At 34.9% G+C, this 72089-nt stretch overlaps 3 protein-coding genes and 2 long non-coding RNA genes across 9 annotated transcripts; all 5 read left to right on the top strand.

Moving 5' to 3' along the window:
* The first annotated feature begins 11095 nt into the window (after nt 1-11095).
* On the top strand, nt 11096-20857 carry LOC129887410 (succinate dehydrogenase [ubiquinone] iron-sulfur subunit 3, mitochondrial). The gene is made up of 4 exons (XM_055962502.1): nt 11096-11356; nt 18947-19185; nt 20275-20484; nt 20585-20857. The coding sequence occupies exons 1-4, from the start codon at nt 11096-11098 to the stop codon at nt 20784-20786; spliced, it is 912 nt and encodes a 303-aa protein (XP_055818477.1). The 3' UTR covers nt 20787-20857.
* Nucleotides 20858-25624: 4767 nt separating this feature from the next.
* On the top strand, nt 25625-32702 carry LOC129902594 (protein SCO1 homolog 2, mitochondrial). Of its 5 annotated transcripts, XR_008770119.1 has the most exons (10): nt 25625-25895; nt 27718-27838; nt 27959-28037; nt 28715-28915; nt 29029-29121; nt 29316-29448; nt 29580-29710; nt 31403-31475; nt 32136-32202; nt 32507-32702. XR_008770119.1 is itself a non-coding variant. In XM_055977924.1 (8 exons), exons 1-7 carry the CDS (start codon nt 25825-25827, stop codon nt 29686-29688), a joined length of 807 nt encoding a protein of 268 aa, XP_055833899.1. In that variant the 5' UTR covers nt 25625-25824; the 3' UTR covers nt 29689-29710; nt 32136-32478. The 5 variants fall into 5 exon arrangements, 2 of the variants coding, with proteins under 2 accessions (XP_055833899.1, XP_055833918.1); XR_008770117.1 differs by lacking the exon at nt 31403-31475 and having other exon boundaries at nt 32507-32699; XR_008770118.1 differs by lacking the exon at nt 32507-32702 and having other exon boundaries at nt 32136-32478.
* Nucleotides 32703-33817: 1115 nt separating this feature from the next.
* LOC129902585 (inactive TPR repeat-containing thioredoxin TTL3) lies at nt 33818-37425 on the top strand. Its single transcript, XM_055977913.1, has 5 exons — nt 33818-35198; nt 35269-35464; nt 35563-35735; nt 36212-36545; nt 36859-37425. The coding sequence occupies exons 1-5, from the start codon at nt 34234-34236 to the stop codon at nt 36970-36972; spliced, it is 1782 nt and encodes a 593-aa protein (XP_055833888.1). The 5' UTR covers nt 33818-34233; the 3' UTR covers nt 36973-37425.
* A 6757-nt stretch (nt 37426-44182) lies between these two features.
* On the top strand, nt 44183-46110 carry LOC129887408 (uncharacterized). The gene is made up of 3 exons (XR_008766354.1): nt 44183-44229; nt 45125-45166; nt 45988-46110. It is a non-coding gene; the product is annotated as an uncharacterized LOC129887408 (long non-coding RNA).
* A 5378-nt stretch (nt 46111-51488) lies between these two features.
* Nucleotides 51489-53416, top strand: LOC129887401 (uncharacterized). The gene is made up of 3 exons (XR_008766351.1): nt 51489-51535; nt 52431-52472; nt 53294-53416. It is a non-coding gene; the product is annotated as an uncharacterized LOC129887401 (long non-coding RNA).
* The last annotated feature ends 18673 nt before the right edge of the window (nt 53417-72089 follow it).

The following is a 72089-nucleotide window of genomic DNA, read 5'->3' as shown; positions in this document are numbered from 1 at the left end:
TTTATGGGGACATATATGCGACACACCTTGAAGGATCACAAAAAGGACGAGTTCATGGCCTTGGAACAGGGTGGTATGTCGGTGGCTGCTTATGAGGCCAAATTTCATGCACTGTCAAGGTATGCTACTCAACTAGTAACTACAGAGAAAGAGAGGATCCAATTGTTTGTGAAGGGGTTGAACCCCGAATTGCAAGTGTTGTTAGTTCACATGACTTTGTCAGATAGGAGTTTCAATAAAGTCACTGACTTTGTGAAAATAATAGATGGTGTGAGGAGAGATGGGCAGGCCAAGGCTTTGTCTAAGAAGCCTAAGAGCATTGGAAATTTTCAAGGATCCTATTTTAGAGGTTCAGGCAGGCTGGTAATTGCATCTTGGCCAATTCAGTCAGCTTTGCCCATTTCTACTGGCAATTTTTCAAGTACTCCACGACAGCATCCGGCCCATGAGGGTAAATAAGCATCGTTCCCAAGTAGCGGGCCATATTTTGATCGTGGCTTTTTTAATTTTGGAGAGCTGGGGCATATAAGGAGAAAATATCCTCACCCCTACAGGATAGTTTCAACACCCCAGCAAGCCAGAGTAGTAGTACCCGCGGCCGGGGGAGGCAATGGTAGAGGACATCTATAAAGTGGGCGAAGAGGAAACCATAGAGGTTGTGAGGGCCAAGGTAATGGTAGTGAAGGTCGAGAAGTAGCATAGCCAAGCAAGGAGGTGGCCCGTCAGGATGACCAGACTCAATTTATGCATTTTCGGGCAAGACTAAGGCAAAGGCGTCTGACACAATAATCACATGTACTATTCTTATCTATAATAGGATAATTATTGTTTTATTTGATCCGGGGTCTAATTATTATTATGTGTTCGTGAAATATGCCTTGGATTTTGATGCACTTTGTGATATACTTAATGACCCCATCCATGTTTCTACCCTTGTTGGAGAATCAATCATAGTTACCCATGTTTATCATGCTTATTCTATGATGTTTATGGGATTTCAGAATTGGGTAGATTTAGTGATTTTAGACATGAACGATTTTGATGTAATCTTAGGCATGACTTGGTTGTCCCCCTATTTTGCTGTACTTAATTGTAATGCAAATAATTATGGCTCTAGAGATCCGGGGGAGGGAAAGGTTAGAGTGAGAAGGGGTGTACAAGCCTAAGCCAGCTAAGATAATATCCTTTCTCCAGGCTAGAAAAATAGTAGGGCAGGCTTGTTTGGCCTATCTATCACATATTCGAAATGTGGATGTAGAGTCTCCCTTTATTGAGTCTATTTCGGTAGTGCACGAGTTTCCAAAAGTGTTTCCTTTAGACTTTCTTGATATGCCTCCCAACAAAGATATAGATTTCTGTATTGACTTAGAGTCGGTCACTCGTCCAATTTCTATTCCTCCCTACCGTATGGCTCTGACAGAGTTGAGAGATCTTAAGAATTAAATCTAAGAACTCCTTGATAAGGGATTCATCCATCCTTGTGCTTCTTTGTGGGGTGCTCCAGTATTGTTTATGAAGAAAAAGAATGGTAGTATGAGAATGTGCATTGACTGCCGATAACTAAATAAGGCTACCATCCGGAATAAATATCCCTTGCCATGTATTGATGACCTTTTTGATCAGTTACAAAGTGCATCGGTCTTTTCAAATATTGGTCTTAGGTCTGGATACCATCAATTGAAGATTAGGCCTGACTATGTGCCCAAAACAACTTTTAGAACCAGGTACGGGCACTATAAATTTTTGGTGATGTCTTTTGGCCTGACTAATGTACCCACAACCTTCATGAGTTTGATAAATAGGGTGTTCAAACCGTTCCTTGATTCATTTGTGATCATGTTTATAGATGATATTTTGTTGTATTCGAAGAATGAATATGAACTTAAAGAACATCTTCGTATTGTTCTGGAAAAGCAGAAGTTGTACGTAAAACTCTCTAAGTGTAAGTTTTTTTTACCTCAGTTACATTTTTAGGGCATGTTGTTTCAAAGGAAGGGGTAATGGTAGACCCACAGAAGATTGAAGCAGATAGAACTGGGCTCGACTAGTTCCGTAACTAAAGTTAGGAGTTTTGTGAGACTGGCTAGTTACTATCGCCGGTTCATGAAGAACTTTTCTTCTATCGCTACTCATTTGACTAGATTGACTAAAAAGGAGGTGCCATTCGAATGGACTGACAAATGCTAAGATATATTCCAAAAGCTTAAGACTCTATTGACCCCAACACCTATTTTGCCCTGTCGGTCGAAGGTAAATACTTTATTATTTATTATGATGCTTCACATTCAGGTTTTGGTGTTGTGTTGGTGTAGGATAAAAATGTCTAGCCTATGCTTCGTGGCAGTTGAAGATGCATGAGAAAAAACTACCCGGCTCATGACTTGAAGTTGACAGCGATAGTGTTTGCCTTGAAAATTTGGAGGCATTATCTTTATGGCATCAGGTGTGAGGGTATTTACTGACCACCGCAGTTTGCAATATGTGTTCACCCAAAAAGACTTGAATTTGAGACAATAGAGGTGGATAGAGTTGCTCAAAGATTATGATGTCACTATCCAGTATCATTCAGGTAAGGCTAATGTAGTAGTAGATGCATTAAGGCAAAAACCGATTAGCATGGGCAATCTAGCCTATTTGGGAGAATACAAGCGGCCTGGCTAGAGAAATTCAGGCATTGGAGCCCAGGTTCATGAGGGTAGGCATCTCATAGAAGAATGGGTAATGGACAGTGTTGATCTAAGGCTCACTTTTATAGAGGAGATTAAGGCCATACAGTTTGAAGACGTACGTTTGAATGAGAATAGATAAAAAAGTTTTGATGGGCAAGGCCCAAGATTCAGCACTTGATGTAGGTGGGATGCTCAACTTTAGGGAAAGAATTTGTATTACCTGGGTGGATGGCATAATTTAGAAAGTTCTTTTTGAATCTCATGGTTTACGATACTCTATCACCCTGGAGTAACCAAGATGTACCAAAACTTGAAACGGATGTATTGGTGGTCGGGTATGAAGAGAGACATAGCTGAATATGTAGCCAGGTGCCAGAATTGCCAACTGGTGAAATATGAGCACCAAAGACGTGCAGGGTTACTTCAAAGAATGTCCGATCCTTAATGAAAGTGGGAGAGAATAACCATGGATTTCGTGGTGGGACTTCCCAAGACTTTGGGAAAGTATGATTCTATTTGGGTGGTGGTTGACAGATTGACAAAGTCAGCACACTTCATTCCAATTAGGGTGGACTATAATGCACAACAATTGATGAAGATTTATCTAAAAGAGATATTGAGGATGCATGGGGTGCCCCTTTCCATCATTTCGGACGTGATGCACAATTTACTTCTAAATTTTGGAGAAAGTTGCATGAAGAGCTGGACACTGAGCTCACTTTTAGCATAGCCTTCTATCCACAAACAGATGGACAATCAGAGAGGACTATCCAGGTGCTGGAATGTTGAGGGCATGTGTGATAAACTTTGGGGGACATTGGGACAAGTTCTTACCCTTGTGTGAGTTCTCCTACAACAATAGTTACCACTCCATCATTGAGATGACACCATTCGAAGCTCTTTATGGGAGGGGATGCTGGTCTCCCATAGGGTGGTTTGAAGCTGGAGAAGTGGAGCCATTGGGGATAGACTTAGTAAAGGATAATCAGGATAAGGAAAAGAGCATCCAAGCTAAGCTTCTAGCAGCTCAAAGTCATCAAAAAAAGTATGCTAACCGTAAGGTAAGGGAAATGACATTCGAGGCTGGTCATATAGTATTTCTAAAGGTGTCACCCATTAAGAGTTAATGAGGTTTGGTAAAAAAGGCAAGCTCAATCCTCGTTATATTAGCCCTTTTGAGATTCTTGACTGTGTAGGGCCAGTGACATACAGATTGACCTTAAAAGGTGGCCCAAGACATGAGAGATCAGCCTAGTTCTAATAGTAAACCTATCTGATGCACATGTTTAGCCCTGCAACTACATAATCCAACTAGAAATATGGGTTTTTTCTTTTAAGGGAATTGTACAAATCACATAATGTTAAAGAGTTAATTATATTCCATCCCTACTCTTTTTTTAATTAGAAAAACTCCTTAAGTTTGATGGAATCTGAATTCATCTAAAAAAATGTTCTGATACATCACGCCTCGGTTTCGGATACATCCATCAATGTCCCAATACATCACGTCTCAGTTCTGGAAAAATCATTCAACATCTATATACATTACGTACGTTTTGATATATCACGTAAAGTGATGTATCCGACCAATATATTATGTAAAGTGATGTATCTGACCGATACATTACATAAAGTGGTGTATCATACGTCCCGATACATAACATAAAGTGATGTATTCGATCAATATATCACGTAAATTTTTGTATCCGAGAATAGAAGAGAGTAGAAATTTTTGCAATTTTTAAATAATAGAGAATTTTAGAGAAGATGGTAAAATAATGTGTATTTAGGTCATTATTGCTTCTTTTTTGGGGTAATTATGCCATATACCCCTTCGGCAAACTTATTTACTAAAAATGGCCTTTTCTCTATTTGGTTGGTTTGACGACTTGTGCAAATGTTTTTTTCAAAAAAAATAAAAAATAAAAAATTTGAACATATTCCGCGTTCTTTCTTCTTCATCATCTATTTATGGTTTTTCTTCATCCGCTTCTTCTTCTTCTGTGTTGAAAAATTTGATGTACCGCAAACGCGAATCATTTCGAGCGAATTATACATCAAAAGACTCGCAACATCGAGATGATTTCATATCTAAAATTTAGGACTATTTAAAAGTCATTTTGAGTTGATAGAGATTGAATAGTCAGTGTATACTTCATGTATAACAAGTATATATTTCATTTATAGTTAATCTATATTTAGCTTTTTGAGAGTATCATAACATATAGTGAGTGTATAGATCATGTATAAGTAAGCTATATTATATAATCAATGTATAGTTTCTTTGACTTTTGAAAAGCTATATTTATAATCAGTGTATACTTTTTGTGACTTTTGACAATTTTTTATATAAATAAAAACATGACTATATTTTTTATAAATAAATTATTTATTGTATAAATTTGAAACTATCCCCTTTTTTTAATGTTGGTTAATATATGGGAAGAAAGATTTTTTGCTTGTTTACGTATGGTAAAAAAAACTTTTCCTGATAATAAAATATTAGAGAAATTAATGTTGTAAAGTATTAATTTCATATTTTTTGGTCTATGAATCTCCTACTTCTATATTTCATAATTTTATTCATCAACCATCTCAGTTTAATTTGTCTCAAGGTCTTCTACATTAACCTTGTTGTAACTTTAATTTAATATTCAAATTTTCTTTCTTTTAAAATCTCCATTTTTGTTCATGTTGTGAATTTGAAGACGACAATAATAATTGTTATGTAAACTTATTGCTTATGTTCAAAATTTAACTTAGATAGTGTCCCTTAATTAAGTTCATTGATTCAAATATACTTTAGTGTCTTACTGCACTAAAAATTGAACTGTATTTTCGCATGCAACATTATGTTTCACATAAATAAATGGGATAATGCATAAGTACCTCTTGAACTATGACCGAAATTCAAATGACACATCTTAACTTAATTAAGGTCCTATTACCCCTCCCTCCTCCGAACTTATTTTTTTCGCATTTTCATGGATCTTTTGTGCTTACATGACACCTTCAACCAAGCAAGTTGGTTGTGTTTGTACACACGCGCTTGCCACGTCAGCAAACATATATCTTTTAATTGTTTTAAAAAATAATTTTTTAAATTTTTCTTAAATATTCTTATTTTCTTTACCATTTATTTAAATTCAATCAATAAACTTAATTTTTTCTTTTAAAAAAATTCCTTGTATTTAAACTTTTTTTAAATTTTTTTACCTTCATTCGTTGTCTTTTCTCGTATATTTTTCTATTGATTTTATTTACTCCTTTTAATTTCTTTGTCTTTCCTTTTGATTTAATTTCAAATGTCTTATATTTAAAATAAGTTAATTTTGAATGAATATCAATATAAGTGAAAAGAATCAAATAAAATATAAAAAAATTAAAACGTTAAAATTAAAGGACACTTTTTTAAAAAATAAAATAAAAAGTGAAATGATAAGAAATTAATGAAAGAAAAAAATAAAAAATTTATAAGTGTGGAAGAAATTTAAATTGATATTTTACATAGAAGAAAATGAAAATAATTAAATATTTATAAGTTTTAATATCAATAATTATGTGTACTAACTAATTATAAAGTTTTCAATTAGAAAAAGGACATGTGTCCAATTTTTTCACTCATCACTTGCCTTCAACATAGGTGCACACACAGATTTTAAGGTGTATTTGTTCCATTTTAAAATAGTTTAGGAAAGTAATAGAATCCTAATTAAATTATGATGTGTCGCCAGAATTTTGGTCATACTTCAAGGGGTACTTATACATTATCCCTAAATAAATATAAGTTGCACTTTAAGAAAATTATCAATTCTTACAACAATTTGTTTTATCATGATAAGACAGCCAAAGCATAAAAAATATATATAAGCCCAACAAATCATTTGTAAACTAAATAAATATACAATAGCATATTTGAAATACAACAAACAATAACATTTATTTTAATAGTAGTTTCTGTTTTTAATACGTAATTTTATTTTTGAACGTTAGATACACGTACACTAAACTATTTTTTTTAAAATAGAACTCAAAAAAATTCAAATACATTAGATATATTTTTAACTTTTTTTTTTTGGGGGGGGGGGGGGGGGACAATGCATAAAAGCCCTCCTGAACTATGATCGAAATTCAACGACATACCTTAACTTAACTAGGATCCTATTACCTTACGAAACTCATTTTTTGGCATTTTTGTGCTGGTTTGACATCTTTAACCAAGTAAGTTGGTTGTGTTTATATACAAGAGTTGTCATGTCAGCAAATGCATTTTTTAAAATTTTTTAAAAATCTTTTTATTTTCTTTATCTTATATTTAAATTAAGTTAATACACACATTTTTAAAAAAAAAAAACTTTTTTCTAAAAATTTTTAACCTCCGTTCCTTGTGTTTTCTATTTTATTTTTCTACACCTTTTATTTTCTTTGCTTTTCTTTTTTATTTGATTTCAAATTTAATTTCAAAGTTTTGTATTTAAAATAAGTTAATTTAGAATAAATATCAAAATAAGTAAAAAAATCAAATAAAATATAAAATGATTAAAACGTTAAAATTAAAGGACACTTTTAATTATTTTTTAAAAAAAATCCACATAAGTTTTTGAAAATAATTAAAATTGAAAAGATAAGAAATTAATGAAAGAAAAAAAATAAAAAGTTTAAAGGGAGGAAGAAAGTAAATAAATATTTCACATAAAAAGAAATGAAATAATTAAATATATATACATTTTAATATCAATAATTATGTGTACTAACTAATTATAAAGTTATCAATTAAAAAGGACATATCTCCAATTTTTTCACTTATCACTTGTAACGACCTGTCTCTGTCGTTATGCATAGGCTAATGGGGAAGGAATTTGGTCTAGAAAACTTCGGGCAGTAACTTCGGAAAAATTAATCATAGGCCAGACTTGGATGAATTCTGAGTCAGGTGAGGTCTAGGGTGACCTTGCGATAGGTATGGGATCGAATCGGTAATCTAATTTAGTTAGCTGATAGCCAAGACGATACAGAGTATTTACGGCTTTGCGAAATCGCATTTGGGTGAGTAAAACTCCTAAAATTTGATGTGGCGTGAAGGGTATGATTTAAAATGCCATGGGATAAGGGTGTGTTGTGAAATGGGAGCTTGGAGCTCAAGTTTCGAACTCTCTATTTTTGTGCAACCCGCCAGAGGAGGATTATTCCCGTCAGAGCGAGATGGTCCCGCTGTAGCGGGATAGTCGTGGTTTAAGTTGGGGAAACACCCCAGAAATGGTATTCTTCTGCAAATATTATTCTTAAGACGTTAGAAGGCGATCCAAGGCAGTCTGATCACTTTTCCATGGATTCTCATGCCAAACGTAAGATTTCAACTTCCTAAACTCATAATTAGATTCTTAATAAAGTAGGATGAATGATCATTGTGGGAGGGTTTTGGCCTGTGAGTAATGGTGAAAATTAGCCCTAGGTGGTCTTTAGGATCATGGGTTGATCTACGAGGGGAATTGTACTATAATTTGACCAAAGTAGACCATCGTATTGATTCTTTATGTGTATTTATTATTTTTAGACCAAGAACAAGCAGAACAAATCCAAAAAGGGAAAGCTCTTATATCTTAGAGTTGTTGAAGCTCGAATTCGAGGTAGGTGATGGTTTTGTTTCCTGTATGAGTTTCATGTACTTGCTAAATTACTTTATGGTATGCATATGTGTATATGAATAGAGAAGCATGATAGAAATTATGTGAAATGATCACTTACTAGCCTGATTTGTGATGAACTTGTTCTTAGTGACATAATATTGACTACTGAATGTAATTGTGGCTGTTTTGTATGTTTAGATCGGGTGTCACATTCCGATACATAATTGGATCATGTGTCACGTTCTGACACACACATGGATCGGGTGTCATGTTTCGACACAAACCTTAGATCGGGTATCATGTTCCGACATAAATTAAATGTTTACAGGTCACATGAGTGGACCTTTATGTAAAATTTCATGATATTGAGATTGGTTAACTGTGATCTGGTTGAGTATGATTTGAGATGGAAATGGTTAAGTTATTCTGTATATATGTGCTTATTATGTTGGGTTTACTTGTCCATGACTCGCTTCCTGGCTAGCCGCGTGATCCTACCAGTACATTATTGATTTTGTGTGCTGATACTATACTTGCTCTGTCTTTGTTGAGTACAGAGAATATTTAGCATGTTGTAGATAGACCTTACTTAGAAGAGTGATAATGTTTGAGTTCAAAGGTGAGCTATTCTTTCAGGTTGCGAGAACTCTCTCTCTTTTATTCTAGTCCTTTTTTCAGGACTTAGATTTGAAACTCTGGTTTAGTTTCATGACTATGTTTTTAGGACTGCATTCCCTTTTCTTAGACTTTATGTTGCTAGAGTTTTGGTACATTCAACTTTCAATTCCTAGGAGTTAAATTTCGCGTACATAATGGATTGTTGACTAGATTATTTCTGAGTTTATGGGAACTTAGTATTATTTATTGATTAAACCTGCTTCCGCATCTTTAAAATTATTTTTATCTTGCGATTATTGTTAGTTGGGCTGTAGTATTGAAGGATTAGTATGGGTGTCAGTCACGGCGATTCGGGATTGTGACGTCACTTGTCTTCATGAGAGTGTGCACACTCTTTGTTTCACGTCAGCTTTTAGGATTTATTTGTTTCATTTTAAAATAATTTAGGAAGCTAGTAGGACCCTAATTAAGTTTAGTGTTTCTCTGGAATTTTGATCATAGTTCAGGAGGTACTTATGCATTATCCCTATTTTTTTTAGTTAAACTATATCTAATTTAAGTTACCTCTTTGACCTAAAACTTTCAAGAGCGAAGCCTCTACAAATATAGACATATTATTTTACCTCTCCTTTTCCATATACAACCATACTCATAAACTCTACACTCTCATATTAATTCAATGGTAGAGAGGTTGCTAAAATGAATAACAAAAGTCTCATATTAATGGTTAATGAGATGAGTGGACTTTTTATAAGACTTGAGCAATCCTCTTCAGTTTGAGCTAGTTTTTGGGTTGTGGGTTAAATTATAAACTTAATTTTACATTGTATCAGAGCACGATCCATTTCACTCAAAGTTGGACCTCTGAATTACCCACGCACAAGATGCTAAGCACTGGACATGAGCAGTGGCGGATCCATAATTTTAATTAAGTGGGTTCGGGGAAAAAAATATAGTGTTTAAGATTTGAACTTAGCACATCAAGGCTAGTTTTGGAACCCTCAACCACTAAGCCAACATCTAATCTTATATTCAATAGGTTCAAAATTAATATATAGACATAAAAATTCTTTAAAATACCTTATATATACAATGTTTTTTTTTACCGAGGGAGTTCGAGTGAACCCCCTCGATTACCTCTAGGTCCTCCCTTGGACATGGGGTGGGGTGTTAAAGAATAACAAAAGCGTCGTATTAATAGTTTATGAGATGAGTGAACTCCTTATGAAGCTTGAAAAATCTTCCTCCCTTTAACTTTGCTTTTGGGATGTGAGCAGGGGCGGCTCAACGTATCTAGAGGCCTAAAGCAAAATTTTAGTTAGAGGCCTAAAATTTAAATAAACTTCATATGTATTTATTTATATTTGTTATAACTTTTTAGATGCATATAATTATTACTTACTTAATATCTTTTTTTATAAATGATTTCATCGAACACATTTTTTTAATTATTAATTTTAATTTAACGTTGAAAAATATCTTTTTTCCTGAGGCAATTATTGTATGAATTGTTAACATATTCTATAAGTACTAAGTTGACAAATAATTTAAAGACAAAAGTTAGAACCATAGAATCTGATTCAAGAAATTGATGACTTGATATACCCTACTCCAATATATTTTAAGAAGAAATAAAAAAAGAATTTATAAATAATTTTGTCCAACACTTTTCGACTATTGACTCATATTTTTGACAGAATATTACTCTAACTTATTCAAGATTTGAAGAAAGAGAGTGCAAAAGAAGTTTTTTAAAAATAAAATAATGTGAGTACTAGCAAAGAGAATATAAGAAAACAAAATAATATTTTCTTGATATATTTGAATAAAGTTAAGGAGAATAAGATAATATAATTTTTTTAATTTTATTTTTAATTATTTTTTATATTAAATAAATATAATTTATTATTGATAAAAACTCTGAAGGCCCCAAAAATTAAGAGGCTACGATATATGCCTTAAATTTTATAAGCAAGAACCGCTCAAGTTGCGTTATGAATTGAACCACCATCAAGCTACAAAAAATGACAGTGAAGCTTTGACACGTGGAACCAGGTGTCTCTTGTATAATTATCCATTTAATTCCGTGCATGCATGCACTGATGCAAGTGTATAAATTTCTTTTGTCTCATATAAGAACAGCCTCAGAGCATGTAAGAGTGTGCTTCAAAGGAGGGAAAAATGTCAAGAAATTTGATAAGAGAAGGGATGAAGAAATTATTGGGGCGTTGGACAAAGGAGTACTACTCTAGGTTCCCTATTCTTGAAGGTCATCCAATTGGACAACAACATGGAGAAGAAGTTGTGGAGTCTGTTGGGAACCTCAAAAAAGGTGATGATAAATCTAAGGAATTCAGAATCTATAGATGGAGCCCTCATAATCCAAACCAAAAGCCATTTCTTCAATCATTCTTTCTTCAACTTCCTACATGTGGCCCCATGGTATGTGTTATTCTAACTTCTTCTTGTGTCATTTTTCTAGTCGTTTGTCTCGATCGGGTTAAAACGTAGGTCAAATTTTCTTTGTACGTAATGTTTGTCATGTTTTTTAATGGCAGTGTCAGAATTTTTACTAAATGAATTCAAAATTAAAAAAAATAAATACACGAATTAATCGATAGATTCAACATCTACTCTATATATACCCATTAAAAAATTATTCATATCGATATCCATAAAAACGATCAGATAGTCGAAATCCTGTTCTCCCATATTAGAATATCAAATGAGGACGTTGCAGATGTCTGGGGCGGACATGACTGGAAGCTCTTTGTTCGGACGGGGTAAGAGAGCAAAGAGACTCCAGATTAGGGGAACTCTTCTATTCCTTTGGCAAATCATTATCCTTGAAAGTCTATTTTGGCCATCTATCTCAGATAGTTTGAACGGAGATGGAAGTCTTCTTTTCTTTCTCGGCGGCCTTTCTCGACGGTGAAGTAAGACCAAGCTCATGAGCCCCTAAAAATTAGGTTCATGAAGCCAGAGTGTTGTCGCACTTACCTTAGATACTCCAAGCAACGGTAGGACTTGCCATCTTTCTTATTAAATAATGAAAAATCAATTGATCTTCCTCCTTCCTAAGAAAATTAATTAATTAATGGCAGACCCAGCTAGCTTGTTTACGATTTTTCAGGTACTACGATTCCTCTGTTCTACGCATCTAACCAGCTCTAAAAAATTTAGATATCTGAGAGGGAACACTTTTATTTAGTTAATTTGGCAGTGGGATTCCTACAGGTAATAAGAAGCTTAAAAAATGAAGCCCATTTTTTTGAAATCATCTTTATAGGCTTCACCCGCTACTCCGTTTTGATTCAAATCTTTCAATAGGGAGTCAAGGAGTGAAACCCCGATCTAATCTTACACGTATGAGGACAGTCTTCTGAATAGAGTCCATTGCATCCCACAATAATCGATGAGCTCGAAATTGATACTATTTAATATGTATAAATATTATAATTTTTCGTCGAGGGATTCAGATGAACCAGGTGGCTCGGCTCCGCCTCGGTTTGTCATAGCTTACTTAAATTGTAATTACAAACCTAACGGTTCATTGCACAACTATAATTGCATAGTAAGATCTTTTATACTTCGGCGATTGATAAATATGTTTCTATATAAAGAATATTGCTAGATTTTCTCTATAAATAACTATTACATGTATTACTTTTTAAAATATAGTATTATTACATATAGATTTGTAACCAATATTGTAAAAGATTTGATTTATAATTTTCACATAAGTATCATTTTAAATGATTAGCAATTCTAACATCACTCGGTATAAGTCAAGTTTGTCTATAACAGTGATGCGACTTTATGACATCCCTAATTATAAGCCAAATTTGTAGATGGCTCATTCTTTCTAATATTAGGAGGTCGTGTAATTTAAAAAAAAGGAGAAATTATATGGAAACACATTAAATAAATGCTGGAAGAAAACTAAGGAAATAAAAATAAAAAATGGAAAAAGAGTTATATATTTGCAAAAAATAAAATAAAATAAATTATAAGTAAAAAATTAAAGTAAAAAAATTAAAATAAATTTAAAAGTTGTAAATTAAAAGTGAAAAAAAAAGAGAAATAAATTGTAAAATAACTTTCTAATTATACCACTAATTACTAGCAATTCTCAACTCTCTTGTAGAATTGAAGTGAATTTACTCCCCTCAATTACATGCTAATCGGTTGTTTGGTAAGAAAAATGTGCCAAACATGTATAATTACATCCAAATTCAATTATAAGATGGTTTCCAAACATGTCCTTAAGGTTTATTTGGGAGCTATGGTGCAATTAGTAGGTGATGTAATTAGTTGATGTTTAGTATTAGCTCTTGGAAAATGATTGGAGAATAAATAATTAATATTAAAGGCGAAACATGAAAAAACAAATAAAAATTTGTGATATCTTGAAAGTGACAAGTAAATATAATTTGGGAATAATAAACATGTAAAGTGATTAGAGGGAATAATCACACTACAATAATTATTAAAAAAAAAATTGGGTCATAATATAATAACATGAGTGTGATGTTTGGTTAAATAAGTCTACTTATCTTGTCAAATATTTTTTTTATTTTAAGAATAAAAATTATCAACTCCTTTTAGATGAAGACAAATTTAATGTATGACAAATGCATCTTAAAAGAAATATTACATATTATTTAAAATTAACTAGCTAAGTATTTAAGTTACATATTTTCCTTCAAAATAAAAGTACTTAATTGGTAGCCTATATCATAAAAAAAAAGTCAAAATCTTGAATATATCTTCTAAAATATTTAATAAAGATTTCAATTATGAATTCAAGTTTTATTTATCAACTCATATGAAAATTATGGTTTGGTGCACCTTTTTAAATAACAAAAGATAGATATGAGTTTAAAAAGTATTTCTTGATAATAAACATTTAAAATTAATGAATAGAAAATAAAGCTACTAAAATAAGAAATGATGTTTTAACAACTTGGAAAAACAAAGAAGAAGAAAAGGGAAGAAACAAAATTCTGAGAAGCTCCAAAATTATTTGGAAAATGAGAAATGGAAGAGAAATAGTGCAAAAAGGATGGTAGTAATATATTTGACAGAAAAATATATAACTTGGTATTTCCTAAAGTCCATAGTCCTTATTAAGTGAATTATTAAGTGAATTGTTGGGATATGATTGTCACGATTCAAAAATTTAGGTCATGATGACACACATCCCAAACTCCAAACCTGGTGTGTAAGCCTAACATTAAACTCAAACGAGTCTCCCAAAGAGAAAGTCAGATCACAAAATAAACGAAAAGAAAATACATCCCAAAATCAAGTGTCATATACATAAAGAACACCTAATACGAAGGTCAAGTCTAATATAAATCATAAGTCTCTGAGTAGTAATAAAGACCAAAAAACTAAGGTCATGATAGCACCACCCAAAACTCCAAACTGTGTTAGCCTAACAGTAAACTCATACGAGACTCCCAAAGGGGAAGTCAGGCCACAAAATAAACGAAAAGAAAGACACGAAGAAAATACATTCCAAAATCAGGTGTCATAGATATAAAGAGCATCTAATACGAAGGTTGATTCTAATATACATCATAAGCCTTTGAGTAGTAATAAAGATTGAAAAGTAAAAGATAGAACTAATGGCGATTCGGATCCTAGGATATCACCACTAATCTGAACGATATGGTATCCGCCGGAAGGATCATCTACCAAGCGGGATACCCTGACTAGAATCTGTATCAAAAGGGACACAAAAGTAGGGGTGAGTACAATACACACTAGGTTAGACCGACTGAGTATAAGAAATTAATAAAGCTTATACAATAAAATAAGGAACGCTTCCACCTGCATATCGAAAAGTCTCATTCCGGCATTGGTGTCGCAAATTTATATAGCACGACGCGAGTAAAGTAAACACATAGGGACAATTCAATATCACAATAATCATATTAGTCAAGTAATCCAAATATCAATGTAATGCAATGAGATGATGTAATGATGTGGTAGTACGGTGGAATCAAGGTTGTCGAATAAATTGTCGTATATGCATGTCCATCTAAGACTTCCAGACAAGGACCCATGGGGAACTCACAGTCCATATACCAAATCACAATCTCAATATCTCATCAACTTGTCATTTAGTTCGTGGTCAAGGATATAAAAAGATGTCACATTTTCTTTCTCAAAAAGAATTTTCACAGTTCTCAACTTTCCATGATCAATGATATGCTGTTTGAGGATGATTCCATCACAACACATATATTATGGAGGCAATATTCAACTCAACATGTAAAATAAGATTCAAAGTTCTCAAAACTTCACCCTTTTTGAAAATATTTTGGTACTCAAGTATGCTCAAAACCCCCAACTCAATTCCTTAAGCGGGCATTACAAGTCAAATAGTCTCCTCAAGCCTCTTTCATAGGTAAATCATGAATCACATGCTCTCAAAAAAAATAATATAGAAAATAAGCCCCCACGGGGGCATCACAATATATATATATATATATATATATATATATATATATATATATATATATATATATATATATATATTAGCCCCCACATAGGCATCAAAATAAAATTAACACTCCCAAATCATACTACGATCCTATCCCAAAGTCTATAACATACGAATGATTAATTATTCAATCTCAGTCTCAAAGAAAAATAGCCAAACCTACCTCAAAGGCTGAAACTTTGCACGAATCCAATTGGGGCTCAACTCACGAACACCGAATCATAAACGATTTTCCACTATCAAAAATGGAAAGAAATCATAAAAAGGATTCTAATGATACCCATATTGCAAGGTTAAAGAATCGAGGTCAAAATAGTCCAAAAATCACTTCAAAAACAAAAAGGGCAATTCTGATTATTTTTTTTCAAAATCATGTTTACATATCAAGAGGGGAGGGGTTGTGGTTGAAAAATCCATTAAAATTTATCAAGAAATAGACTAGAAATCCAAGAAAATCAAATTTGAAATTTGGGAGAAAAATCCACAAAACTCATTTAAAATCATAGATTTTGAATGATTTTAGAAGACAAAATTTGGAGAAATTGATAAGAAATAGTTAAAACCCAAACAAGATTTCCCGAGAAATAGCTCAAAAATTCCTTCTCCCAAAGACCCCATACGAGTAAAAATGGTGAAATGGAGAAAAGTGGGAAGAAACCCAACTTAACATTATATAGGCATCTTTCTGTTCTCCGCGAGCGCGGACACTTAACTCCACGAACGCTGAGCACATTGAGGTGACTCTCCGCAAATATGGTGAACAGTGTTGCGAACGTGGACCACGAAGAGATCCTTCATCATGAACGCAAGCCTCAAGTCGCAATGTGAAGCACAGATTAGAGGACCTCCGCGAAAGGGGGCCTGACCTCTGCAATCACGGAGAAGAAAGGGTCTTGCACCAGATAGCAGTCCAAACTTATGAAAGTCTCTGAACGGACCCTTGGAGATCGTTTAGGATCCGATATGCAAGACAGCAGTCCAAACTTATGAAAGTCTCTGAACGGACCCTTGGAGATCGTTTAGGATCCGATAAAAATAAATCAGATATGCCATCTCACTGAATTCAACATTTCGAATTTAATAAAATCATTATATTTCTGGAAAAAAATCGTTATGAAGAAATTACCCTTCCGAACTCCTTTTAGGCCTAAAACTCAACTTTTGGCCTAAATTTTTAAAATGAAAAATAAGGTTCTGGGGCTCCAAGTAACACTCTACTAGATCAAACTCAAGTTCCGGATGAAACGGAACTGGCAAAATTTTCATCTGATGCTCGAATCTCAAAACATTGACCAAAGTCAATCATTTCAATAACACTTTTCAATCAAGGTCTCAAATCGCTAAAATCATACCCAATTGCATCAGGAGTCGTGCCAATCATCCCCATATCACTAATAAAGTATGAAAATGCTACAGGAAAGGGCATAATGGACATTGCTCATAAAAAAGCAATTTCTCAAGGATAGGGGTATTACATTATCCACTATTAAAGCACACATTCGTCATCGATCGGAAAGTAAAGTAAAGTACTTATAGGGGAAAAAAGCTGAGGATATCTATGATGCATATCAAACTCCACCTCCCATATAAGCCTCTGAATAGGCTGGTGCCTTCACTGCACTTTCATTGAATCAATATGTTTTGATCTCAATTGTCTAGTCTGCCTATCCAATATAGCGAGAGGCTCCTCCTCAAATGAAAAGTTCTGATCCAAAGCAATCGAGTCCCACTGAATCACATTAGAGTCATCATACTGGTATCACTTAAGCATCAATACATGAAACACAAAGTGAGCAACTCAAAGGTTTGGAGGTAAGGTCAATATATAGACCACCTCCCCATACTTCTCTAACACCTCAACAGGAAACCTCAAACTGAGCTTCCCTTTCCTCTAAAATCTCATCACACCCCTAGTGGGTGACACCTTGAGCAATACTCGCTCACCAATAGAAAATGATGCATCACGAACACGCCTGTCCACCTAACTCTTTTACCTACTCTGGCAGCCACAAGGCGCTGCTGAATCAACTTCACCCTATCCATGGCATCTCTCAACAAATCGGTACCCATGGTCGTATTCCAAAGGAATCAAACCATCCCACAGGCGATCTACAACTCCTCCCATATAAGGCCTTGAACGACGCCATTTGAATACTGGAGTGGTAACTATTTTTATATGCAAATTCTGCAAGAGGAAGAAATTGATACCAATGACTACCAAAGTCCATGACACAAGCTCGGAGCATGTCCTCAAGTACCTGAATAATCTGCTCCGACTGACCATCGGTCTAAGGATGAAAAATTGTACTCATCTCAAGCTTGGTACCCATCTGCTCCTGTAGAGAACTCTGGAAGTGAGAGGTAAACTGCGTACCTCTATCAGACACAATAAAAATAGGTACTCCACGTAAGCGAACAATTTCACGGATGTAGATCCTAGCCAATTGTTTCACATTTTAGCTAGTCTTCACTAGAATGAAATGAGTCGATTTGGTCAATCGATCCACAATCACCCAAACTAAATCATGCTTACCCAAAGTGAAGGGCAACCCCGTTAGGAAGTCTATGGTAATGCACTTCCACTTACACTCGGGAATGGGCATCTTTTGCATAGGACCACCCGATTTCTGATGCTCATATTCACTTGCTGACAATTTAAACACTTAGCCATAAAATTAACAATGTCTCTCTTTATGCCACACCACCAATAGTGTTGTTTCAAGTCATGAAACATATTTTCCATCCCCTAGTAAATATAATACTTGGAACGATTAGCCTCCTCCATTATCATAGGCACCCAATCACTAACCTTGGGCACACAAATACGACTGCTAATCCTCAAAACTTCCTTTGGATCAAGAGAAGTTGATTTAGCTTTTCCTCTCAACACTTTGTCCTGAATAGTCCTCAATTTGTCATCATCAAATTAATGGCTACGAATCTGATCCATGAAGGTAGACCTAGCCTCCACAAAGTCTAAAATGCTATGAGGTGTAGAACTATCAAGTCCGACCAACTGCCTAGCCAATGACTGAACCTCCAAAGTCAAAGGCCTCTCCTCCTCTTTAAGAAGGCTAAACTACCCATGCTAGGTGCTTTCCGACTCAAGGCATCCGCTACCACATTAGCCTTGCCTGGATGATAAGGGGAAATTCCAACAATTCTCTTGAATTTTAAACAATTCATTTTTTTTAAAATACAAAAAAAGTCTCAACAATTCACTTAATATGGACTAGAGGAGTAATATTTAGTCAATTACCTCCTGTTGATAATTGAAGAGTGTAACTGCATCCTTCAATCACACCAAATTTCATATTGTCCTGGTAATTAGTTGCCAGACAAACATGATTTACGCCCAATTTCACACAAATCTAGTTCTTAATTGGCCTTCCAAGTTGGCTAGTGGTTAATTATTATGCAATAGAAATTTTCGCCCCGCGCGCTAAATTTTAGGAAAAAAACTAAATTCCCTTGAAAAGAGTAGTCAATTTAGTTAATTTAAATTTTGTTCTTTGTAGGTTCTAGATGCATTGCAAAAGATAAAAGGAGAGGTAGATTCAAGTTTGACTTACAGGAGATCATGTAGAGAAGGGATATGTGGATCATGCGCGATGAACATAAATGGTGTTAATACAGTAGCATGCCTCAAGCCTATTGATACAGATACTAGCAGGCCAATTACCATCACTCCTCTTCCTCACTTATTTGTCATCAAAGATTTGGTCGTCGATCTCACTGATTTCTATCAGCAGTATAAGTAATTTCCTTCATCTCCTTCTCTCATTTTATCGATCAACTTATTTAATCTTGATTAAATATTTGTGCATCAGTTAATTGTATCGATGTTAGACATATGATTGACATGGATGTTAGAAATTATCACATTAGTTTATAATTACTCAAGATTTGTGGCAGTCGATCAGAGTACTACTTGAATTTTTCATATTAGGACATATTGACAACTTAATTAGTCTAATCTTAGAATTAGTCGTCACTGCTGAAAATTACTTGAGTTTGAGGGAGGTGTTTGGTATGAATGAAAATATTTTCCAGAAACACGAGTAGTTTTCTTACCTAGTGTTTGGTTATTACTGAGTGGAAACCATTTGTTTTAGTTGGAGAAGGTTGAGAATGAACTAAAAAGCATAACCTTAGCTATTAACTCAAGAAAGTATGTATAGAAAGTAAAAATATAAAAAACACATTACAAAAAACAATATCAATTGGGTTTAGAACCACTTAAGAGGATCACCAAGAACATTTAGAAGAAAAAGTAAATTGAAGAGTCATCATATCAAATCCCCTCTCCCAAATTATCATATTAGATCACCCTCTTCCCTTTTCCGCCCTTCCAGATCATCATTTCTAATTTCCCATCAAATGTCGATATATGACGATACTCTGTTTGCTTTTCATTTTGTTGATACGTACTTACAAAAGTAAAGTGTACCATGAGAGGCGGGTGTACAATGCTCTACTTATTTCATAAAAAGTACTCTTTTCAAATATTTAGTCTAACCAATCAAGAGGAAATAGGAAACCTGTGTACAAATTACACCGCGGGTGGCAAACTCAACTTGGTTGGAAAATATTGAATGAATTGAACCGGTGTAGGCGGTGTTAACAAGACCCGCCCTAAGTTTATCAAGTTAAGTTTATGAAAGTTGCACTATATATGAATGTGTTTTTAACCTTTCACACCAACAACAGAGTGGTGAATTTAGGATCAGACGAGTGATCGATCTTATTTTGTGTGCATGTTTTGGATATTCTTTTTGTATTGAGTATATAGCTTACGATCAAAAAAATGAATTATATGTTGGGAGTTGTGTTTCTGATTATGCAGATCCATTGAACCATGGCTAAAGACACGAAAACCCCCGCCAGACGGGAAAGAGTATAGGCAAACTCCAGAAGAGAGGAAGAAGCTTGATGGCCTATACGAATGTATATTATGCGCTTGTTGCAGCTCTTCTTGCCCTTCTTATTGGTGGAATCCTGAGGAGTTCCTTGGACCTGCGGCTTTGATCAATACCTATCGATGGATCTCGGACAGGTTAATTCTTGAAATTAAAATATACCGAAAAATGGCTTCATAATTTTGCTCTCAATTACTTGTAAGTTGTTTGACCAATGTTTCTCTTATTATTTTCCAGTCGAGATGATTTTGGAAATGAGAGATTGCAGGCAATAACGGAGGACGAAAGGCGTTTATATCGATGCAGGGCTATAGGAAATTGCACAGCATGTTGCCCCAAGAGCCTTAGACCTTCTGATGCCATAAGCAAGATGAAGACTAGGCACTTAACTGAGATACCAGTGGAGACTCTAAGCAATAATATGAAGACTAGACATTAAACAAAGATGTTACGTATTCCTTTTTTTGGTGATGGTCTAAAACTGGAATTTTACAGTTTATAGGTAATAAGTTAATGAGGAATGTGGTTTTATAGTTATTGGTGTATATACCGTAAACTATAATAAATTACAAAAATATGTTCAAGTTGAGGTGTAGATATCTCGCTATCTTTAAAGAGATTTAGATATAATCTACATCGATTCAGAAGTAATACTCTTGACTTGTTTCTTTCAGGATACAACATCCCAACAACGTCGTACAATTTAAATAACTCTGAATTAGTTGAAGAGTCTAATGTTTTATCTAAAGAACACTTTCCTTCAACATATAATTACTCGCTTTTGTAAATTGAATTAATTGAAGTCATAGAATATTTTTTTTGTCTAAACTCTCTCTTTTACTATACTAATCTCAACATAAATAGTACTTCTCATCTTTTTCACTCTATGTTTTCTTGCACTTTTTTTTGTATATAAATAAAAATAAGACCATCATTATTATAGATGAGAAATTTTTTATTGCAATGAACAAAAAAATAATGGGATGGTAAATTGAATAAATAAATGGTCCAAAAGTTATATGACATAATGAGGTAGAATAATGAGTGAAATAATAAGTTAGTGGTTATAGGAGTTTTGGGGGAAATTATGGTCCTTTCATGGCACAAGAAACGTAAGAAACAAAGGTAATGAAGCACTAAAGATACATCAATATGTAACACTTCATTGCATTTCAATATTAGCCAAATTAATAATAAAATAATATTAAATTGCTTAAAAATCAACAATTTTCCCCTCATTTTAGTAGTATGATAAGAGGGTACTTTACAATTTAGTTGAAGGTAGATTATTATGCATAATGAATGTGTGCGTTGCATTGAACCTCTATTTAGTAAAACGATAATTTTTACTCCAGAATCACTAGTGGTCTCAGACTTGAACGATGACTTATTAAGGGAAATAAAGTATCACTGCTTATACATAGTAATAACGTGTTCACATAATTAAGCTTTCATAGTCAGTACATTACCGTCTTATGCTATCTCGATTTTCATGAGTATTTTTGAGAATAAGCCCAATTCTCATAGAAAGCGGTCTTTCTCATTCACATAGGTGAAATTTGTCAAGTGTGCTCATGTAATTCCAACACCCCACTCATATGAGATACGTACTTTCATTAAAAGTTCACAGACTCAACCTCCACAAATTATTAGAGGATAAATGCACTCACATCATAAGGAGATAATAAAAAATAATATTAGCTTATTTCTAAGGAGCCATCATATGATTCGTTTTTTCCATTGAACCTAATCATAGGATCTCTAATCCCCAGATTGTTTTCTCATATATGACACTGTAATGACCTATTCCATCATTACTGAGAATATCTGCAGTAGATATATACGAATCTCATTCGTCATAGGGTTAGGGATCAGTTCCGTGGTATATAACTGTATTAGTTATGAATTAAGGTCATACAATTCCTATCACAAAGTTAAGTTAAAAGTGTGTTACTGATTTAGTTTCGAGCGTAAGTTTAAACTAAGGTCAACTTCAAACGGCCATATTTTTGTCTATAATGAATTAAGTGGCTCGTGACCTATCGAATTAAAGGTCTATAACTCTTCTTTCCAACGCCACTAAGTTTGCGTCATTTGGAGTTTGGAGTAAAATATTATGACCATTTTACTGAAAACTGTCTGTGTTGAGGCCGCCATAGCGGTAATTAGGTCTCCATAGCAGGGCCTCTACAACGGGCTATGTATAATTAAATGTTATTTTCAGATCTAAAATATTATTTTACTTTCAAAACTCGTCAAAGGTCAGCCTTATGCAAGAGATGGGCGATTTCTTCGGTTTGCTATTGATTTCTTCCTTCAAGGCAAGTCCTTCCATCAATTTAACACTCTCTTGATTCTTCAATCCTTAAAATAACATTAGATTGATCATGGTTGGAGTAGAAAGTTGACTAGGTGGAATTTTTTGGTATAAAGGGAATTAATTGGTTGGAAATCTCTTAAATTTGAATTAGTGTTGAGAGATTATGTCCTTAAGACTAGAAATTGATTTCACCATTTCAAAATATAGGGGTTTTGAGTAGATTGGAGGGTAGAACCAACAACAACAACAACCAGTGAAATCTCACAACGTGGGGTCTAGGAAGGGTAAAGTGTACGCAGACCTTACTCCTACCAAGGTAGGACGGCTGTTTCCGAAAGACCATCGGCTCAATAGAAACATAAAAAGAGGTCAGATAAGACTAAGAAGTTCAAAGCGATATGAAAAAGCAAATAATGAAAGCGACAAAGATAAAATAGAGTAATCAAAGTATAGAAAGTAATAGATAATAATAGAAATCAGAGCACAAGAAATTATAGTGCGCTAATGCGCCTACTAATACGGAAGAATAACGAGACTATGTACTAAGCCTTCTACCTTAATATGGGTCCTCCACACCCTCCTATCTAAGGTCATATCCTCGGTAAGCTGTAACTGCGCCATGTCTTGTCTAATCACCTTTCCCCAATATTTCTTCGGCCTACCCCTACCTCTTATGAAACCATCCATGGCCAACCTCTCACACCTCCGCACTGGGCATCTGTGTCTTTCCTCTTCACATGCCCAAACTATCTCAGTCTTATTTCTCGCATCTTGTCTTCCACCTAGGCCACTCCTACCTTGTCCCGAATAGCCTTATTTCTAATCCTGTCACTCCTGGTATGACCACACATCCATCTCAACATTCTCATCTTGGCAACTTTCATCTTTTGAATGTGAGAGACCTTAACTGGACAACACTCCGTCCATATAACATAGCTGGTCTAACCACCACTTTATAGAGCTTGCCCTTAAGTTGTGGTGACACCTTCTTGTCACATAGCACACCGAAAGCGAGCCTTCATTTCATCCACCCTGCCCCAATAAGATGTGTGACATCATCGTCAATTTCCCCGCTGCCTTGCATGATAGACCCAAGGTACTTGAAACTACTTTTCTTTTGGATAGCCTGGTCACTAAGCCTAACTTCCGCGCCAACCTCCTGAGGTGTCTCACTGAACTTGCACTCTAAGTACTCTGTCTTGGTCCTACTCAGCTTAAATCCTTTAGACTCCAAGGTATGTCTCCAATCCTCTAGCTTAGCGTTAACTCAGTTACGAGTCTCATCGATTAGGACTATGTCGTCCGCGAAAAACATACACCATTGCACCTCACCTTGAATTTGTCACGTCAATCCATCCATCACCAAGGCAAATAAAAATGGACTAAGAGCTAATCCTTGATGCAACCCCATCACAACTAGGAAGTGCTTTGAGTCCCCTCCTACTGTCCTTACCCTGGTTTTGGCACCCTCATACATGTCCTTGATCACCCTAATGTACGCCACAGGTACACCTTTAGCCTCTAAACATCTCCATAGTATCTCTCGTGGAACTTTATCATAAGCCTTTTCTAGGTCGATGAATACCATATGCAAATCTCTCTTCCTCTCCCTATACTGCTCCATCAATCTCCTCATAAGATGGATGGCTTCTGTAGTTGAGCATCCCGGCATAAATACGAACTGGTTCTCTGAAATAGACACGCCTCTCCTATAATTGTTATTATTAGATGATTTAGCCTTTGAAAACATGAAAAAAGGAAGATCATCAACGAGACAACTTACTTGTTACAGCAGCTTAGCGCCCAGATAGGCTAAGTTTCTTAATCGAGTAGGCTAAGCTTGGCGCCTAACTTGGAGTCTTTTTAATTAAACGACAAACTCATGTTAAGAAATGTTGAGTCTTTTTTTGTTATTAAATTTTAACCACTTAATTACTCAACTTCAAATTATCATTATGCATTAACTAATGTAACATTTTCTTTTTGGCTTATGAATTCAATAGAGATTTCATTTTCATCTAAATATCTCTTTATTAAGGTACTAAATAGGATCAATATTTGATCATTTTCGGGAACTTAATTTTTTTTATGGTATTTATTTTGTAACTCAAATATTTTATTTAGTAATATTTACGTAATCTCTAAAAGTTGTGTATTCACTGAAATAGGTTACACGTAATGATTTATTCATTCTCTCTCTCTCTCTACATACATATATATATATATATATAATACAGTATACATGTGCAAAACATGTACACCAAACTAGTTTGCTTAAACTTCTAAATGTCATATTAATTGTAGGGGGGAAATGGGGGAAAATAATTAATTTTATCCTAATTTAGTAAGTGATCAACTAATATGGGTCAAATACTTTTAGTAAGATGCTCATCTAATATGGAATGAAAGGAGTAATATTTTGAAAATTTTACATAAGTATAATATATTAAGAAAATATTTACCATTTATAGCAATAACATTTTTATTTCAGTGGACACTTATATACATTTATAATATAATTTTAATACATATTAGCGAGAATAATTTATAAAACACATATAATACAAGTTTTATTCACGGATAACATGTTTATCACACACTTTAATATACTTATAATACATTGTATCAATTTCTTACTAAACAAGCATAAAATATTTTAAAACACTTATAATACATTTATACTGTATGCATAATTCACTTTTAATATACGACAGATTTATCATAATATTGCTATGTATTGTTATAGATGACAATAAATAAAAAGTACTACTAAAATTAATAATTATTTATTAAAAAGTACCAATCCAAATAATTTTTTCTTTTTCTTATATCCTTTATCATATATTTTACAACTTCTTAATTTTATAAAGATAATGTAATAATAATTGGAGGAAAATAGGAAAAGTCAAATTCCAAAGTGACATCCTACATAATACAAAATCAGCAAACTGTCTTGTGGGAAAAGTCATCAAAACGGTGCCGTTATGCTCATCACCTTCCTCTTAGGAATTCCATAACCCTTGAAGCTGTTATTCAGTAAAAAAGAAGATATAAGTATACACAATGGTGCAATTTCTTGCCCTTTAAGTTCCATTCCTAAGATACCCAGTTTTATTTAGTCCTTTTACTTGCCATTTTTTGTCAAGTTAGTGCAAAAATGCAAGTATTCAGGTTTTCCTTAAATTCAATCAAGAACCGCTCTATGCAGACCCTAAATACATATGAAAGGTAAGGTGCATTTTGTATAATCTATACTCAATCTCACAGTGTTGAAATTTTATGGGTTTTGGTTTTCTTGAATTTTTATGGGTAATTTGTGTTTGTTTAACTTTTTTCTGTATTCTTTCTAGCGTCATTGAATCATGGAAATTTTATTGTTTGGTTTAGTTAGTCTTTTTTTTAATTATGCTTTTTGTAGTGTTGTGACTCCAAATAATCCGTGTAGGCTGTTAGTATGTTACTAATCTACTTAGATTTTGAAAAATTTGTGAGAAGATTGTTCCCTTTACGAACCTCAAACTGTTTGGTTGTTGGAAGGGGGAAGCATTAGCAATATATTTTCTAAATTGGGGGAAGCATTAGCAATTTATATGGCCGACGTGGAGCTAGTTATATCTTTTGCCTTAAACTTGAACACTAGAAATAATTATGTTGAGAGTACCTTTGCATAGATGATACTAAATACAAAGCAAAATTTGAAATGTCTAGGTTAAAATTCCAATAGTATGACTGTTAGAAACGTGCAACTGTAAGTGGCATTATCGTTAAAGTTGCTTTTATGTCTGATTTCAACTATAACATGGCTTACTAAAGTTCCTTTGATAAACATTGGTTAAGAAGTCTTGTAGAATTAAAACCGGTCTTACCTAATGCGTTACTTGTGGTGTCTTGGGTTCATGAATTTCAATTAGCAGTAGGGGAGGCTGTCTTGGATAGATAGATTAAACATGCTATGTGGCTCATGGATTCCTCCAAGAGACTTGGAGGGCTTCTTATAAGGAAACTTTGTGAAGTTTCAATTTATGCTTAACAACTCTTACTTCCACCCATAACTCTGTACTTCTTGTAGTGGGCAACTTTCTTTCTAGTCCCTTAGACATTTTGCTCATTGTAAGGTTGTAAGATCCATCATGATACTCAGACTTGTAGCAACTTGCAACAACAACATACCCAGTGGAATCCCATTGTGGGGTGGTGAGTGAATGACTAGTAGCAACTTCCATCAGGAAAATAAGGGAGAACCTTATAAGTCTAAAATGTTGCAAATAATTACTACTGCCTCACATAGAGGCTAGGTTGGGGATGCTTTAGTCTTTTGTTGCTTTGAGGAGAGGGGTTGAGGATTGTTTCACCGCAAGTTAAAAACAACTGTAAGTTATCAATTTTCAGAAGCTTGATGTGGAATTCCTTAAAGTAACTCTCCTTCAGATTTAGCTTTTGTAAGATTTGTGACTCATCTAAGGTTGCAGTTATACCTGTCCACAGTTTTAGTTGGTCGAGAGAGTGTGAACTTCATGTGACTGCAACGTATCGAAATGAAGATGACACTTCCACTGTTGTGGGTAGGGGAGTGTAGATGGAGCTTTTTTACTTCTATTTTCTGCAGAAAACGTCCATTTTGAATGCATAAAATGTATCTATGAGGAGAGATATGCATAATGCATTACCATATGAGTGATTAAAATGGACTTAAGAGTTAAGACAATTCTTTTTTTCATTTTGAAGTTTACTTGCAATTATCCTGGCAAAAGAATCGAAAATTTCCAAGAAGAGAGGAACTCTATATAGACATTCACTTCAATTATAATTAGAACAGGTCGTTTCAAGCCTTATTCCTAAACAAAGTTATGATGTATTGATGATGCAAATCAATCCCTGTAAGTTCGTGTGATACTTTTTCGTGATACTGCTCTCCCCCCTCAAAAAGAAATGGGGGAAAAAAGAGAGAAGAGAAACGACTCAAATACATGTAGAACAGGAGGATAAAACCATTTCAATTTCGAATCATGAAGTGCGCTGCAATTTTTCTGATTACTTGTTTCATGTGTAGGTTTATCCCACCTAAGCGCTTCCATTCAGCCAGCTGCATGAGATCTGCTAGAAAGACTTATGATCCGCCTTTATTAACTGGACCATCCCCAACATCAAAATCTTGGAAACCTTATTTATTAGTATTGCATTTGAACTCTATTTTCCTTTTGATGTGTTTTGTGACTGTTGTTGCATGTGCTCTGTGCGGTTGTCTATGGCTCCTTTATCTCAGTTGTCCTCATCTTATTTCTACTTTGCAGCCTGGAGCTATTTTGGGAGGATTTGGTGGACTGATCCTTTTTCTTCATTATAATGATGAAAGGAGAGCAATTCCAAAAGGTGGGCTCTGTTTTGTTTTATCTAAGCTTTATTCGTCTTTCAATCCAAATATGCCTCAATCCGATATGCCCTTTGAATGCTGGAATTAACTCTTTAGATGGAAACAAAAAAAATGAAGAAACAAATTAAGAATGTAGGTGTGTAGTGATTTAAAAAGTCTATAATCCTCTTTCAGAATGTGACATTCCATAAAAGACATAATAAATGTTGGAGTCCATATGTTGTACTGCTTCCGTACCTGAAAAGGTGTACTGACAGTGCTTGAAAGTATCATAGCTCCTTACTAAAAATGGTTATCAGCTTTTGTTTGACAATGGAGCACAAGAGCTAAAGCCTCTTTTGATTGCTAAACTTCTAATCTACCAGAAGTCCAGAACTACAGGCTAAAATTATTTCTTCCCAGAGTCCTGCTTATCATTGAGCCAAAAATCTGCATACTGGATTTGTTGGGCGTTGCTAGACTTCTCATGGCAGTCTCAGTATCTTTCTAGTTTAAATAGAATAGTTCATTGAACTATTTACTCTCTTCTTATGTTTCCTTATCAGAAAGTGTTGGTATACTTGTCCACTTGAATCATGTTCTTTATGGAGTACCATGTGCATTTACTTTCTGATAGTTTTGTAGTGCCATAAATATTAATGATTGGTATACAATATAAAGTTTTCATGCCTTTCAGGTCAAGGTGAGAAATTTGAAAGAAGTGCAATCCAAGGGCCAATCATTGGCGGCCCTTTCAGCTTGATTGATACAGAAGGCCATTTGGTTACCGAGCGCAACTTGCAAGGAAACTGGGTTCTTCTCTATTTTGGTTATACTTCATCTCCTGATGTTGGTCCAGCAGAAGTCCAAAAGATGGCTAAAACAATTGATATTCTAGGTTCAACTGGGGTTCTTTGAATGGATATGATATTTTTCTTATTTACTGACTTATGTTACTGATGTTATTATTTTCTTTTTGCTTTGTGCTCCTTTCTGCTTAACGTAAACAAGGGTCAAAACAGGATCGTCATAAGATTCTCCCAATATTTGTCACAATTGATCCTCAACGTGATAAACCTTCGCAACTTCGAGCTTATCTTAAAGGTCTGGATCTAGCTTCTCTGATCTCTCTCTCCTAGGCTCTGGAATGGATGTGTTGTTGAAAGAATTGTGGAAAGAGATCCCAACCAGGGGCGTGGGCTTGAAGAGAAAAGAGTTCAATCCTATTGTTGTCTCCTTTCATTTGATGTTTATTTCCTACACTTCAGCTTTGCTGATTTTATTTGCATGAAACACAGAGTTTGACCCAAGAATAATGGGATTAACTGGACCAGTTGCTGCTGTTAGACAGATGACACAGGAATACCGAGTTTACTTTAAGAAGGTTGATGAAGAAGGAGATGATTATCTGGTAGAATCTTCTCACAATATGTAAGCCTCAAGTCCTATATATTGTCAAATAAGAAGCACTCTCCTTACAACCATGGAAGAATAAACTCTCAGTTTCTTTTACCTGCGTTAGAGCAATTTGACAGAGTCAGACATGATTATTGATGTAATAGGTATTTGGTGAATCCAAAAATGCAAGTAGTTAGATGCTTTGGTGTGGAATACAGTGGGGAGGAACTGGCTGATGCAATAGTTAAGGAGCTAAAGAAAGCTGAGACATAGCAATACTCGGAGTGGATTCAAAGTAAGTACATCATACTTAGGTTAGGTTCTTATATTACCCTTAGATATCTTCATCATCATGTTTTATTCAATGGTTTCTAAGTGTTATAGTTCATTTTTTTTGTTCTAAATGTATAACTTCATTACAGAAAATAAATATACGTGCCAGTAACCTTGTTTTTCCATTTTCATGTCCAGGTCTTCTCCATTCTTTGTTAAATGTTGTATCATCATCCTTTCGGCCAATTCATGGCTATCTGTACCTGGTGGAATAGTCGAGGTGTGTGCAAGCTGGCACAGACCCCACCTTTGTATAAAAAAAGAACAGGATTTCACTTATCTGCATAAGACCCTAAAAACTTTATATTATGAAACATGAAGACAGTGAAATAGGGACAGAAATCCTGCTAAATTTTTGTCAATAATGAAAACACAAAGGGAAAAGATTGTAGATTCTATCAAAAGTTGTTCCTGCAAAGAAAAACACGCAACACCAATAAATTCATGAGAGATTATTCTAAAAAGGCTCCACTAAGTCACGTATTGGTTATAGACTACTTCTACTATTATAAAACCCATACGACAGACATGGGAATGGGCCTTTTTAAAAAATTCTTTTCTCTCCCAATAATGATGTTGTCAGTTTCTTTATTGTCTTGTTTTAATCCCAAGTCTAATATTACATTTTACTGTAAAGAAGTTAGGGAAAAAGGTTGATCCATGAGTTTTAGTTCTATTTTATATTTGTAACAACACATGAAAAATGTCACCAAAATGTTCTATTGTCCCAAATATGATGGCTGCAGAAAATCTGTCATTACTTAATCAAATTGCTATAGCAGATAGCTTTTAGTATGTAGAATATGTTTTTCTTTCATTTTCCTGGAATAAATAGTGGAAAGGACAGTCCGCCTCCAACCTTGACGTTGGGGGGTCCCAATCACCAAGGGAGCAAGTAGGGAAAGAAGTCGAGAACAACGGTTGGCTTCTAAGTTGAGTGGAGTCCGTCCTTGGGGTTTAGCATATCAAATGAAAAGAAAAGAAAAGAAAAAGTGTTGCCTGCAGAATGAATGTCAGCTGCAGATTGATTACGAGTTTGATGCAGAGTTACTTAATAAAAGCAGTCAAGTATTGGAAAGGAGCCACATCCTTAGTTCTTTTGCTATCATAGAAGAACATTGTATTTATTATGTGGGATTTTATGGGGAGATTAGATCTTTTTTATGAATCCAACTAAACCACCCCTTAGTGTATGAGCAATATCAGGTACGGTACGCCTGTGTGTAAAAATAGCTTGCGACTTATAGCCGGAGAACATTACCAGGTTGATTTGCACTAAGCTGATACTTTTCTTAACTATTATGTCAAGTGTACACATTCATGGAGCTTGTTGTAAAACATTAGTTCTGTCTTAAGAGTTATAGAGATGAGTGAAAATCCTACCTTCAGTACCTGGGAACTTCTGCTACATGATATAAGATGCTACTTTTCACTATTACAAGTAGCAGCTATTCTTTTCACAGAGGTTTAGAAGATGAGAATGAAATTACTTAGCTTTCTTACCTATACTAGAATTTTAGCTCTGGTTTCTCATGATCTATCCCAGTTTTATTGAATGCGAGGTGGATCCATTATATGAATCCTGTAATTCATTTGGCTCTATTTATAGCTGCTATGTTCAAATACTCAAAAGTTGATGTTAACATATGTCTAGGAGAGTATGTCCCGACATATTCATTTGTTATGAGGATTTATGGCAACTTGACTACATTATCGATGAGCCTACGGTAAGTCTCCTCTTTTATTCATGTTTGAGACCAACAATATAAGCTCTCATAGAGCACAAAGCTTTTCATGGAAAAGTTGATTGAATGATTATGTTTTTTTTTTTTTAATTTAATGGTCGAATGATTTATGCTTGGCCATTAATTTGGAGATACAATATCCTGAGATTCAAGCCTTGGAAACAGCCTCTGGCAGAAATGCAAGGTAAGGCTGCGTACAATTGACCCTTGTGGTCGGGCCCTTCCCCGGACCCTGCGCATAGCGGGAGCTTAAGTGCACCGGGCTGCCCTTTTTTTAATATCCTGAGATCTGCTTCTTTGTGATTTTTCTGTTCGGACCCTCATTATGTGAAATTGTTCTTCCTGGTGAAGTAAACTAATCTTCCCCTCTAGCAATATTGATTTTTGACTGAAATTTTATTATGTATTGTACTTGATTTCCGAAGGGGTCATCATAAACTTGCTTACTATTGTGAGTGGTTAAGGTTACATTCTTACAATTGACATTTACATGTCCCATAATAGTTGCATCTTGTATGAATTGACAATTACATGTCCCATAATAGTTGCATCTTGTATGAATTGACATTTACATGTCCCTTAATAGGTGCTCATGCTTGTATGAAACCTTTCTACATTCTTACATTTGACATTTACATGCAGACGTTCAATTTTTGCCTATTGTCGTGGAGATTTAAGGACCTTTTCAGCAGCTGAGTTCGATGAGGAGGTGGGTTCGTCATCTCTCAACAACTTAGTAGTTGGGAAAAAGTACTGAACAGAAATTTCTCTGATGCTAAGATGGTCAGAGGCTGGAAAAAACTAGCAATATCTTCAGATAAAGCAAATTGCTTCTGATACTTATTGCCACCTCTTTTCTTTTCTTTGCTTAATGAATTTGGACCTAGTCGATGGGTAATACAATAAAGTAGGTTGCTGTTTGGTTGCCTAGCAAAAGTTTCCTTCTATAATTAATTGAGATCTGACAGAGTCAAGTTTGAAAACATTAACTGAAGAGGACTTTGATGTTGCAGAAGGGTAACTTCTTGAATGCTTTGGGAGCATGAATTTCAACCTGAATGTTGACAAAATAGCTAACTTTCGTCTTGGGATTAGTACAATGGAAGTGGAAACAAGAAAATGAAATTCAGGCAATGTTAAAAAACATGCAGACCATTTCAGTTGAATTTTGAGTTTCTATCCTATTTTTTCCACAGAATTCCTTGAATATGCTCCATTGAGAGTTGATAATTCTATACTCGTCCATATTAAGTGAATTATTTCCAAACTAGTCTCCTAGAAAATGTAAAGTAATTAAAATCTCATTAAATAAAGGTAAATATGCAACAAAAAAAAATCAACAATTTTCTTTCAATTTTGAATAATTCACTTATTTTGAACTGTAAAAAAAGTTCAAGCAATTCACTTGATATAAAACTAGAGGGTGTGTTTGACCTCTTTTAAAAACTATTTTCAAATGCGTAAAGTTGTGATTTAATTAAAAAAAATCATGTAGTGTTTTAGTATATTAAGTTTCCATCTTAAAAATTAGAAACTAGTGGTGGAACTTTACACTAAAAATTAGATTGATCTATTCTCAAAGAGTGCAAGCATTGGGATTATTACTTCAAGGTTTAAAAGTCCACCCAAAGACATTTAAATTAAGGAAGACACAGAGAAGTTCATGGAGGGAGGTTGTCCGAAACGGTGATAATTACTATTTTATTTTTTTGATTTAATAAATTGATAGTTCCTTAAACTTGTTATTAAAATATATTTAAATACTCAAATTACGATTTATTTCGATTGAACATTATAAAACACATAATAAAGTGTTTTTATTACAATTTTGATTCATATTTTAATAAAAACAAACTTCTATTAGGTAGTTATTAACCGCATAACACGAAGTTATGTAATAAACCTTTCTTTTCCTTACTTGGACAATGCAAGACTAGGTAAAAATAAAGTAGGTATCCTTTTGAATTATAAAGCAGCTGGCAGCCATACGTGAGCTGCGCAAAGTCTACTACGTGAACTCCTCTCCCTAATTTGACTTTGTTGAAAAAACAAAAGAAAATAAAATAATGAAACAAAAGATTCTCCCAACACTAAATTGTTTTTTTCCCTCTAAATATCTTGAGATCCTCCTTTGTTCCATGACCGGGTCTTTTGGACTCCCCCTTTACACCACAAACACCAAACCAACACAAAAACAAAAAAAAAATTAATAATTATTTTTTTAACCAAACAAAAAAGCAGAAAAAAGTAAAAAAAAAAAAAAAAAAAAAAACCTTTGCATACATTCATCATTACTAGTATTATTTTTGTGTCTTTTACCCCCCTTCCCCTCAAAAGCTAATTATTTCTTCTTTTTTTTCTCCCTCTTATCATTTTTCTCCCTTTCATGCAATCATTCCATTTCCATCTTTTCTACAACCAGAAAGAGAGAGAGAGAAACATAAATTTTTTCTTATTTTTTAAGGGCAAGCACTCCAGGAGATCATATAGAGATTATGAGAATTATGTACTCTCCTCCTGGGGGGCACTAACCATTTTTCACACAACCAATATTACTAAATGTAACATCTCTCTCTCTTCTTCTCTTTTTTTTTTTTTGGTACATATGGGTCCTTTATTTTGTTGGTGAGTTATGTATTTTTTAACTTGGCCTACAAGTCTTGTTTCTTACATAAGAGTATAATTTGATTTTGATGTTGTGCCACATTTGTTGATCACCAAATATCTCAATTGTCCAATTATGGGAGATGCTTCTGATGAAAAGAAAACAGGTTGTGGCCTGTTGAATGCTGTTTTTGGAAGGAGAAATGTGTGGACAAAAAGGTCAACATCCACAGGTTCACTTCCTACACAAAATTCCAACAATGTTAGCAATTTAACGCGATCTTCAAGCACTCAAAATTCTAAAAAGAATCGTAATGGATCCAACGAGTCATTTTTAGATCAATCTGAGAAACAAGCTGACAGGATCATACCAAGGCCTAATCCAAACCAATCCAAGACAGCTGCGAATAAGGGTAATTTGCAAGGTGCTGCACCTGTTCATAATCAGCAGAAAAGTAATGGTCAAGGGTATAATAATCAAGGAAGAAAAGTAGCTCCACCCTCAACAGGATTATCAGGGGAGCTTGAAAACATGATCCAAGATCATCAAAGATCAAAGGGTGCTAATACATTAGTCCGTGCATCGTCTAGCAACGTGATGCTGTTTGGTAATTTGGGTAATATTAGACAGCAAGGTGGGGGCAATGGTACTGGTCCTACAACAACTTCAACAGCTAATCATGTTCTTGATTATTTACCAAGAACGGCTAAAGAAGAACCACCACCACCACCACTATCTCAGAATGGGAAATATCCGACAAGTGTTATGGGTAATGTGGTAAAGAAAAAGGGTGATCACGAGCAGGGGAAAACAGGGGGCTCTGTTTCCCTTTGCCGTGCTCTGTCCACAAGAATGGACCCTGAGCAATTAAAGATTCTTGGAAATGAGGATTACAAGAATGGGAGATTTGCTGAAGCTTTGGCTTTGTATGATGCTGCAATTTCAATTGATCCCAGTAAGGCTTCTTATCGAAGCAACAAATCCGCTGCTTTAACCGCTTTAGGAAGGCTCCTTGAAGCTGTTTTTGAGTGCAAAGAAGCTATAACAATTGATCCTCATTATCAAAGAGCTCATAATCGTTTGGCCACCCTATGTGTCAGGTAAATGTACACACTTTTTTCTTTGGGCTAACGAATTTCATCATCTTTTTTATATTATTTCTGTGTTTAGATTAGGAGATACAGAGAAGGCTATGTACCATTACAAACAAGCAGCATCTGAAGCTGATCCTGATGTTGTCACAAAGTCAAAAAATATTCAAATTCATCTTAACAAATGTGCTGACGCCAAGAGGCAAAGAGATTGGAACACCCTTCTTAAAGAATCTGCACTCGCCATATCGGCTGGTGCAGATTCTGCACCACAGGTTAACTATTTTACTCATTAAACCACAACAAAGTTTTTTATAAGGTATAGTATGCTGTCATGAACTAATTTTTTGTTCTTGATGGAAAACAAAAAAAGATATTTGCTTTGAAAGCCGAGGCGTTGGTGAAGCTCCATAGATACCATGAAGCAGATCAAACTCTGAAGAATGGTCCAAATTTTGATATCGACGAATGTATAAAGTTCTTTGGCCCTATTGGCTATGCAGGTTTACTAGTCATTCAAGCGCAAGTTGACATGCCTGCTGGCAGGTTAGTTAATAGTCATGTTTTAGGAAAAATGACAAAAATGTATTCAATCTAGGTCATATTTGTGGTCCTAAAGATGCTAATAACCAAGATTAGGACAGAAACTTACTACATAATTAGTATTGGATTGTTGTTAACAAATACATTGTTTGATTTAGCTAACAACTCAAAAGAGAAACCAAAAGAAGAGTACTTGAGTATGTATTTGGTCGTTAGGTTCAATTTGACATATGTTAATCAATATTCATGCTTGCCAATATTTTAAACTCTTATTGACCTATAGACTTTACATGACAAAATCAACCGTCTTACATAAAATACAAAATAACCGACTCAATCAATCAATTATGTCTCAATTTCAAATTTATTGAATTTGGTTATATGAATGATGTAAATACGTTCGGTTCTATAAGACATAATCAATTCAAATACTAAACACATTAGTTTTCAAACGACTTATTGTGATTGTTACACGATAGGATTGACGATGCCTTAGCAGCGGCTCAACGAGCATCCCAGCTAGATGGGAACAACAAGGAAGTGAACATGATAGCTAGGAGGACAAGGGCAGTAGCTAGTGCTAGATCAAAGGGCAATGAGTTGTTTAAAGGTGGAAAATATGGAGATGCTAGTGTTGCTTATGGTGAAGGACTAGACCATGACCCACACAACTCAGTCCTATTGTGCAACAGAGCAGCTTGCCGGTCAAAACTTGGCCAATTTGAGAAAGCACTAGAAGATTGCAATACTGCCCTAAATGTTCGACCATCTTTCAACAAAGCTAGGTTGAGGAAGGCGGATTGTTACTTTAAGGTGATTTTTAATTTTCTTTATGCTTTCACATTAGTTTTAACAGTCATCATCTATAACAACATTTCACACTAATAATCACGTTTTTTATGGAATCGCTCTTTCATATTATATTATATGCTCTGTAACAAAATTTCATTATGACAACTAAAATATATTTGAACAAACAACCTTTTTATAAAGGTGCCGTTAGAATTTTCTTTTTTATTAATTAAACAATCATGATATGACATGTCCATAGTAGTTCCCATATTTCTCCCCTTACATTAAAATAATTGAAGATTTTGATGTGCATTATTTTATGGTGATATACTAGATGGGAAAATGGGAAGCATGCATACAAGAATGTGAAGCATTGATAAAGGAGACACCAGAAAATGAGGATGTGGCACAGATGATTAAGGATGCCCAACAACAACTCAAAAAATGAGGAATTTGCCAAAGAGCATGAATGACATTTATGGTTGTCATTAATTTGTCCATCAATAAATTTGAATGGTATCATCACTTGTTTGTTCAATTCCAATCCCTCCATAAAAGGGAGAAAAAAAAGGTCAAGAATAGAAAAAACACCATGGGAAAAAAAGTGGTGGGGGAGGGGTTAAGTTTAAGAAAAGGATTTATAAAGGTCTTTTAGGGAACAAGAAAAGAGAGAATGAGAGAAGACCAAAGGATTAAGAATCTCTGAGTTAGAAAATAGGATTTGGTAGGCTATATTGGCTCATTGCTTTAGGAAAAAAAAAAAAAGGAAAGAAGGAATTCATTAGGGTGCTTTGGAAACAAAAAATTAAAGCACTATGGGTTTTTAGTGAATGAGAACAATTCTTTTTACATTTGTTGCACTTCCTTAATATGTAATTATTTTGTTTAACATGGCTTTTCCTTGACCTTTTTTCTATATTTTGCCTTGTTTTTTCTTCTCCCCCACTCACAAAAATAAAATTTACTCTCAAAATACTAGTCATGTCTTTCATTTACACGCTTCATATGAAAATCTTAATCAGAAGGAGTATTCCACTATTTTATTTTTATTTATGATTTAAAGATATAATTTTCCTTTATTGAATATTTACTTTATTTATATGTCATAATTGAGGTATTTGTAGTTATCAAGAATAATTACAATTAAGAATAAAATAAAATAATAATAATTAATTTGTCTTGATCTTCTAAAATGATAAATATTTGAGATAATTGTCAAAAACACACCTAAATTATCCTCTTTTTTTTGAGGTTCATATCTAAATTATTGAGAGTGTGATTTTCATACTTAAATTATCACTTATTAGTTTGAGAAACACATTTCTCTCTTTTATTACTCTCTTTTCATGGTGTGCGTACTACACTATATCTTTTATTTTAAAAAAATTATCACATCATAGTCCACATGGAAAAAATATGCTATCTTGACAAAAATAAATAAATTATTAGTATTGGTTAAAATTAAATATTAAAGTATTACTATCTCCCAAAAAATAATATTTTTTATAAAATAAAATGTAAAATATTTTTCTTACCCCACTCTACCACTTCCTCTCACCGTATCCCCCCGCCACACACACACACACAATTTTTTTAGTTTTTTTTTTAAAATTTTCATTTATAATTTTTTTAAAATTTCTTATTCAACGCCCCCCTCCCCCACCCGCTTCAAATAATAATTGTAGATATTATTTTATTTTTTAAAAAACTAAAATTCTACCTTACCCCACCTAATAACTTTTAATTTCTTTTCTCATTTTGGATTCGATATATACATATGATTTTAGAAAAATATGTTTTACTTGCCGCAAGACTTTTTTAAAAATAAATTTTATTTCTGTTATATTCGATACTCTAGTAGAAAAAATATTTTTCTAAAAATATATGTACACATTTAATATAAAATGAGAAAAATATAAATAAAATAAAATAAATGAGCGAATAGTTAAATGAGGAGGGGGGAGAATTTATTTATTTATTTTAAAATGAAAACAATATTAATTTTTTTTTTGGGAAAGAGTGGGTGGTTTGGGGGAGGAGGTGAAGTATGATTTTTTTAAAAAATGTTATATAAATGAAATTTTAAAAAGAAAAGGGTGAGGGTTTATGGGGGAGGGGGTGGTGAAGTGGGGTGAGAAAAATATTTTAAATTTTATTTTTAAAAAAGTAATTTTCTTTTGGGATGATAATACTTTAATTTTTAATTAATATTAATATTTTGTTATTTTTGTTAAGTGAAATATTTTATCCATGTGGAATGCTATGTGACAAGTTTTTTTCAAATAAAAGAGAGATTGTATTACACACCACTGAGGTGTGTTTCTCAAATTAATCTGTGATAGTTTAGGACGTTAGTTATGAAACTCACACTTTCAATAAGTATGAAACTCAAAAAAAATAGAATAGTTTAGACATATTTTTAATACTTATCTCTAAATATTTTGATTTTAAAAAAAAATAAATACGATAAATATTTTAAGACTAGGAAGGCATTTCACTCTGCATTTCTTGCTTGAAAGTTTGTTAAATGCAAATGAATTTCTTAACAATGATTACTCCAAAAAATATGCAGGGGTCCTTCTAATTGTATTCATTAAAGTGCATCACAGCTGGGTTAAAGCTGTTTCAAGATTAAGTAATTCTTCTCTATTTTGAGTCCTTTAATCAATGTAGACTCTCGTTCAAGCAGTATTGTGTTCTTCTTTAAAAATAAGATGATCAAATAAACCCTAGAAAAATACTATTTATAGTTCCAGAAATTTTGAAAGTTAAAAGAAGAAAGATGTAAGTTTCATACTCTTCTGATGCTTCACCTGATGGTCCATAACAGGTGGGACGGTCCGTCGTTGAGGCCGTCGTATGCTATTCAGAGAGTAATTGTAACCCTGCATGTATGACGCTGAGGCAAATGACTCATCGGAGGTTTGACGATCCGTCAGAGTTCTCCTTTGACAACACTTAGCTTCATTCTACTTGTTTTCTCTAATTGACTGATTTCCTTTCAAACATAATAGGAAAATCATTCATCATTACTTAAGAACTCACACTTATTTATAGCTAAAAGCATCAAATGTCTCCTTGAATGCCAGTACATCAGGAATCTTTTATTAAAGAATGTCATGATTTGCAAACATATTTGAATTATAAAAGGAATTTGACCAGAAGTTTTACAAGAATATTAAGGGTGATATCATTAGGCATTTTGAAGATCTTTGGATTGGGAAATTGATAGACTTTGGGTAGTGTTTAGAGTTTTTCTATCTTATTCTATAAGAGGGAGGTAAGCATCTCTCTGTTAATATGTTTGCTTTGTCACGAGGGAAATCACGTCATTTCACGTGCTTTACGAGGGTAATGATCATCATTTCACGTTTTTTTTTGTTACAAGTAGAGTTATTTTGCATAAACATATGCTCCCCCAATTTTGTGTCACCATCCAGGCTAGGTCCTAAATGTAACACAGCGATTAGAATTCCGAACGATCCCAACAAAGCCTCTTAGCATATATAGCATTCATAAGGTAAATAAGATATACTGAAATGACATCATAATGCGGAAAGTAAGTCTCAAGATAAAATCTCGATTGAAAAAATTCAAAACATAATCTCCGAATAATAGGGCTACATACTCATAACAGTCTAGACATGCCTCTACTACTTTTAGATGGGGCTTAGGACAAATTCCTAGCTCACCAAAACATAAAGAAAGATATATAGTCTGAACATGAATAAAAGTCATAACGGGCTTGTCCTCGAAACATGAGGACTCACTAAGTGAGCGTTTGACACTAAGTAGTTTTTGGGAAAAACTTGAAAAATATTTGAAAACTTGTGATTGTCCATACAATTTGCCATTACTTGGCAAATTTCCCAAGTTCTAAAAAAAACTGGAACTTGGAAAGTTTTAAATATTTAAAAATAACCCCAAAATTTTATATTTTATAAAAGCACCAATCATTTATTTATTCCAACTAAATATTTATCTACCAACTTACTTCATTAATATGATCAAACAATACCATTAATCCCTATTAAATAAAAGTTATCTATAAAAATATTCACCGGCCCTCTTTAATGAAACTTCTTTCAATAAGCCAATAACTATATTTCTATTAAAGGAATGCGATATCATTTGCAAGACTACAGGAGAAGTGAAACAGAGCCTAAGAATGGAAAATAGCTATTTAACTATAGACATGCCTCTTTGCGTAATGTAATTGAAAGAACATTTGGTGCATGGAAAAGTAGATTCAGATTATTACGACAAGGCATGCACAAATATGACTTACACATGCAGGTGAAAATAGTAGTTTCTTGTACCAGATGACATAATTTTTTACATGAAAATCAAAGCACTGATGAAATATTTACCGAATATAAAAGTGGTGATATGATCGTTGATGAAAAATCAACTCAGAGTAACAATATTGCTTCTTCTTCTCAGTCATCTGATCTAGAAATGAAAGCTTGCCGGAAAGAGATTGTTCGTAGATTGTGGGAAGATTTTATAAAACAATAGTTTGTTGTTACCTCCTCCGAAAAAGAATAGTTTGAGTGACAAGATTGGAAAAAAAGAATAATTTATTTTTAATTCGATTAATGTATTATTGTTGCCTATATAGTTATTTTGTTGTTCTTGATTGTTATCAATTACGTTATAAGTTTTTTTTTAATGGAACATGTTCATTTTAAGATGATAACACAAACTTATAGGTATTTTTAATAATTTTTAGAACTCACAGGTACAAAATAATATTTTTTTAAATTTCACCAAAATTTAGAAAAATTTGTTGTCAAACGCATGGTGAAACTTCACAAATATTTTTTTAAAAATAACTTGCCAAGAATATTTGAGAATTTGGGGCCAAATGGCACCTAAATGCTAAGTGAAATAATCGTCAACTAGCCACGAGCGTGAAGATAAGCGTTGGACCCTATATTATGATACAATATAGGCAAAAGTATGTGTTAGCACATGGAATGTACTAAGTATGTGAGAAATATGAATGGACAAGAATAATCAGCCATAATCAATATGAAAATGTGATGTATGACCAAATAGCTTGAAAGCATGAAGTAAAACTTGAAAACATTTAATGAGATCAATACATCATAAAAATAGCAATTTAGATCTTGTAAGGAAAACATATACAGTTGTGAGATATTAACCTTAATCGAAATCTAAGACCACGTGAGCTATAACATGAAATTCGATGTAACACCTATATCGAGAAGAGAGAGGCTACTTGCCAAACTAGACTCCTTATCATAAACATAACATGAGTTATATGTGGATCCACTAGCTAGGCCAATTAAGGCAAATCTATGGGGACACATAGTTTGGGACTAGGGATTGCTACTGGAGACTCCCTTACCAAGTATCCACCATAAAGTCTTTTCGGTGCTTAGTTAATCTCAACGGAGTACATAAATCATTAACATTAGGGAAGGCAAACATGTACCAACTCCATTCATAAAATACATCATAAGAATAACTCCTTGAAAAATCATGATCATAGCATATTCATATAGACACGTACCTTTCTAAGCATTTAAATCATATTCTTTCATATTGTGAGAAAACCTTTCACAATTCGTTCATACATACTTGAAAACATAGTTCATAACTTTACATAAATCATTCATAAATCCTTGATCATAAATCCATAGTTCATAGTTGAAAATCATAACATTACGCATTGGTCCATGTAAAATCAATGTCAAATCATGTAGTAATGTAAAATCATACATGATCAAGTGAAACAACATTAATCTAATCAATAATAAAAGGACCCATGAAGAATTCACTTGAAACCCTTAGAATTAGGTGAAATCAAATTACGAGAATTGAGGTCTTTTGGGACCCAATGGATGAATGTAATCCATTGGTGAATTCCCACATACCTAGAAATCAAAGAAGATGGAAGACCTTGAACTTGAAAACCCTAGCCTTGAACTTGAGAGAAAATCTTGGGAGAAGAACTTGATGCCTTAGAGGGATTTTTGATGAATGGGAGGGAATGGGGTTGGTTTGAAGGGTTTGAGTAGCTATAGAACGTCCAAAATAGCCCAAAACGACATAGTTTAGAAATTAAACGAAGGGAAAAATTCCCAAATACCCTTTGTTAAAAATTGCAGAAGTGATCTACGGATGGGACCTATGGTCCGTAGGTCCTTCTACGGCTCGTCATCCTTCACTTGTAGAAATCCAAATCAAAACCAGTATACTTCCTACAATTCATTTTCTACAAGCTGTAGAAGATTTTATGGGTCATAGGACCCTTCGTAGGATTTAAGTGCTCAAAATAGTAGCTATTGAAAATTGCACATTCACTATATTGTGAAAGTCTATGGATCGTCGATGATTCTATGGATCATCAAATCAGCTTGTCAAATCCACTAACACTTCGTCAAATTCCCAGTCTCCAAGACCCATCCTATGAGCTTTGTCTATGGTACGCCAATCCTTTTATGAGTCATCATCTCCTTTCGTCCTGCCAAATTATATTTTCAAAAACCCAAAAATCAAGTCTCTAATTCTTTTCTATGGCAACCCTATAGGTTGTAGACCCTTATACGGTCCGTAGGACCTCCTTGTAGGTTGACCCAACACTTGATAAAAAAATTCAACCTCAGTGTCCCTCCAACGAGCCCTTCGTACAGTCTGTAGGACTCCTTTTGATTCATAAATTGGCTCGTGGGAAGTTGCACCAACAACTTTTCTGCAACATTTTCTTTTTTTTTGCTTTCCCACTTCTAGGGTCTTACAATATCTCCCCCTTGGGAACATTCGTCCTCGAGTGATACTGAAGCTAGCATGAATAGAGTATGAAAAAATACATAACCACCCAACATGAATACAAAACACTTCAAGATCCATAAAACCAATGAATAATCAGTCCCAAGCTAAACAAGACTTAAAAACTCATTTCATGAGCATGCATGCATACGAAAATATGAGAATGACTGAAACAAATGAATTTGAAGGAGTGATCATGGAAGAACTTAAAACCTTAAGTTGGAACAGGAGGAAAGTGTTACATTCCGTATTTTTGCATTTTGGATTATTCGTAAGCTAACGATTATAAATTCAGGGACTTTTAATTTTGAATTTTAAAAGGACATGATTTGTTGTAGATGCCAAGTTATATGAATAATTTATGTGTAGTAAAATACATCTCAAGAAGGACCCTTAAGCCAAATCAAAATAGAAGCCATCAAATATGTTTTTCTTAAAGTTACGTTTCGGGTAAGCTGACTTTGGGAGGCCATAACCTCTTTATAATTTGAGAATTTGGGAAAACTCTCAACATGAAAGTTGTAGATAATTGAAATATCTTTCCAACCATAGGTCGTGGGATGAAATGTGATATCGGAGTAATAAGATATAGACGTTTTAAGTCTGACAGGCCAAACTAAATAGTGAATTCGGCCCAACCCAATTCTAATTCGGGTCAGGCCCAATACCCACGAAATTAATCTAAATTCTATGTCTTCCTTCATAGTTTAGACTAAGAAAATATCCAGAAAAAATTCTAGAGAGAGAGAGAGGGGAAGTTCTTGAGAGAAAAACCAAATCCGACCAAAATTTGAGTCCCAAAATCCGAAGATCATGAAGAGAAAATTATTGTACGTCGCGTTGGCTTCAATTTGATCTAGAAATCAGCCAATAAGGAGAAGATTTTATGTGGTGCTGCAAATTTAAGGTAATATTAAAGTCTCCTTTTCATTGTTAACAAGTTTAGTTAGAGTTTTAACGGATTAGAACGGAGAAAATAGTATTATAAACTAGTTTGGTGATTTGTTGAGAGTTATGGGTTAAGGGGTTGTTTTAGGTAGATTAAATAGATGGAATTATCTTAGTGATGATGTATAATAATGGTTGATATTGTTTTGATGTTGTTGATGAGTTGTTGTTCTTGAATTTGGAGGAAAAAGGTGTATGAAGATTGTGAATGTTCAAACCCGTTTTTGGAATTGAGTAGCTGGTAGTAATTCTGGAATATCTCATTGTGTAGACCTTCGATTTTAGATATTAAATATGTTTTGGAAAGCTAATACACGTACCTACAACTCTTATGTTTATGTCTTAGTCTATATCTGCTTTTATTATGTCGAAAACTGAGCATGAATCATAAGACAAATTCTGTCCAGATTCTGGATTGAAAAATCCTTCATGTATAGCTGTTCGTATTTTGATGATATCTCTTTGTAGAAAATGACTTTTGAGTTGATTTCTTTTGCATTGGAAACTTAAGACAGAGATCTAAATGTTTCATGAAGGTCATAAAGTCCAGTTTTGCCGTTTTCAATTTCAAAATTTAGATACAACGTGAGGTACTTGACTTTCTGAATTTACTGCTTTGGTAACATGAGTCGGGTGGAAATATTCTAGGCTTATTGTCAATAATAAATCTTATTTTGTGTCAATATTTTGGATTGTTGATGTTGATTGATGATTATATGGCTGGTTTGAAAGTGGGAAAAGTGAGCGGTATAGGGGAGGTGCTGTCCAATTTTTTTAAAAAATAACCTACTAACGATAGACTACGTTTTATTCTTGTCCATAGCTTAACCATAGTGCTTAACGTTTTAATATAGGTTGAGACAATATTGGACAACATATACGTATAAATGCTAAAGGTATGTAAAGTTAACATTTTCTTCTTTTGGCATGATCCATATGAAACGAACGAATGACGTATGCTTAAATTCCAAAGAAACTCTTATTCGTAGATATACTCGGATGGCTACCGTTTTTGATTTTCAAAATTTATATTGTTATGTCTTGACTCATGTGTATGATTCCAGCCATCCTAGTTGGTATAACTCATGTTGTGGTATAATTCATATTTTAGTATAATTCATAATTGGTGTGATTCATAATGACTATTGTCTTGGTTTTCAAATGATGGACTGTTTTGCTTATTCTATTAAGTCTCCGATAATGATCAAATTTCACAAGGTTGCTAATGATACCTTATTCGTGCATATTATTATGGTATTATTCACCGAGTCCTACGATAGGCCGGGTATGTTATCATATATGGATTCCACTACATTATTCACCGAGTCCCTTACTAGAGGGCCGGGTACGTGATATGATAATATGATATTATGATGATATGACGATATGATTATGGCACCGAGTCCCATAATGGGCCGGGTACGGTATCAGTGTACACTACTCTATTCACCGAGTCCCTTGCTAGAGGGTCGGGTATGGTATATATATACATATAACGATATATTGATATAATTGTGACACCGAGTTCCCTAACGGGCCGGGTATGATATATGATGATGATATGCATGTATTCATTTCATAAGACACAGGTACAGTGATTAGCTCCTGAATCTTTATTGCAGATGTGATCTCCTTTACGGTATTTTATGCTTTATATACTCGGTACATAGTTCGTACTGACCCCCTTTCTTCGGGAGGCTGCATTTCATGCCCGCAGGTACAAATACTCATTTTGGAGAGCCGCCAGCTTAGGATTCTACTCAACGAGTTTGAAGTGCTCCATTGTCTCGGAGCCCAAACTTTGGGTACTAATCCTTATAATGTATATATTTGTGTATTTAGGGGTACGACGGGGCCCTGTCCCATCATATGCTATTGTTAATCTTCTTAGAGGTCTGTAGACATATGAGTGGGTTGTATATAGATATTGTCCTGTGTACTAGTATGACTTATGTTTTTGGACGTTTACATTCAGAATGGAAGCTTTGTCGGCTTACATATTATGTTATCTTATTTTTGACAATTAAGACTCCCCAAGAAATAAGTGATTTTGGTATATATATAAGTAACAGTTTGAGACGACGTGCTACCCATATAAATCTTATATCATGTTTAATTGCCGATTGACTATAGATAATAGGTGTGTATATGAGGGTCCAATTCGGACACTAGTCACGGGGTTAGGTCGTGACAAAAGTGGTATCAGAGCAGTTCATCCTTGGAGTGTCTATCGACCGTGTCTAGTAGAGTCTTGTTTATCGGTGTATTGTGCACCACATCTATAAATAGGAGGCTACAGGACATTTAGGACGTTGCCTTTCTTTCATATCTAGGATCGTGCGATAGAGCCCAGCCATAGGACATGAAATTCCTTTTTTCTATCTTTTGATTTCAGCTGAAGAACGACATCGATAGAAGAAAGCGATTGATGATATTGGAAGCTACACAATATACGGGTAAGTGATGATGCGAAAGAGGTATGGTGGATGAGGTAAGCATATTGAAATAGGATTGAAATGTAAAGTTGAAAATTGAAATAAAAAGTAGACAGGAAAGTGTAACAGGTGCAGTTCGAGTCGGACATAAGAGGTAAGTCCATCATTTTCATACTGTTGTTGATATTGGGCGCCCTGTGTGGCTGCGATATGATATGAACATATATATGTTGAACCTGTGAGGCATTGTTGGTATTTTCTACGTGCAGATTTTGGGATAGTAAGAAATACAGAGGAAACTCTGCCCAATTTTTTTTTCAGAAATAAAAAAAAATAGAAAAAAAAGAAAGTGGGACATAAGTTCATAATATATTTTGAAGGTTGATACCCATGAGGTAAATTTATTGTGTTGTAGTAAAGAGTTAAGAAATACCCCCATGTCATCATTAAGGGACACCATTCTTATTTGGGAAATTTTATTTCGGAAAAAGCCTATTTAGAATTGATTTGAATGAACCAAGATAACTTCCAATCGCATGTTTGCCTTAAAAGAAGCTTATGTTGAAGAAAAAAAAATGTCTCATAATTAAGTTTTACTTCCATTGAGAAGTACAAGGCACTCAACAATTAGTTTGTGAATTAAATAATTCATTCAAAATTTAAGAATAAGCCTGGAGGTAAACCAGGTGCATCAAGCACTAAGAGGTCCGGTGGTGCTCGTTGGATTCTAGCTTCCTTTTGGTGGTGGTTGAAGAATGCCTTATGATAACATTTTATTAGTCCTTAACCAATTAATTGGAGATGGAACTGGTGAATGGAAAACATAAACTTATGGAATATTCAGGATCATGTATTTCATGTGTTGTTCATGAAATACTAGGATGATTCGAAAGGGGTTGTGATACTAAGGGATAATTTACAAAAAGGTTAAGTACGTTTACTCCACCGAGTATAATTGACCCTTAGTAAGAATCGTGAATAAGGTTAAAAAGTGTTACACTATGGGATTGAGTAAGAACAGAATATAATGTGAGTATGATGAGAATCGTTATGAAAATAAGTAAAGTCTAGCGGAAAAGTGACTAAAGGATATAATTTTGAGTAAGATTAAAAGTTAGTATTGGGTACACGACAAGGGTGAAAGCGTATAAGGCATAAAGGAGTATTGTGTATATGTGACTTCACCTCGAAAAATAGTGAGATCCTTAGATGATAGGAAATATAGATTTGCAAAAATAACGGATGTATTGTGAGTTTACTAGAGGAACATGTGATATCTATTGAGATAAAGATAGCGTTATAAGAAAGCTTGGAACACTGATCACTAGAATATAAGTGCTACCGAATGGAGAATTTGAAACGATTATAAATACTAGCTAATTACTGATTAGAATGAATGGAATGTGGCTTTGAATGAATTGCTATATTAATTATATCATTTGAGTACCATTTATCAGACGAGATTTTGTACTATATATCGGGAATTCTCATCACCTTGTGATTGTGTTAAGGTTCGTACATGGGTAATCTAAGTTATTGATGATATAAAAAAAGACAGAGATAATGTATTGGAAAAGAATCGCATGAATTTGAAAATTTGAAATGGGGACATAGAGTAGAATATAAATAGATAATGATATGGGTACACCCTAAAGGGGGGAAGTGGATGAGAAAAAAATATAAGTGTAAGATGAAATTAACTGACACTGCAACACGTTAAGGTGAACACCTAAACTTCATGTGAGATCCCATGCTGGAACAAGTTAGAAAAATTTAAAAGTCAGCAATAAATGGAAAAAAAAAAACCAAGATGATATTTGAGACGGTGCTGAGAATTATTGGTAAAGATCTTGGATAGTGTGACATCAAAAGATGGATGCTTATAAAAAGGACGAATACAACATGAGAATAGTAACAAGTAGCTTGAAGATATTATAAATGATAGCAAGGTTATACTGGATTAGAGGTTGAGATGTTGGCAACGTAATTATCGGCTAATAAGATTGGGATATACAAGTAGCAAAGGAGAGAAATCTCTCATATGGTAGAATATGAGAAAACTTAATAGTAAGTAAAGGAAGGGATGCAAGTATGACAAAATAGACAGCAAGTGAGTGTTAGTACAATAAGAAATTTAGAGCAGAATAAGCCAAGAGAAGGAAAGACTATGATTAGAATTGAATACACGTTGTACAAATTCTACAAGATTGGTTATGCAGCCTATGAATATTGGTATGCTAAGGGTGATATCAAGTGATTACTTGATAAGCAGAATAAGAATTTAGTAACCACAATGCGATTGTAATATTTCGGATACATCAAAGAAAAGTATAAGATGGTTTGAGGCAAAACTATAGAGATATAATTAGTATTGGGGGCAAAAGCCATAGGTGAGTCCTGATATCAACTGAAAGAGGTAAGAGAAAATATAGGGACTGCATAAAGACTAACGTGGCGACGTTTAGGTATTTTCTGGGCTGATTTAAGCACCTACACATATTCGTATAAAGATTGCAATAGTATGTGTGGTAAGAGAAGTAAGAGAAAATTAGAGTAAAGGGGCAATAGAAAAGTTTGAGTCGAAAATAGAGAAATGACTCAAGATATTATGCCTAAAATATTGCCAGTTAGGGTAAAGGAAATTATTAAATGACTTAACCGAGACAATCAGAATAGGCGGGTTACTGGTTATTGGATGACGGTAAGGTTATAAGATGAAGGAACCTTAACACTAATTGATAACCAACCCAAAAGATCAAGATCAAGAGGTAAAAACAAATGATAGTTAAAGACCTTCAAATGAAAGTCAGAAAGTTACACATGATGCCGAGGATTCCAGAATACGGATTGTCATAGTAGGGTAAAGAAAGAATATTGGAGTACCAAAATATTACCCTGGTGAAATTTCGATTTACTAGTAGAACTTGGAGTGCGTTATAATGAACTAAAGCGAGTCGACAAACGGAGGAGGTCTATGAACGGCATAATTAACTAAGAGAACACTTGAGAAAATATTGGGAAGCAATTAATATGAATTTTTTTACAGGCTTACCTAGCACTCCACGGAAGTATGATTCCATATGGGTGATTGTAGATAGGCTGACAAAATCAACCCACTTTCTTTCAGTTAGAACTACATATTCAATAGAGGACTATGCGAGGTTATTTATCAAAGAGATAGTAAGACTTCATGGGATTCCCATATCTATTATCTCAGACAGAGGGGCTCAATTTATAGCTAGCTTCTGGAGATCATTTCTGAAGGGATTGGGAACACAAATAAATCTTAGTACAACATTTCACCCTCAGACTGAAGGGCAAGCTGAATGCACTATTCAGACGCTAGAAGATATGTTACGGGCCTGTATTATTGACTTTAGAGGTACTTGGGATGACCATTTGCCACTTATTGAGTTTGCCTATAATAACAGCTACCATTCTAGCATTCAGATGGCACCATATGAGGCTTTATATGGCAGGAAGTGCAGGTCACCTATTGGCTGGTTTGATGTTGGTGAGGCTAAGTTAATCGGACCCGATATGATTCAACAAGCTGTTGATAAGGTCAAGCTTATTCAGGAAAGGTTATTAGCAGCCCAAAGTCGACAGAAATCATATGCAGATAATCGACGTCGACCCTTAGAGTTTCAGGTTAATGATTGGGTGTTTTTGAAGGTGTTAGCCATGAAGGGGGTAATGAGATTCGGTAAGAAAGGAAAGCTTAGCCGCGATACATTGGCCCTTATCAGGTTATTCGTAGAATAGGCAAGGTTGCCTATGAGTTGGACCTACCATCTGATTTGGAAGCAGTGCACCCTGTTTTTCACGTGTCGATGCTTCGCAAATGTATTGGTGATCCTTCGTGACGGAGGAGCTTTCTTATGAGGAAAACCCTATAGATATACTTGATCGCCAAGTCAGAAGGTTACGTACTAAGGATGTGGCTTCCGTCAAAGTATTGTGGCGAAATAACAATAGAGAAGAGATGACCTGGGAAGCCGAGGAAGAGATGAAGGATAAGTATCCTCACTTGTTTTCTACGCCTACAGGTAATCTAAACCTCTCGATTAATTATATTGATTGACATATGAAACTATTTGTTGTTGCAAAAAAAAAAAGACTATTCCCCCAAATTTCTTATAAGACTTTATGAGGCGGGTTTAACATTCCGTATTTTTGCATTTTGGATTATTCGTAAGCTAACGATTATAAATTCAGGGACTTTTAATTTTGAATTTTAAAAGGACATGATTTGTTGTAGATGCCAAGTTATATGAATAATTTATGTGTAGTAAAATACATCTCAAGAAGGACCCTTAAGCCAAATCAAAATAGAAGCCATCAAATATGTTTTTCTTAAAGTTACGTTTCGGGTAAGCTGACTTTGGGAGGCCATAACCTCTTTATAATTTGAGAATTTGGGAAAACTCTCAACATGAAAGTTGTAGATAATTGAAATATCTTTCCAACCATAGGTCGTGGGATGAAATGTGATATCGGAGTAATAAGATATAGACGTTTTAAGTCTGACAGGCCAAACTAAATAGTGAATTCGGCCCAACCCAATTCTAATTCGGGTCAGGCCCAATACCCACGAAATTAATCTAAATTCTATGTCTTCCTTCATAGTTTAGACTAAGAAAATATCCAGAAAAAATTCTAGAGAGAGAGAGAGGGGAAGTTCTTGAGAGAAAAACCAAATCCGACCAAAATTTGAGTCCCAAAATCCGAAGATCATGAAGAGAAAATTATTGTACGTCGCGTTGGCTTCAATTTGATCTAGAAATCAGCCAATAAGGAGAAGATTTTATGTGGTGCTGCAAATTTAAGGTAATATTAAAGTCTCCTTTTCATTGTTAACAAGTTTAGTTAGAGTTTTAACGGATTAGAACGGAGAAAATAGTATTATAAACTAGTTTGGTGATTTGTTGAGAGTTATGGGTTAAGGGGTTGTTTTAGGTAGATTAAATAGATGGAATTATCTTAGTGATGATGTATAATAATGGTTGATATTGTTTTGATGTTGTTGATGAGTTGTTGTTCTTGAATTTGGAGGAAAAAGGTGTATGAAGATTGTGAATGTTCAAACCCGTTTTTGGAATTGAGTAGCTGGTAGTAATTCTGGAATATCTCATTGTGTAGACCTTCGATTTTAGATATTAAATATGTTTTGGAAAGCTAATACACGTACCTACAACTCTTATGTTTATGTCTTAGTCTATATCTGCTTTTATTATGTCGAAAACTGAGCATGAATCATAAGACAAATTCTGTCCAGATTCTGGATTGAAAAATCCTTCATGTATAGCTGTTCGTATTTTGATGATATCTCTTTGTAGAAAATGACTTTTGAGTTGATTTCTTTTGCATTGGAAACTTAAGACAGAGATCTAAATGTTTCATGAAGGTCATAAAGTCCAGTTTTGCCGTTTTCAATTTCAAAATTTAGATACAACGTGAGGTACTTGACTTTCTGAATTTACTGCTTTGGTAACATGAGTCGGGTGGAAATATTCTAGGCTTATTGTCAATAATAAATCTTATTTTGTGTCAATATTTTGGATTGTTGATGTTGATTGATGATTATATGGCTGGTTTGAAAGTGGGAAAAGTGAGCGGTATAGGGGAGGTGCTGTCCAATTTTTTTAAAAAATAACCTACTAACGATAGACTACGTTTTATTCTTGTCCATAGCTTAACCATAGTGCTTAACGTTTTAATATAGGTTGAGACAATATTGGACAACATATACGTATAAATGCTAAAGGTATGTAAAGTTAACATTTTCTTCTTTTGGCATGATCCATATGAAACGAACGAATGACGTATGCTTAAATTCCAAAGAAACTCTTATTCGTAGATATACTCGGATGGCTACCGTTTTTGATTTTCAAAATTTATATTGTTATGTCTTGACTCATGTGTATGATTCCAGCCATCCTAGTTGGTATAACTCATGTTGTGGTATAATTCATATTTTAGTATAATTCATAATTGGTGTGATTCATAATGACTATTGTCTTGGTTTTCAAATGATGGACTGTTTTGCTTATTCTATTAAGTCTCCGATAATGATCAAATTTCACAAGGTTGCTAATGATACCTTATTCGTGCATATTATTATGGTATTATTCACCGAGTCCTACGATAGGCCGGGTATGTTATCATATATGGATTCCACTACATTATTCACCGAGTCCCTTACTAGAGGGCCGGGTACGTGATATGATAATATGATATTATGATGATATGACGATATGATTATGGCACCGAGTCCCATAATGGGCCGGGTACGGTATCAGTGTACACTACTCTATTCACCGAGTCCCTTGCTAGAGGGTCGGGTATGGTATATATATACATATAACGATATATTGATATAATTGTGACACCGAGTTCCCTAACGGGCCGGGTATGATATATGATGATGATATGCATGTATTCATTTCATAAGACACAGGTACAGTGATTAGCTCCTGAATCTTTATTGCAGATGTGATCTCCTTTACGGTATTTTATGCTTTATATACTCGGTACATAGTTCGTACTGACCCCCTTTCTTCGGGAGGCTGCATTTCATGCCCGCAGGTACAAATACTCATTTTGGAGAGCCGCCAGCTTAGGATTCTACTCAACGAGTTTGAAGTGCTCCATTGTCTCGGAGCCCAAACTTTGGGTACTAATCCTTATAATGTATATATTTGTGTATTTAGGGGTACGACGGGGCCCTGTCCCATCATATGCTATTGTTAATCTTCTTAGAGGTCTGTAGACATATGAGTGGGTTGTATATAGATATTGTCCTGTGTACTAGTATGACTTATGTTTTTGGACGTTTACATTCAGAATGGAAGCTTTGTCGGCTTACATATTATGTTATCTTATTTTTGACAATTAAGACTCCCCAAGAAATAAGTGATTTTGGTATATATATAAGTAACAGTTTGAGACGACGTGCTACCCATATAAATCTTATATCATGTTTAATTGCCGATTGACTATAGATAATAGGTGTGTATATGAGGGTCCAATTCGGATACTAGTCACGGGGTTAGGTCGTGACAGAAAGAGATTGGGATATCATGACATCATATTGACTTCAGCCTCCCATGTAGCACCCTCAACTAGTTGGTTCCTCCGAAGAATCTTCACGGATGCAACTTCTTTGTTCCTCAACTTCCGAACTTGCCTGTCTAGAATTTCAATCGGAACCTCCTCATAAGATAGACTCTCTTTCACACCAATGTTGTCTAAAGGTACAATGATCTAGGACCACCAAACACTTCTTCAACAATGAAACATAAAACATGAAACACCGGATGCACTAATGCCAACTTCAGGCAAATCCAGCTCATAGGCTATCTTTCCAAAGGGTCTCAAAATCCAGTATGAGCCTACATAATAGGGAATAATAATTCCTCTTCTTTCCAAAATGAATAACACCCTTTATAGGTGAGATTTTCAAGTAAACCCTATCATCATCCTCAAATTCAAGCTCTGTTGGCCTCACATCTGAGTAGGACTTTTGTCGGCTTTGGGCAGTGTTCAACCTTTTTTCTAATGAGTCTAACTTTCTCCGTAGACTCACAAACCAACTCAGGTCCTATCAAAGCAACTTAACCAACCTATAGGAGACCTATACCTTATACCATATAAAGCCTCAAATGGAGTCATTTGAATACTCGAATGATAATTATTGTTATAAGAAAACTAGATCAATAACACGTGATCATCCTAATTATCTTTGAAGTCAATTACACAAGCCCTCAACATATACTCCAAGGTCTGAATAGTATGCTCATCTTGAACATCGATCTGAGGGTGATAAGATATACTAAGCTTAACTTGGGTACCAAGACCCTTTTTGGAAAGACCTGCAAAATTGAGATGTGAATTGAGTACCTCAATCCGAAATGATAGATAGCAGAACAGCATGAAGCTTAACCAACTGTCAAATTTAAAGTCTAGCATAATCCTCGCATGAATAGGAAGTATTAATGGGAAAAAATATCAACTTAGTCATTCAGTCAACAACAACTCAAATTGAATCATATTGCCTATGAGTACAAGACAAACATGCAATAAAATCCATATTCAAGTCTTCTCACTTTCAAGTAGGAATCTTAATATCTTGAGCTAAACCTCCCGATTTTAGATGCTCATCCTTCACTTGTTGACAATTAGGAAATTTATCTACAAAATCCATAATATCCTTCTTCATGTCATTCCACCAATAAATTTACCTCAAATCTCGATACATCTTTGTGGATCCCTCATAAATTGAATAATGCGAACTATGAGCTTTGAACAATATCAATTTCATCAAGCCATCAACATTGAGAACACACAATCAGCCTTGATATCTAAGCACACTATCTGCCCCTTGGAAGAGAGCCTCAATGGCTTTTTCGGCAATCACCTTCTTCAAATCAACCAAAGTTGGATCATTATCTTGCTTTGCCTTTACATCTGCCATAAGAGACGATTCTGAACTATTTTGGACAAAAACAACACCATCCTCTGAATCAACCAAACGAAGATCCAAATGAGCTAGTCTATGATCATTATGAACTAAATCCTTCTTTTTATTATCAATATGTGCAATACTATTCATGGACAGCCTACTAAGAGCATCGACAACCACATTCGCTTTACCTTGATGGTACAACACACTCATAGCATAATCTCTCAATAACTCAAGCCATCTCCTTTGTCAAAAGTTTAAGTTTTTTTGGTTGAACATATATTGTAAACTCTTATGGCCAATGAATACATCAACATGGACACCATAGAGGTAGTGTCTCCAAATCTTCAAAGCAAACACAACCACCGCTAACTCTAAGTCATGAGTCAGATATATCTTTTCATGCACCTTTAATTGCCTAGAAGCATAGGCTATCACTTTTTCATTTTGCATCAAAACACAACCAAGACCCACCCTTGAAGCATCACATTATATAATAAACCCATCAGCCCCTTCTGGTAAAGTCAACACCAGAGTGGAAGTAAGTCTCTCTTTCAACTCTTGGAAGCTTTTCTCACATGCCGCAAACCGTTGGAATTTCACCTTTTTTTAATCAAAATAGTCAAGGAAGATGCAATGGAAGAAATTCCTTCTACAAACCATCTATAATAATCAGCTAATCCCAAGAAATGTCGAATATCAAAAGGAGACAAAGGTCTAGGATAATTCTTTACCGCTTCAATTTTCTTAGGATCTACCATAATACCCTCATCGGAAATAATATAGCCAAGAAAACCATCCAACCTCAACCAAAACTCACACTTGATAAACTTAGCAAATAATTGAAGATCTTTGAGAATTTACAAGACAATCCTCAAATGATGATCATGCTCATCCTCACTCCGAGAATAGATCAATATATCATCGATGAACACAATATCGAACATATGCAAATATTGCTTAAACACTTTGTTCATTAAATTCATTAAAGTTATTGGAGCTTTCATTAGTCCAAAAGATATAATCAAAAATTAAAAGTGATCATACCGAGTTCTAAAGGTCATATTTGGAATGTCACAATCCCTCACTTGAAGTTGATGATATCCCGATTGAAGATCGATTTTTGAGAAATAGCTTGCTCCTTGAAGTTGATCTAACAATTCATCAATCCTTGATATGTGATACTTATTCTTGATTGTGACTTTATTTTACTACCGATAATCAATATATATGAGCAGAGAACCATCCTTCTTTCTAACAAAGAGCACCGTAACACCCCATTGAGAGATACTTGGTCTAATGAATCCCTTCTCCAATAAATCTTTCAATTGATCCTTTAACTCTTAAAGTTCTGTCGAAGCCATTTGGTAAGGAGGGACAAAGATAAGTTGGGTATTAGGAAGAAGATCAATATCAAAATCTATCTTCCTTTTAGAGGGATACCTGGAAGATCATCGAGAAACACTTTCAAAAGCTCATTAACAATCAAAATTAACTCAAGAGTAGGATATTCAGAATTCGTATCCCTAATCCGTACTAGATGAAAAATGCAACCTTTAAAAATTATTTTCTGAGCTTTGTGGCACGAGATGAATTGACCTTTAAACACAAAATTACTATCTTTTCATTCTAAGACTGGCTCATTAGGAAACTTAAACTTAAATACATAGGTTCTACAACTATGAAAGCATAACATGCACAAAGCCAATCCATCCCAAGAATAACATCGACATTAGTTATATCAAGCTCTACAAGATCAACTAAAGTGATTTTATGGAAAACTATGACTGGATAATTTTTATAGACTCTTTTAGCCAAAACTGAATCATCAACAAAAGTATATGCCAATAAAGGTTCTAACAAGGTCTCTGGACTAACATCAAATTTCACAGCAAGATAAAGAGTAACAAAGGATAGAGTAACACCCAAATCTAATAATGCATAAACATCAAATTCAAAATATTTTAACATACCAATTACCACATTGGACTAATTTTCAAACTCCTGATGAGTTTGTAAGGCATAAAACTTGTTCTGGCGTTGACTACCACTAGAACCTGAGGTAATACCATCATGAGTCGATTGGTCAAAAGTAGTAGTCAGAGTCTGAAGATGACTACTTCCACCTCTAGGAGAAACTAAAGGAAAATATTTCACTTGGTGATTCATCTTTCCACACCCAAAGAATGCAATTGAACCTACAAAACACTCTTTTATATTACTCTTTCCACACTCTTTGCACGCGGGATAGTTTGATCACTCGGAGCTCCTCCTTGAGGATTAGGATTAGACATCCTATATTTATTGAACTTGGATCTAGAGCATTAGAATAATATTGGTCAGAGAACTTTAGAATTTTGTTTGAATGGCCACCATTATCGAATTTACCATGAGAATACTCACCACCATCAGTCTGAGCCCTCTTGGACTCTCTATCTCTCTCTTTCAGATTCTCTTTATTAATCTATTTGGCATGTGTCATAAGCCTTGAGATGTCCATGTCTTTGATCAACATTGTGGTTCTACACTTTTTGACCACTAAGTCTGACACACCCGAGACAAACTTGCTTATGCGAGCAATAGAATCGGCAATAATAAATGGAGCACACTTCGACAATTGAGTGAACTTTAGAGAATAATCTCTTACACTCATATTACTTTGGCTTAGGTTGATGAACTCTTGATCTTCGCTTCCCTCAAATCTAAAGGAAAGAAACGATCAAGGAAATCACTCTTAAACTCTTCCCAATCAATGGGACCATCATCTCTAGACTTTTCACTCTTCCACTATTCATACCAAATATGAGCAACTCTCTTAAGTTGATATGCAACCAAATTTGCTTTCTCCATCGAACTAATCCCCATGATGCCCACAATATTGCAAATACCCTTAATAAACTCTAGTAGATCCTCATCCTTATAGAACCATGGAACTCAGAAGAGTTCATACAAGTGAAATCATGAACTCGACTAGTCGGCTTACCCACATTTGGAATCATGAGAGAAACAACCTCTCGATTAGCTTGTGTGGCCACGGCTTAGGCAGGAACTTGAAAAGTAGCTCAAAAATCGGCATGAGAGATTTGCTCAAAGAATCATTAGGAACTTAGGGAGCTTTTTGATCCTCATTTGCATTGGCATTGGAATTCCTTTGGACGTAAGCTCTTCATGGAGGTATGATTTTGTAATCGCAAATAATTATTATTAGAAGGAAAAACCTTAGAGTTCAACTCTGTCGCACGATATAAGAATGATGAAATAAGGGAAGTTTCCTAAATGCCTTATAGCCCGATATTCATAGATATGATGCACTTCACATCAATGAATAAGACTCTACTCGTGCGGTATGTCAAACATCCTAGGACATGTGAAACTTTGTTCTGATAACAAATTTATCACAATCCAGGCTAGGTCATAGATTAACACGATGATTAGAATCCCAAAGAACAACCAAGCCTCTTATCATATGTAGCATTCATAAGGTAAATAAGAAATATTATAATGACATCATAATGCGAAAAGTAAGTCTCAAAGATAGAATCTCAATGGAAAGAAAATCAATACATAATCTTCGAATTACAAGGCTACATACTCATAACAATATAGACATCCTTCTACTACTTTTAGATAGGGCTTAGGACAAGTTCCTAACTCACCAAAATATAGAGAAAAAATATAGTCTAAACATGAATAAAAGTCACAACGGACTTGCCCTCAAAACATGAGGACTCACCAAAGGTTAAGTGGAATAATCATCAACTAGCCACGAGCGGAAAAATGAGCGTCAGACCCTATATTATGAGATAATGAGGAAATATTATGCACTAGTACATGAAATGTACTGAATATGTGAGAAACATACATAAACAAGAATACAACAACAACAACAACAACCTAGTGAAATCCCACATCGTAGGATCTGGGGAGGGTAAAGTGTACGCAGACCTGACTCCTACCAATGTAGGATGGCTATTTCCAAAAGACCCTCGGCTCAATAAAAGCATAGAAAAAGGTCAGACAAGAGTATTAAAAGTAGATAAGTAGATAACGAAATAATCAAAGCACAAAAAACAGGATGTATTATTAGATAATAACATAAATACCATAAATCAGAGTACAAGAAATCATAGTGCATTAATACGCCTACAGATAAGGGGGAAAAATAGCACTATGTGCTAGCCTTCTACCCTAATGTGTATCCTCCACACCCTCCTATCTAAGGTCATATCCTCGGTAAGTCGTAAATGCGTCATGTCCTGTCTGATCACCTCTTCCTAATATTTTTTCAGCCTACCCCTACCTCTTCTGGAACCATCCATGGCCAAACTCTCATATTTCCGCACTGGTGCATCTAGGACTCTCCTCTTCACATGCCCAAACCATCTCAGTCGCGTCTCTCGCATCTTGTCTTCCACCGAAGCCACTCCTACCTTGTCTCGAATAGCTTCATTTCTAATCCTGTCACTCCTGGTATGCCCACACATCCATCTCAACATTCTCATCTCGGCAACTTTTATCTTTTGCACGTGGGAGACCTTAACTGGCCAACACTCTACCCCGTATAACATAGCTGGTCTAACCACCACTTTGTAGAACTTGCCCTTAAGTTGTGGTGGCACCTTCTTATCACACAACACACCGGAGGTGAGCCTCCATTTCCTCCATCCTGCCCCAATACGATGTGTGACATCCTCGTCGATCTCTCCGTTGCCTTGCGTTATAGAACCAAGGTACTTAAAACTACTTTTCTTTTGGATGGCTTGGTCTGCGAGCCTAACTTCCGCGCCAACCTCCTGAGGTGTCTCACTGAACTGGCACTTTAGGTACTCTGTCTTGGTCCTACTCAGTTTAAACCTTTTAGACTCCAAGATGCGTCTCCAATCTTCCAGCTTAGCGTTAACTCCGCTATGAGTCTCATCGATGAGGACTATGTCGTCCGCAAAAAGCATACATTATGGCACCTCACCTTGAATTTGTCACGTCAATACATCCATCACCAAGGCAAATAGAAACGGACTAAGAGATGATTCTTGATGCAACCCCATTACAACCGGGAAGTGTTCTGAGTCCCCTCCTACTGTCCTTACCCTAGTTTTAGCACCCTCGTACATGTCCTTGATCACTCTTATGTACACTACCGGTACACTTTTAGCCTCCAAACATCTCCATAATATCATAAAAACATCAATTTAAAGCTTGTGAGGAAAACATACACATTTGTGAGATATTAACCTTAAATAACATTTAAGATCATGTGAGCGATATCATAGAATCGAATGTAACTCCCACATTGAGAAGAGAAAGGTTACTTGCTAAGGTAGACTCCGTATCATAAATATAACATGAACTATATGTGGATCCACTAGGTAGGCCAAGTAAGATAAACCTACGGATGCATGTAGTTTGGGACTAGGGGTTGCTACTAGAGACTCTCTTACCAAGTCTCCACCATAAAGTCCTCTCGGTGCTTAGTTAATTCCAACGGAACATATAAATCATTAACATTAGGAAAGGCAAACAAATATCAATCCTCATTCATAAAATACATCATAAGAATAGCTCATTGAAAAATCATGATCATAACATATTCATATAAACACTTTTCTAAGCATCTAAATTATGATTTCTTTAATATTGTAAGAAACCATTTCAGAATTCATTCATACATATTTGAAAACATAGTTCATAACTTTATATATATCATTCATAAATCCTTGATCATAAATTCATAGTTTATAGTTGGAAATCATAATATTATGCATGGGTCCATGTAACATCAATGTCAAATCACGTAGTAATGTAAAATCATTCATGATCAAGTGAAACAACATTAATCTAATAAATAATGAAAAGACCCATGAAGAGTTGACTTGAAACCCTTAGAATTGGGTGAAATCAAATTAGAAAAATTAATTTCTTTTGGGACCCAATGGATGAATGAAATTCATTGGTGAATTCTCACATACATGAAAATCAAAGCCCTAGAAATCAAAGAAGATGGAAGACCTGGAATTTGAAAATGCTAGCCTTGAACTTGAGAGGAAATCTTAAGAGAAGAACTTGATGCCTTAGAGGGATTTTTGATGAATGAGAGGGAATGAGGTTAGTTTGATGAGTTTGGGTAGTTATAGTACATCTAAAATAACTCAAAATGACATAGGTTTAGAGTTAAACAAAGGGAAAAGTCTAAAATACACTTTCTTAAAAACTGACAAAGTGACCTACGAATGGGATGTAAGACCCCAAAAGTTGGAAAGTCAGAAAATAAAGTTTAAAAGGAAAATATCAGAATATTTGGTAGTAGATGGAGTTCACGAGGCCCTTCACAGGCCATACAAAGCACCACGACTGGTGGAAAGGGGTCATTGAAGTTGCCTGGAAAAGTTGAGTGAAGAAGGGGAGTTATATGGACACTTCAATGGACGGTAAAAGGAACCACATCTCGTGAAAGTGTTCCATGGAAATTATCAGGAATAGGGAAATGCAGAGGAGTCCACGAAAGGGTCCACGACCCATAAAACTTCCCACGGACCATGGAAAGTCCTGTGGATGCCAAACCTTCAGAACCTTGCGAGGACCAGTCTTCACCGGGATCTCCACAACCTATGGAGACTTTCATGAGCTGTGAAGAAGCCCGTGGAGGTCAAACCCTTAGAGTTAGATTTCCCCTTCAAGTTTATGGACCATTTCACTGACCGTGAAGGGTTACTCAGTCCGTGAAGACCTTCTATCTAGGGCCCATTCATTTAATTTTAAAAGGTTATTTTTTAAAAAATATTTTATTAATTTATTTGGATGAGTTTTGGGTACAAATACTAATCTATTAACTACCTTAAACCCTCATAAATCCCTCATTCACTCTCATCACCCTAAACACAACTTTTCTCTCTAGAATTTCTCTCAAAATTCATCTTTTTGCTCAAGCAAGGTCTCAAGTAATTCCAAGTTCAAGTCTCCTTATTCACACTATATTAAGGGATTTAATTGACCAAGTTATGTGAGAATTCATCCGTGAATCCTTTCATCTATGGAGTCTCAAAGTCTTTTTCTCAACTTCTTCTTCTATGATTATCTTCTATCCCTAATTCTTATGAAATTACATTGGGTCAATTCAATTATGGCATTGATTACACTATGTATGATTCATGTTTCAATTGCATATTTTCAATTGATTATCATGGACCCATGCCTTATGCTATTTTCAAGTATGAATTTAAAGAATGATCATCATGATTGATGAAGGATTTTTATGAATGATTTATGAATTATTATCAAAGACTTATGAATAACTCATGAAAGTAATAAATGATGCATTCAATGATGTTTAAAGTAAGTAAAAAGGTTGTGAATGGTTTCCTTACACACTCATAATAAAGAGGTGAAAGTCTCAGCGACTCACGAATTCATAAAGACGAAAGGTTTTCTTGAATGAATCAATCATGTTAATGAACTAATCTTATGACTATTTTATGATGTAGGATTCGTATCCATTATTGTCTTTCCTAATGATATTAATAACTATGATTTATGAATTTCATTGGGATATTGACTAAGCACTCAAAGGACTTTGAGGTGGGGTTCGATCAGGAAGCTCATGAAGTGACCCAAGGGGACTTTAGTAGAAACCTCTAGTCCCTAACTACGTTGTCCGTGTAGGTTTACCTTTATGGCCTAGATAGTGGATTCACAAATAGCTCAAGTTAAGATATTCTCATGGAGTCTACCTTGGTAAGTAGCCTCTCTCTTTTTTATGTGGGAGTAACACCGGATTCCATATTAAAGCTCGTTGTCATGACCTAAAAATCGAGGTCACAATGACACATACCCAAAACCCAATGTGGTGTGTAATCCAAAAAAAATAAAACTCATATAGGACTCCTAAGTGGGAAGTCAAGCCACAAAGTAAACATAAAAAAAGATGAATAAAATATCTCAAAATATGGTGTCATAAGTGTAAAGATCATCTAATACAAGAATCAAATCTCATACACATCACACAACTCTAATTAATAATAAAGAATAAAAAATAAAAGATAGAACTGGTGGCGATACAGATTCCATGATCTCACCACTAATCTAGATGATATGATATCCGATAGGGAGATCAGCTGTCATGCGGGATACCCTGACTAGGATCTGCATAAAAAAAGACACAGAAGTAGGAGTGTGTACAATCCATATGTACTCAGTAGGTTTGACCGACTGAGTATAAAGAATTAATCAAACCTATGTAATAAACTAATAAATGCTTCCACCAGCATACAGAAAAGTATTATTTAGGCATCAGTGCGGCTAATTTATATAGAATGAAGTGAGTAAAGTAAACACATAGGGATAGTTCAATATCATAAATAATCAGATAAGTCAAGTAATCCAACTAGCAATGCAATGAGATGATGCAATGATGTGGTGGTACGGTTGAATCAAGGCTGTCACACAACCTATCGTATACACCTGTCGAGCTAACGCTTCCAGAAAATGACCTATGGGGTACTCACAGTCCATATACCAATAACAATCTCAATATCTTGTCAACTTGCCACTTAGCTCATGGTCAAAGATATAAAAAAGTGCCACATTTTCTTTTCCAAAAAGAATTTATGCGGTTCTCAAGTTCCTAAGATCAATGTATGATGAATGATGATGAATGCATCACAACATATATGACATAGAGGCAATATTCAACTCAACATGTAACACAAGGTTCAAAGTTCTTAATACTCAACCTAAACATGATATTCACCCTCAACAGATAATAATGGAAAGTAAATACATTGAAATAAGTGTTCACCCTTTTCAAAAATATTTTAGTACTCAAGTATGCTACAAAAACCACCAACTCAACCCCTCAGGCGGGCATCACAAGTCAAATAGTCTCCTCAAGCCTCTTTCAAAGGAAAATCATAAATCACACGCTCTCAAAAAAAATAAGATAGCGAATAACGCCTCACACAAGCTACACAACACAAATAAGGCCCCATACGGGCATCACAATAAAATTAATTGTCCCAAATCATAGTACGACCTCATCCCAAAAAAAATAAATCGAGTATGCTACTACACTGAACTCTACATTTTGAATTCAATGAAATCATTGAATTTTCAGAAAAAGGTCATTATGATGATATTATCCTCCCAGGCCCTTTTTAGGCCTAAGACTCAACTTTTTGCCTAAACTCCCAAAACAAAAACTAAGGTTCCAGGGCTCTAAGTCAACATTCAAATAGACCAAACTCGACATTTCATACGCAAAAGAACTGACAAAATTCTCATTCGATGCTTGGATCTCAATAGGTTGATCAAACTCAACTATCTCAGTAAGACTTCCCACTCAAGGTCTCAAATCACCAAAATCACACCCGATTGCATCAAAAATTATGCCAACCATCTCCATATCACAAACAAGGTATGAAAAAGCTACGAGGAAGGGTAAAATGATAATTTCTCATAAAAAAGTAATTTTTAAAGAATAGAGATATTATACTCGCATAATCTTATATGTCAGTTAAAGGCCCTATCCCACAAAGGTATTTAAATGGTATAAGTTCTCATGATATTTTTTGATGCATTGATCACATGATTATGATATTCAAATGTTTTCAAGTTTTAGTCATATTTTTAAGATATTGGTCATGCATCACATGCTTATATTGTATGTGTCCGATTATCATTATTCATGCATGATTCTCACATACTTAGTGCATTTCATTTACTAACATATATTTTTTACCTACATTGTATCATAATGTAGGGTTCGACGGTCATCACACATCTCCCACTCGTGGCTAGAGTTTGAGTACTATTTTCTTATCGTTGGTGAGTCCTCATGATCGAAGAAGAGATATTTATATTTTCATTATTCCTTATGACTTTTATTTCTTATGTTGGTGAGCTAGGAGCTTTTTCTACGCCCCGTCTAGACTAGTAGAGGCATGTTAGATGTTCATGGAGTCTATGTTGTCATGACTTTTTGGAGTTACTTTCTCCCTTATCGAGTTATTCATGTTGAGACTTTTGCATTTATGATTTAGCCTTATTTCTTCATTTACCTTATGTATGCTCATATATGATACGCTAAGAGACTTGGTTGGAGACTTTTGGGGTTCTAATCTTCATATCACGTCTAGGGCTTAACTTGGGTCGTGACATGGGACCTATGGTCCGTAAGTCCTTCTACGACTCGTCTTCCTTCACTCGTAGAACCCCAAGTCAAAACAAACCTACTTCCTACGAACCATTTCCTACGGGGTTTAGAAGCTCCTACGGGTCGTACGACCTTTTATAGGACTTAAGTACACAAAATAATAGCTATTGAAAATTTGCACATTCACATTACGGTTCAAGTCTACAGGTCATCGATGGTTCTATTAATCAGCTCGTCAAATCCACTGACACTTATTCAAATTCCCAATCTTCAGGACCCACCCTACGAGCCTTGCCTACAGTTCGTCAATCCTTGTATGGATCGTCAACTCCTCTCGTCTTGCCAAATTTCTAAAAATCCAAAAATCAAGTCTTTGATCCTTCCCTACGGTTCAACCCTACGAGTTGTAGACCCTTATATGGTCTGTAGGACCTCCTAGTAGATTGACCCAACACTTGATGAAATTTTTCAACCTGAGTGTCCTTTTTACGAGCCCTTCCTACAGTCCATAGGACTCACTTCGATCTGTAGGTTGGCTCGTGGAAAGTTGCACCAATAACTTTTCTGCAATATTTTCTTTTATTTTGGCTTTTCAACTTTTGGGGTCTTACATTTTGCCAGCTAGAGAACCACCGCTTTGGTTGTAACTACCACATCATTCTATGTTCGGTTGCAAAATTTATCATTGTTATCATCTTTTCTCTTGTAGCAATTAGTGAAACAATAGCCTTTGTCAAGCTGTTGAGAGGTCAAAATTATTATTATTTTCCCCCTTTTATAAAGTGCTTGTTTTTTAAGAGTAAAGGTGTTTGATCATACTTTTGAAAAAAAATAAGTATTTTTGGGAATAGCACAAATTGGTTTGAGAAGCTAATAACTATTTTTTTTCCTTAAAAGTACCTTTTGAAAAGAATACAGTTAGAAATACTTCTTAAGAAATTGTTCAAACACTAAGTTGTTCAAAAGTATTTTTTAAATTAATTCAGCAAACGCAAAAAAAAAATTCTACCAAAACTTTTCAAAAGAGTATATTTTTTTATTTAAAATAATTTAAAATCAACTGATTTCGAAAAATTGGCCAAACAGTTTATAAAAGTGACCTTTTCTTGAGGTGTAGAAATCAATTTCAACTTGCATTTGTCCCTTCTTCTTTTTAAATTGGTAATTAATGAGTTCTTCTTTTAATTTAATTTAATTACATTAATTAGTACTAAATGAAACACAAAAATAAGCATTAAGTTCTACATTAACTCCAATTACAATTACTAAATCGGACACATCATAAGTATATAAATTAAATTAAATGATATTAAATACGATAGCTTGATATGATGCTTGATAATACAGTTATTCAAATGGTTATTATATACATAGCTTCTCAAATTAATCTCATTTTGCCACGCATTTGGGGTTACAGAATCAAGTCACTAACACATTTATAATACAATGCATAATACATAAATGTGTCATTTAACTTGGTCTTAACTTATATTTATGTTATGTAACTTTGGGGTGCACAAATTGACACTTAAATTTGTATAAAATTGAACAACTAGATACAAATCAATTGATTGATGATAATTGACACCAAGTTTAGTTTAAAATATATGGTATATCTAATGATATACATTATATGTAACTAACACAATGTATCTCAAATAAAGTGAGTGTGATACATATTGAGATACATTATATAATGCACATTATTCCAGCTATATAGTAGATCAATATGTATACTATATTTCACCTTTGCATATTAATAATATATCCCATATTTTTCAAAACTTTGATACTGATTACTGCAAAAAATATGAAATATATTTGATAGAATATCAATTTTGAGATAGATGATTCACAACTCGAATAAGTACACCCTCCTGAATCGTCAATCCACGTCCGCTGCAATCCCCAACCCCACTTTACAACTTCCTATTACAAAAGGAATGAGGGATTTGGTGGAAAAAGGCATTAAAACCCACGTAGAAGAAGTCAAAACGGGTGCCCCCCATCCCCATAAGTCCCCAACCACCGCCTTTAATAACCCCATAAATTCCCTTTGCCAAATCCCCCTTGAAACCGGCATTTTCGTGTCTCCTAATCCCCAAACGGGACTTTTCTCTCACTCCACTGTTAACACCATTAATGGCAAGGGACCCATGGGAAACAACTCCCCTCTCACGAAGAGAGAACCCAACCCTTCAACTTCCATGAATACTACCTTCTCCGAGGATCTGCTTCAAAATACTTACTCTAGAAAGAGTAATCATCGTCAAAATCCAAACGAAGTGACTGATGGCGTCGCTTCACTTTACTAACCCCCCCCCCTCCTCCTCTCTTTACAAGTAATGGCAACTTACCAAACCCTACATGTCCTCTGCTAGCCTTCCTCCTCAAGCTCAAGAAACTACTTCCTCACATCCCTCCTCCCCAAAACTCACTATTAATCTTGGTCACAGAACTACAAGCTCCGGACCATACATCGGAATCATGGCTGGAGCTAGCAATGCAGGGAAAGTCTCCGACTCTCTAGAGAAGGTTCAGAGAGACGCCGGTAACCCTTCTAATCCAAAACCTTCCTTCCAAGCCCACATTGTGAAGGAAGGCTTGAACCACGCCATCGATAATCTGGGACATCTAGTATGGTCCCAAACCCTGCTACATGCACAACTCATGGGATCCCCGATTCCATTGACAATGCCGGAACTTAACCTCTTCATGTCCCAAATATTCCAAAACACTCCCTTCTTTCCTTTGAACCCTCTATCAGAAAAAATTCTAAACTAGACTTTTGTCCCAATATCCCAGCTGAAGCTCCCCACCATGAGTCCCCAGATTGGAGAGATAGTAAAAGCGAAGGAAGTGGAGATAGACGCCGAAACAACAAGAAGGAGTTGCAAAGAATTCAAGTTATTGTATTGGAAAAACACATAAACAAGAAACTCAAGGACCTATCAAGAGAGGCTTTTGTGATCTTTGGACCGAAGGATCTGACGTTTTTCTTTCAAAAATTAAGGAGTGAAAGGGACAATTGTCTAGCAGCATTCTCCATGAAACCACTGATAGACCTTCAGAGGCCTCCCGAGATGAACAGGGGGAAAGGCCCATAGCACTAACATCACCCCTAACAACGCCAATGAATTTCATAATCAGGAATCTTAGGGGTGCAAATAGTGCTAACTTTAGGAGGCATTGTGATGGTCAAAGCCCATAAGCTAGGTATGGTTATTCTTTTGGAAACTAGGATGGCAGACCATTAAAGAGTTACTGAGGTGCTACTAGGGGTGTGTAAAAATCAAATCGATCGATAAACCGAACCAAAAAAATATTATTGAGTTATTACTAGTGGGTTATTGGGTTAATGAGTTTTTAATGATTCTATAAAAAAATTATGAGGTTAACGGTTCAATTTTGATTTTTAGTATTGGGTTATTGGGTAAACCGATAACCTATTAAGACAGTAGTAATTTATGAATCTACCCTTCATAAATATTAAATATTAAATATTAATAATTAACCTAACTAGACACTATATGTCTATATCACTACTCTACACAGTCTACTCATTTTACAGTACTACTTCACACCGCTTTAGTCTTTACTCTTTTCTCTAAATCTAAAGATTAGTTTGTGATTGCATCTTTTGCAAGTTTGTAAACATTTGTAATTCGATTAACATCAGAAATTTCAAATTATGTTTTGGATGTAACATGTAATTGATGTAGCCTTTGTACAATATCTACTCTTATTGATACAATTTCTCATTATCTTTCTTGTTTCACTATATCAAAGCATTCACAATTGATTTTCTTATTTCACTGCATCGCGCCAAATGTTAGAGAAGTGAGTAGTCATATATATTTATTTTATTACCATTTTTTATTGGGTAAATCAAAACCGAACCGTTAACGATAAAAAATTAATAAATCAAAAATCGATAAAAAACATCTTATTGTTTTAGCATATTTAAAAATTAAAAATCGATAAGCCGAATCGATAATACATAAAATTAAATCAGCCAATGCACACCCGCAGGTACTACGGTATGATGCTTACATCCAGTACACAGCTGGCGGTCTCTTTGGAGGAATGGTGATCATGTGGAAGAAGGAGATCCTCATGCTTGAAGACATATCCATCACCTCCCAGAGTATTCATGCCATGGTTCAGGTAATCTCCGACCCAAACCCTTGGTTACTTACTGCCATATATGCTAGCAATGATTTTGATGCTAGGGTTAGACTGTGGGAAGAGCTCTCTGAGTTTGCTAAGACTGTTAAAGGGGATTGGTTTGTGGGGGGTGATTTCAATGAGATCCTTAAAGCTAGCGAGAAAAGAGGTGGCAATAAAATTAATAATTACAGAGAAAGTCTCTTCAAAAAGTGCCTAGACACTTGAATATGATGGACCTAGGGTTCATGGGTTGCAAATACACTTAAACCAATAAGAGATATACGAATAGACAGAACCTTATCTTGGAAAGACTCGATAGGTGTTTAGAAATAACCCTTGGGTTATCAAATTCCCCCACTCCACTGTTATCCAACTCCCCAAAACTAAGTCAGACCACTGTCCTGTGAAGGTAAACCTCAGCCCTCCTCAGATGACAGCTAGAAAAGGCTCTTTAGACTTGAGCCCATGTGGTATGGCCACCTCTCCTTTATGAATCTTGTTCACCAAATTTTTGGTAAACCTAAGGTCCTCCCCAAAGTCATTGACATCTTTCAAAGCATGGCTACTGATTGGAACAAAACTACCTTTGGCAACATATTCTCCAAGATGAAAAATATCAATGTCAGACTCCATGGCATCCAAAATTGCTCCAACTACTATAATAGTGCCAACCTCTATAACCTGGAGAATGAGCTTTTTACTGAGTATGAAACTCTCCTCAAGTTAGAAGAATACTTTTGGAGAACCAAGTCTAGAATCAACTGAATTGGCCAGGAGATGCTAATACCAACATTTTCCACATCTCCACTATTAATAGAAGAAGAAGAAATATGATTTGCAGCATCGAGGATGACATGGGCAATGTATTCTGCAGCAAGAATGATATTGCTTCCCATGTCCAATCCTATTTCTCTTCCCTCTTCTCTACCAGTCTCATCCTTTCCCACTTTAAGAAGAAGGGGGAGACCACCATTAATTCCATCATTTCCAGTGAGGACAACCACTGATTGGACCTCCCTCTTAGAAAATCTGAGATCCTTAGTGCCATTAAATCATTTAACCCCTTGAAAGCCTCTGGCCCTGATGGCCTTCGTCTTTTTTTCTATCAGAAATATTGAGACTTCGTGGGAAGAAAAATCTCTAACTTCTACAAGAAAGTTTTCTCCAGCCACACAATTCTTGAGCTTGTGAACCAAACCCTCCTTGTGCTCATCCCTAAGTGCCTCCACCTCACTATCCTTAAAAATTAAAGTCCTATTGGGTTGTGTAACATTGTGTATAAGCTTGTAACAAAAATTATAGTCAACGGAGTCAAGCTCATTCTCAACTCTATCATTGGTCCTTGCCAAATCAATTTCGGAAAGCCTTTGATAATGCTATCATTTTTCAAAAATACATCTCCCATTTCAAAAAAATAAAAGGGAAATCTGCCAACATGATCCTTAAAATGGAATCTGCTAACATGATCCTTAAAATTGACATGGAGAAGGCCTTTGATAAGCTTGAATGGTCTTTCATCAGAAGTACCCTCACTCTCTTCAACTTCTCTCCTGGTCTGACCAAGCTTATAATGTCCTGTGTTGGTGGCAGCTCTATTTGTGTCTTAGTCAATGGAGTTATAAGAGGTATAAGACAGGGAGACCCCATCTCCTCCTTATCTTCATCCTTTGCATGGTCCCTTATTAAAACCTCTCATAGGGGACCCAAACTCTCCAATCTCTTCTTTGTCGATGACCTCACTCTCTTTGCCAAAGCTGACCAGGCAAATTCCTCCTCTATAGTAAACACTCTTAAGGACTTTTGTGACAAGTATGGCCAAAGCACCAATACCAATAAATCCAAGGTCATCTTCTCCTCTAACTGCAACACTGAAAATGCTAACTTCTGCTCTAGGATCTTGAACATGAAGCCTAGCAGCACCTTTGGTAAATACATGGGCTTTTCCGTTTTTCATAAGAAACCTACTAACAACGACTTCCAGTTCATTATTGATAGCATGAACATTAAGCTGAATGATTAGAAAACCAAGTTCCTGAACTATCCTAGCTAAAGCCTCCCTTGGAAGCATTCTCATTCACATCATGCAATGCATTAGAATATCCACCAAAGTCAACAACACCATTGACAAAATTCAAAGGGACTTCATTTGGGCTCTAACAGAGAAAAAAAAATTGCATTTAATCAATTGGGACATTTTCACGACACTAAAGACAAAGGTGATTTGGGAATCCAAAAAAGTGAGATTAGAAATAGAATTTCCCATGCCAATTAGCCTGGAGGCTCTTCCATAGAACCAATAATCTTTGGAGCAAAGTATTCCTCTAAGCAATTAAAAAATAATTTGAACCGGAGGAAGTGTCCTAACTCTAGAACCTAGAGTTGTGTTCTGAATTGTTGAAAAGATAATTTAGGAGGGCATAGATGGTCTGTTCTTAATGGTAAGAATGTCAACCTTCTTTATGATAAATGAATGTCTAACCATGATACCATTAGTAATACTCTTCAGGGCCCCCTCAACAAAGGATAGGAGAACCTTAAAGTATGTAATGTCTGGAAGGATGGAGAGTGTGATATATCTAGTCTATCCTTCCATCTCCCTAATAATT

This window comes from Solanum dulcamara, chromosome 1 (assembly GCF_947179165.1).
Source record: "Solanum dulcamara chromosome 1, daSolDulc1.2, whole genome shotgun sequence".
Lineage (NCBI taxonomy): Eukaryota > Viridiplantae > Streptophyta > Magnoliopsida > Solanales > Solanaceae > Solanum > Solanum dulcamara.
Note: the sequence above shows the minus strand (reverse complement) of the source record. Positions and strands in the feature narration are given on the sequence as shown.

Bases quoted from the DNA above. Each gene is read 5' to 3' on its own strand.
- LOC129887410 (XM_055962502.1), top strand. From the start codon at position 11,096: ATGTCAAGAAATTTGATAAGAGAAGGGATGAAGAAATTATTGGGGCGT. The intron at 19,186-20,274 runs GTAATTTCCTTC...CTGATTATGCAG, and splicing joins GATTTCTATCAGCAGTATAA to ATCCATTGAACCATGGCTAA. The intron at 20,485-20,584 runs GTTAATTCTTGA...ATTATTTTCCAG, and splicing joins TATCGATGGATCTCGGACAG to TCGAGATGATTTTGGAAATG.
- LOC129902594 (XM_055977924.1), top strand. From the start codon at position 25,825: ATGCAAGTATTCAGGTTTTCCTTAAATTCAATCAAGAACCGCTCTATG. The intron at 29,122-29,315 runs GTCTGGATCTAG...CATGAAACACAG, and splicing joins ACTTCGAGCTTATCTTAAAG to AGTTTGACCCAAGAATAATG. The intron at 29,449-29,579 runs GTAAGCCTCAAG...TTGATGTAATAG, and splicing joins GTAGAATCTTCTCACAATAT to GTATTTGGTGAATCCAAAAA.
- LOC129902585 (XM_055977913.1), top strand. From the start codon at position 34,234: ATGGGAGATGCTTCTGATGAAAAGAAAACAGGTTGTGGCCTGTTGAAT. The intron at 35,199-35,268 runs GTAAATGTACAC...TTCTGTGTTTAG, and splicing joins TTGGCCACCCTATGTGTCAG to ATTAGGAGATACAGAGAAGG. The intron at 35,736-36,211 runs GTTAGTTAATAG...GTTACACGATAG, and splicing joins GTTGACATGCCTGCTGGCAG to GATTGACGATGCCTTAGCAG.